The 72,089-nt window shown below is 32.7% G+C and overlaps 3 protein-coding genes across 3 annotated transcripts; 2 read left to right on the top strand and 1 right to left on the bottom strand.

Moving 5' to 3' along the window:
- Window positions 1-11,373: 11,373 nt before the first annotated feature.
- On the top strand, window positions 11,374-14,075 carry LOC122507555 (proline-rich protein 36-like). Its single transcript, XM_043620340.1, has 5 exons — window positions 11,374-11,493; window positions 11,574-12,086; window positions 12,937-13,217; window positions 13,784-13,800; window positions 13,882-14,075. Exons 1-5 carry the CDS (start codon window positions 11,374-11,376, stop codon window positions 14,073-14,075), a joined length of 1,125 nt encoding a protein of 374 aa, XP_043476275.1.
- A 34,172-nt stretch (window positions 14,076-48,247) lies between these two features.
- Window positions 48,248-49,567, top strand: LOC122507556. The gene has a single exon (XM_043620341.1). The coding sequence runs from the start codon at window positions 48,248-48,250 to the stop codon at window positions 49,565-49,567; it is 1,320 nt and encodes a 439-aa protein (XP_043476276.1).
- Window positions 49,568-52,073: 2,506 nt separating this feature from the next.
- LOC122507557 lies at window positions 52,074-52,949 on the bottom strand. Its single transcript, XM_043620343.1, has one exon. The coding sequence runs from the start codon at window positions 52,947-52,949 to the stop codon at window positions 52,074-52,076; it is 876 nt and encodes a 291-aa protein (XP_043476278.1).
- Between the last annotated feature and the right edge of the window lie 19,140 nt (window positions 52,950-72,089).

The raw sequence follows: 72,089 nt of genomic DNA on the forward strand, positions 1-72,089 counted from the left end.
AAGAAAAAGATACAATAGAATTTATATACAGTGTTCTTCTCTTGCAAAGCTTGAATTACATTTTTAGCGACCTAATACTGATAGCTACAAACCGAATTTTGACCCAATAAGTATTCTTACCTTAATATATAAGTAACCTTTTCTGGAATGGTATTTAATAGTTAATGAACTTTACGGAATTATTTAATTTGCTTTAGCAATTTTCTAAAAACAAAATCTGTTAAAGTAAATTGAAATATTGTGCTATTAAATTAAAGAAATTATAATATTTATAAAATATTTGCAGAAAGATGCAGTATTGTTTTGAAAAGCTAAGAATTGGAAGAATAAATCGGTATTAATGATGCAGTTATACTCTATTCGTCACTAGATCTTTAGTTTATAAAAAAATACAAATTATTCTCTAAATCGAAGTTAATTTATATCATTTGAAAGCTTATGATTTATGGGCGAATCTCTGAAACTTTTAACCTTTATGTCCCTCACATTATTTTCACTTAAACAGCCTAAATATAAAAACTAACAATTTTTAAATATTTACATGTTTTTAAAAAGAAAATAAGGATTAAGATTTAACCATTGATATAAATTATTTTGTTTATTTTTTCTATGTTTTTCTTTATTAAAGTTCACAATACCATGAGTTCGCAAGTGTCACTTTCACTTTTTCTAAAAGTATTTTAACTGTTTAAATAAGATTTTTTTGGAAAACACGTTTTTTACTGTTATAAACTATTTAAAAATATCTTAAGAATTCCATAAACAAACTTAAAAAAAATAAAAAGTAAAAATTATGAATGATATAATCTTCTAAAAAGTGTCCCTCAGTTTTTGTGTCGCTGTTCAAATCAAAATGGTTTTATAAAATAAACATTTAAAAACTAAATGAAAAAATTTGAAATAAGAGGCACAATTGAATAGTAATTCAAATTTTATGTGCGTGATTTTTATTTTTATTTTGAACTATATTTTAAGCAAAATAATTGTTGGATACTTGTGATACTGGTGTAGTACGGAAAATATGTCGCTGGTCAAATCATTAATTTCTCCAAAGTTTCTTATTTAATTTGCTCCAAAATTGGGGCACATATTACTTTAGATGTATTTAAAACTGTGCATATGTTTTTATTTATTCTAATTCTTGTTTAATTATTTTTTTTACGTGGATATTCAAATTGTCGCTCGTCAAATATGTCGCTTGGTCAAATCAATAGTTTAATCAATCTGAAGATTCGCATTTATTTGTTTCGTGTTATTTATCACGAAGTAACCAAAAATGTAATAAAAAGTGACAAAATGAAAGAAAATCAAAGAAAAGAAAGTAAAAAGCGAGAAAAAGTAAACGCGGAATGAAAAATTTATCAACGGAAGAGACTTAAGTAATATTTATTTATTTTTTATTAAACGTTCATGAAACTGTTAGTGTTTTTTCAAGGTTATATTAAGATCCTCGATATTTCTTCAAAACAATTCAGCCAATCAAATAATTAGCAAATTTCATGTTACTAATTCAAATAATTATACGTAAAAAATTTTCATTAAATTTTTTTATTGGGATTTTGTCCTTATTAGTTGTATTAGACGTTTATTATATTTATTTTCATGTTTAATTATGTTTTTGTGATACTGAGAAATAACTTACTTAAGTGTAGGAGATAAAATGTTTACGTATATCTTGTTACAGATTTAGATAACCTAACATTATTTTCTTTCCAAAAATTTATATTTTAAAATAGAAGGCAACAAAATAATGGTTGTACAGTAATTAAAATGAAATTTATTTTGGTCAAAGATGTAAGACCAAAAATATCAAAATTGTGCACACAAAAAATTTTTTTAAAAAATTTAAATTCGAATGTTAAAGTTTTTAGAGATTTGCCCTTATACTAAGAAAATAAAAAAGATTTTTTGATTTATGTTTTTTAGTTTTACTTAGAGAAACTTTTTAATACACATGTACCAAATTTGGAAATCACAATTTTCCAGGGTAAACCCGCTCACTTTATCTTTTCAAGACGGAACAGTTTTATTTTTTAAATATTAAAGTTCGTCTTATTTTCGTCTTAAGTATGATTTATTATTGATAAACTATGAGTTCTATAAACAATTCTATAAACAACAAATTGGTTTAATAAATAATTAATATAGGTATCATAAATTACAACTATAGATTTAAATAATGTTATATTTTATTAAGCGAAAGTAAAATGTAGTTACAATTTTGGTTTTAACAAGTCATAAATTCGTCGGTTGGGTGCAGAAAGGTGCCAATTCAGACTAGTCGTGAAAAACGTGCCGTTTCAAAAGACAAGTGTAAGTATGCAAAATGCAAGATTTTTTTCAAAACAAATATAAATATATCTTATCAATAAGGCAAACATTTTACAATTTTAATTTTGGGATAAACTTTACGTATTCTCGAAATATCAAGGGGTGTTCAACTCAAAGCAAACTCCCCTACTTCGAAGAAGGACATCCAAAGAGCAACAAAAAAATTGCTAAATAAATTAAGACTCAAAAATAATTATCGAAAAACTCAAAAATCCGAAAAACATTTTTTTCTCACACCTCTAAAAACATTTGATTGCCTCTGATTCTATGTTGAATTCATGAAACTAAACGAAAGTTTGTTAATATAAGTTGAATATTAAGTACTATTCACAGTACCAATATCTCCATCTTAAGTTGAGTTCATAGCGTCAAATCGGTAGTGAGCGGTTTTACCCCTGTCTCCCCTACTTTACGGAATTATTTAAATTAGCTTTAACAATTTTCTAAAAATAAAATCTGTTAAAGTAAATAGAAATATTATGCTATTAAATTAAAGAAACGATACTATTTATAAAATATTTGCAGAAGGATGCAATATTGTTTTTAAAGGCTAAGAATTGGAACAATAAATCGGCATTAATAATATGCAGTAATACTTTATTCGTCACTAAATCTTTAGTTCATAATAAAATACAAACCAAAAAGCATTTATGCCTTTTACACGCATAATTATTCTTATCAATTAACATTAAAAGATTGTATATGAAACTTAACACAATACACAGAAAAAACGATATTTTAAAGAGAAACACTACTTGAATTTAGAATAACTTTTTTTCTATATTAGCGTTTGCACGTCAAGTGATCAAGGGGTCTTACGGTGCAATGTTTATCTTGATAATTTTTTACTCTTAAACAATTAAACATAAAAATTTGGCCAAGTACAGTTTTGAAAGGTTTTTTCATGCTCTTTCGATTGGAAATAAGGACTTTAAAAAGAAATTTTTTTTGACCAAAAAAAGACAAAATTAATTTTAATTTTTTGGGGGGAAGGATACGATTTTTTTTAAACGAAAGCTGAGGTTTTTTACTAAAAGAACATACATATGCGAAATTGGCCTAGAATGTTTAAACATTGAAAAAAGAGATTTCTACTGACCGGAGTGCTCAAATAATAAAAAATTATGTTTAATGGTGTTTCGAAATATAAAAATTATGTGAAATGCCATTTTGATAATAAGAATTTCGATGTTTTAAAAATTTTAAAATTGAATTTTGGGGGATAATCATGCGTCTCACCAGAAAACATGTTACGGAGATAATTTTAAGTTGGTCCAGTAACTGCTTTTCATTAACCACTTTTTTTGGTTGTATTAACCTGGGTCCATTTCTCTCAGTGTAATATGTGTGACTCGCGGGTTATTGAGGCACTGAGAGAAATGAATGGTTAGAGCAACTACTTTTTTATTAGTAAAGGCAAAATTTATTCTCCCGTCTATTTAGTTAGTAAAATCTAGTAATTTTACCAGTAAGTTTTAATATTTTGCATATCAAACGTAACTATTTAGAATTAGTAAATGTGAAATAGTAAATGCATCCACAAAAATAGTTGGCTTTACCATTTTCGTTAGTAAACGAGAAAAAAAATGTCGGCTTGACATATGACGCATAACATAGTGTTGTCCTCTTAGTGCATTTGTTAAAGTTTTATGTGGTTATTTGTTTCTAACTTTTTGTTATTTTTGTGATAAGAAGAATATCGAGTGTGTGGAAACTGATGAAACTGTCAGAAGAGATATCGAGAGTCGAAGAATGTAAAGGACGTGTAATAAGTGCAACTTGTGAATATTTTGTATACTCGAGGAAAAATTGCAGTGTTATTTTTGTAAGGATAATGATAATTACTTTTCTAATATTATTCGCACATTAAAAAATATGTTTATCATGTCTTTATAGTGTGCGAATAATATTAGATAAATAATTGTTGTTATATATTTATTTATTGTAAAATGAACTAAGCAAATGTACCTATTAGAACTTTTATTAGTGGTCCCTACCAACTAAAATAGTTGCCTTTACTAATAGAAAATGGTAAATCTTTTACTATTTAAAAATGCTATCTTCAACTATCCAATTAGCAGCTGTATAGTTTACTAACCAAAATGGTTTTCGTAAGCATTTTATTGGTTGCGATAACTACTCTGTTCTCTCAGTGGGTCGTTGATTACAAATCTCCCCAGTAGCACGTAATATTACAGCAATATTGAGAACACTGCCTGAACATTACATTTATATTCAATATGTTGCTGGAATGTTCCCAACATTATGTGCTACTGAGGCTGTTAGCTGAGTTTTTTCGTACAAATAATAAATATTGTGAAGTAACACTATTTTTGTTTGTCTTTTTACAAAATGCAAATAAGAGAACATTTGATATGGCGAAAAATAAGTTAGTATGTATACCCCAATAGCACGTAATATTACAGCAATATTGAGAACACTGCCTTAACATTACCCTCAATGTTGTTGCTGTTACTGGAATGTTCCCAACATAACGTGCTACTGGGGTAACTTTGGTTTTACTTCGAATTTTGCAATAAAATTTTGGGAGAGTATTCTTGACACTATATGGAATCCGAAAATAAAAATAATAAAAAATCGATTTTTTTGACATTTTAAACTGGAATATCTCGGTCAAAGAACAAGAAAAAAGAATTATATCGTGATTTACTTTCGCCACGCTGAATTTACTTTCGCCACGCCAAATTTTACTTTCGCCACGCTCTTCAGAGCAGTTGAGAAAAGTTCTACTTTCGCCACACTTTTCTACCAAGAAAAGTACTCCTTTCAGAGCAAGTGTTGGAGAAAATATATTAACCCTTTAAAGCCCGAATTATTTCCACCGATTCGATTTCAACCACACTTGGTATATAATGGTTTTTGGGGTCGCTGATTACGAATCTGAAGTCAAAATTGCAAAATTCAAAATGGCGGATCCAATATGGCGGACGAAAAAATAAAAAATAATGGGATTTATATGAAACTTGTCACTCGGGGGTTTTTGGGGTCGCTGATTACGAATATGAAGTCGAAATTGCAAAATTAAAAATGGCGGATCCAATATGGCGGACAAAAAAATAAAAAATAATGGGATTTATATGAAACTTGTCACTCGGGGGTTTTTTGGGTCGCTGATTGCGAATATGAAGTCAAAATTGCAAAATTCAAAATGGCGGATCCAAAATGGCGGACAAGAATTAAAAATTAAGTAGGATTTACTTGAATATTGTTACCAGCTGACTATCATTTATTCTTTTTTATTCAAGTCATGCGCTCCAGGGTTGTCAATTGTTTTTATTGATTGGCTAGTTGATTATCATTTGTTCTTTTTCGTTCGAGTCAAGCGTTCCAGGTTTCCTTTTACAAATGGATTAAATTTCTTACTTTTATTAAACATAATTCGCCCTATTAAATCCACCATTATGATTCTTAACATTTTAACCTCAGAAACCCCAAAAACCCAAAGCATCAAATTTAATGTAAATCCCATTAATTTGTTATTTTTTTGTTTTCATATTGTATCCGCCATTTTGAATTTTGCAATTTTGACTTCATATTCGTAATCAGCGACCCCGAAAACCCCCGAGTGACAAGTTTCATATAAATCCCATTAATTTTTATTTTTTCGTCCGCCATATTGGATCCGCCATTTTGAATTTTGCAATTTTAACTTCATATTCGTAATCAGCGACCCCAAAAACCCCCAAGTGACAAGTTTCATATAAATCCCATTAATTTTTATTTTTTCGTCCGCCATATTGGATCCGCCATTTTGAATTTTGCAATTTTAACTTCATATTCGTAATCAGCGACCCCAAAAACCCCCGAGTAACAAGTTTTAAACGAATCCGATTAATTTTTTTAAATTTTTTTGTCCGTCATAGGAGAAAATGTATCTTGACACTTTTTTTATTTATTATTATTTTAATTATTTATTATTATTTTTTCACTTTTGTTTTTTTTAATTATCTGCTGGAAGAGTTTTACTAGAGCTAAGAATTTAAAATTTTTAGTAATATGTATTAGTTTCAAAGTTATGATGACTTTAATGCATTTGTGGTACAGCGTATGTACCACTGGGCGTTAAAGGGTTAAACATATTTTTTTTTATAAAATGGCCTGCTCCAGGATCCGTTTTAAATAATGACGTTTTTTGGAGGCCTAAAATGGGCGGAATGGCTGTACCGACAAATTTGCAACATATCAAAAAATCTCTACGTGGTGTATTAGTTTATGGCACATATTAAAAGAAGATTTTTTATTTTGTATTTCAGGTTTAAATTTGTCGGTACAGCTATTCCGCCCATTTTGGGCCTCCAAAAAACGTCATTATTTAAAACGGATCCTGGAGCAGGCCATTTTATAATAAAAAAAAAGTTTAATATATTTTTTGGTACATTTTGAGATACTTAATAAAGTACTGAATACGATAATATAATAGCTTTTAATATACTCTTTGAAAAAATTCCCAAATTTGACCATTCTTTTTTACACGTGCTTGGTGGCCTGATCCCTTAATATCTTAAATTTTTGAAAAGTTAATTAATCATATCTGCAATTTCTATTTTACACCCTAATTTAAAATTAAGTATGTTTACTAAAATTTATAAACATTTTTAACCGTTTCATAATTATATTTAATGTTTATTTTTAACATATTTAATACATCTGCAAAAATGTACCTACAATAGACTTATGGAAATACCCAAATGGGTATTTCGTGTACTACATTTCGCCTCCTGAGCTTTATTAACTTAATTTTAGCGACCCAGTATTGATAGTTACACGTCTGATTTTGACCTAATAAGTATTCCTGCTATGATGTATAAGTGATCTTTTCTAAGAAATTTTTTTGAATTGATGAACATTACTCAAAAACTTCTTTTTGTGATAGTTTTTAAAAACATAATCCGCTGAAGAGAATAAAAATGTCTTATTTAATAAATTATTTAAGCTTTCCATATACATTTACTTACAGTTAAGTCTAGAATACTATTACAAATATTTACCCATTATAATATTAGGTATTAATATTTTATTACCGACAGATTAGCTCAGTCGGATAAATGCCTCGCTCGGCGGACGCTGTAGGACCAATGGTACTTGGTTCGCGCCTATTAGCCTGGGATTTTTCCTGCACATGAGATAAACTGAGCAGGAGATTTGAAAGTCGAGGACTTGGTTGTGTAATATTCGAGACTTCGAATTTATACATCCAAGACTCGGCATCGATAAATTGGTGGCACTGAGTTAAGTTTATCCGTAGTTTCCCTTAACTATGGCCAGAGAGGGCCAGATGAATAACACGCAGAAAAATGGAAAAATGATTTATACAATCAGTGTAGTACTCCTTTATAGAATATTATGTGACAAGTACACACTATAGTATTAGAAGTTTCATATCTGAACACTTTGAGACTCAACACAAGTTATCCCATTCATCAGCTTAAACAAAACTGTTTAATAGTTTAAAAGGGAATAAGAGTATAAAAAAGTAGAATGAGAAATTATTTTCTCATGTAATTGTTAAGGGGTTACGTACAATTAGAGCTTCAAAAAAAGCTGTTCTTTAGGAATTTTTTGTGGCCACACATTAAAATAACACAGCCCCACAAAAAAAAGTGTCGTGCGCGGCAGACCAGACTAGTCATTTCCTATGTATTTTGACGCGCTGAACACGAATCCGAAGTCCGTTTTGCTCCATCACGTCAGGATTTTTTTCTAACCTCAAAAAATCAGTCGGATTTTGAGAGGTAGGCTATTTTTTCTTAAATTAATGGATTTACTTCAAACTTGGTAACTAGGGGTTTTTTGGGTCGCTGATGACGAATTTGAAGTTAGATTTTCAAAATTCAAAATGGCGGATCCAATATGGCGGACGAATTTTTTAAAAATTGATAGATTTGCTTCAAACTTGGTATCTAGGGGTTTTTTGGGTCGCTGATTACGAATTTGAAGTTAGATTTTCAAAATTTAAAATGTTGGCTCCAATATGGGGGACGAATTTTTTAACTATTGATGGATTTGCTTCGAAGTTGGTATCTAGGGGTTTTTTGGGTCACTGATTACGAATCTATAGTCAGACTTTCACATTTTGAACCCCCTGCACGGAAAAAATGTCCGTGCACCGCTTGTCTCACTTCCAGTGCAGTTGATGCAGAGGTTGTCCGATGGAAGTGCGTTTGCTGTCTCTAAAAAGGGCCGTATATGATCCCTTTTTAAAGTGTAAGATTTGTACTGTAATTAAGGACCATGGGTGCACATATAGAGATAAACAGTGCACAGAAATTTTTTCCGTGAGGCTGCTCCGAAAGATTTTTTGGTAGAGTGTTGTGTAGCGGGAACTGTAATTTTTTGTTTTGTAATGAACTACTCTCAAGAACTGACAGTTGGGTCTCATTGCATCATAGAGATCAATTCGGCAAATGCACAAAACTTTTTTCATTGAGGTAATAATGTGACAATAAGATGTAAAACTTAAATAATAAATTTTTAAGCAACGAGATAAAAAAGGAACTTTAATATCCTCTATCCTTCACTATCTTATTCCTTAAAAATACATTGTTTACCTTGTACGCTTTGCACTTTTATTGTGTTTCAGCACAATACTAATCCTGCTGCTTCGATAAATGTAGTAGGCGATGACAACTGCCCCGAAAGGGGATGTGTAGAATGATTCGCTTCCTGTTTATCGAAGTAACGAAGCCAGCGTAGGCGCGCTGCCCTGCAGGGGGACGTTAGGGTGTGAGGATGATGCCGTAGTGTGTCCGAAGACGAGTTGACTTTGTCCTCGTCAAAGTCGGAGAGCTCTCATACTTAGGCCCGGGGAGGTATGAGGGTTATCACCCCTAGGACGGCGGACTCACCTGCGATCGGGCCAGGATCCCTAACGTGCAGGTTTTCACATAAATCATGGCTTCTCAAAATCAAAACAATAATAAAACTCCAAAGGCTTCAAAACTTAATTTTGCAGTAACAACGTCGGAACACTTATGCGACAGCAATGCAGATGCATTTTGTTACATATGTGGACAATTCGATGTCCCCAAAAATCGTAAATCAATAAATGAAAATATCAAACAGATCGACAAAGATTATTTTGATCTTGAGATAACCAATCAGGATAAAAATTTTGTTCCACACAAAATTTGCAGTTCCTGTTACACAATGTTAACTCGTTGGAATCATAAAAAAGAGGATAAACTAAAGTTTATAAAGCCAACATTGTGGGAAAAACCATTAAATCAAAAAGATTGTTATTTTTGCAACACCAATGTGCAAGGATATAATAACAAAAATAAAAAGAACATATTGTATGCTAATGTCCCCACTGTAAAAAAACCAGAAATTTCATGCAATCCACCTTCTTCTCCCAAAACCTTGGAAATTGACAGTTCAACTGAAGATGTTCTAGATTTTGAAAATAAAGACATGAGAACCGATGATGATGACGACTATTACCTTCCGTATAATGAACAGGAGATAAAGATTCGACAAACGTTTAACCAAGAAGAACTTAGCAATCTCATTAGAGATTTAAAATTGCCGAAGGATTGTGCAGAACACCTAGCATCAGTGTTGAAGAAGAAAAACTTGTTATCAAAAGGCACAACAGCTAGCTTTTATCGAGACAGAGAAAAATAATTCCGACAATATTTTACAAAAGATGAAAATCCGTCGTTGGTATATTGCTCAGATGTTGTCGGACTCATGAATAAATTAAAAACAAATATATACAAAGATGAAAATTGGAGACTATTTATTGACTCTTCGAAAACAAGTTTAAAAGTAGTACTACTACATAATACTAATATTTATGCTCCAATTCCAATAGCGCATTCAACGGAAATGAAAGAAAACTATGAATATATGAAACTAGTTTTGGATAAAATTAGATACCGAGAACACAACTGGCAAATTTGTGGAGATTTTAAGATTTTAAGCATACTACTTGGACAACAATCAGGTTTTACAAAAACACCATGTTTCCTGTGTTTGTGGGACAGTAGAGATCAAGCAAATCACTACATTAAAAAACAATGGCCAAAAAGAAATTCTTTCGAACCAGGTTCAAAAAATATAATAAAAAATCCCCTAATCGACCCTTCAAAGGTGATAATTCCATCCTTACACACGAAACTAGGAGGAATGAAACAATTTGTCAAAGCCTTAGATAAAGAAGGAAACTGTTTTAAATACCTGGAACAAAAGTTTCCAGAAAAATCTGATGCGAAACTAAAAGAAGGGGTTTTCAACGGACCACAAATTCGCAAATTGTTAAAAGATGATCAATTTATCACCAAGATAAATAAAAAGAAGAAAGCCGCATGGCTTAGTTTCAAAGCAGTTGTCGAAAATTTTCTGGGTAATCACAAGAGTGAAAATTGGGAGCAAATAGTTAGTGATATGATTAAAAATTTTGGTAAGTTAGGATGCTTAATGAGCATAAAGATGCATTACTTAGACTCGCATCGGGATCGATTCCCTGAAAATTTGGGAGATTACAGTGAAGAACAAGGAGAACGATTCCATCAAGATCTTAAAGAATTTGAGCCGTCTGCAGCGAGAAAACGTGAGTAAAGTTCAACTAAAAGGGATGTTTAATTTATATATCTAACTTTAAATTAATAAAAATGTTTTTAAAAACATTTTCATTAATCTTGTACGTTTTTTCTTTGAGACTTGTGAGTGGAACCTAACCTCTCCTGTCAAATTCATGAGTGAAAATTGTTTTCTATGTAAAGTTTAACTTAAAGTGATTTTTTTAAATTATAAATCTAAACCTAATAATGAATATTTTTTAAATATTTGTTTATTATAAAATATTAAAGTTAATCTTAACGTCACCAGTCAAGGTTTTATGAAATATCAGGCCTTATTTTATCCTAAAACTTATAGTTATTTTTAGTTTATCCAATGTTATAACTTAACGAAATTTTTTTTCAACTTTACAATCAGTATATAGATTTAAACAATCATTTTTTTATGTTTATATATTATTGTTATAATTTTCAGAATCAAATAAATGCTGTTTTGGGGAGAATGAGAAATGAAGCGTACGATCCAGAACGACCAGATCTGTTTATAAGAGCGCCAAGGAGGTGGGATCAACCCCCTGCAGTCGAAAATTTAGGAGAAATTCCGAATGATTTGATAAACGAGGTTCTGGGAATGGATGCTTATTTGATTGAGGATATCATCCTAGATGATATCCCAAGGATGATATCCTAATTCCAATGCAGGAATTAGTGCAGGAGGCTTTAATAGTGCCAATTCAGCCCGTTCCACTCGTCAACGATTCGAATGAAGCTGTAGGCAATTACATCCGCACCCACACTCGGTCACAGTTGATTATGAGAACACCACCGGTTGGTCTAATAGATAAACCATTACCTGTGCTGGAAGAAGTACCGTTACCAGCGCCCCGACGCCGCATTGCACACATTCCGCGGCAATTGCCACCAGTGTCAGCAGCAGTGCCAGCACCAGTACGAGCACCGCGGCAATTGCCACCAGTGTCAGCAGCAGTGCCAGCACCGAGAGCTACTCCAGCACCAGTACGAGCACCGCGGCAATTGCCACCAGTGCCAGCACCGCGACAATTGCCACCAGTGTCAGCAGCAGTGCCAGCACCGAGAGCTACTCCAGCACTAGTACGAGCACCGCGGCAATTGCCACCAGTGCCAGCACCGCGGCGTGCGATTCAAATTAATGCTCGTCCCCTTCGAGGAAATAGAGGTCGTCGTTTGTCAAAGGCAAATTTGGCCTTTGCAACTGCATCCTCGAAAAAGAGGCGTTAATTTTTTTTTCATTATTTTTATTTTTTTCTGTTTCATTTTTTACATTTTTTTCATTATTTTTCAGAACACGTTATGTTTTTACTTTTGGATTTAAAAAAATTCCTTTTTTTATTTTCGACTTTGCTTAAAGTAAGTTACTCACCTGAGAGAAAATTTTGTAAATAACTAATAACGTTAATGTACTTTTTGATTTTTGTAGTTTTTAATTCATTTTTGTTACCTTTTTCTTTTTTTTTGCTTGACACTTTCATTATTTCCAATATTTATATATTTTAGTTAATATTTTTATATTTATTACTGTGTGGTAATGTACATTAACGTTATTAGTTATTTACCATAATCTTTTATTTTTTGTTTCATTTTTTTCATTATTTTTTAGAAAACCTTATGGTTTTTTTAAAAAAAATTTTTATTTAATATAATCTACTTGACTTAATTAAGGTAAGTTAAAAAATTTCTAATAATTTTTTAGTATTTATATGTTATATATTATACTGTTTATAGTTTATTTAATATTAATTACTACATATTATTCATAACTATTTTATGATATTATGTGAATAATTTAGTGAATCCAAATTAGTTATGAATTAATTTATTATAAATATAAAAAAAATATTTCAATTTAAAATTCGCGCGTTACCGGCGGTGAGCTTGTTATCAGCGGTAAGCACGTTGCCGGCGGTGAGCTCACAGTAGTTCAAGTCAACCGCCACACGTAGCAGAGTGGTAAGCGCGCGTAGTTGGGTAACCGCTTGGTGGAGGGAGAGACCTACGAGTATATAATATATAATATATTTTTCAGTTGCAGCATGAAGGTAACGAGGTGCCATTCCCCGCAACTCCTCCAGGGCCGACCCAGTCACCGTGGCACCAGGTGGTGAATCCGCTACCACCTTCGGCGGAAGTCGGGACGCCACCGCAGTCACCTCTGCATGAGATGGCACTCCAGTGGCGTCCATTTTCACCGCCGTGGATGCTGGTGGAGAGGCCGCCGACACCACTGCCCAGGTCACCGACACCTCAACCTAGGATGGAATCGGAGTCTCCCCCACCTTTTATTCAGTTGGGGCCTCCGAGCCCAGGGTAGAGGAAAGAGAGCCGGCGGGACCTCCACCAGAGGCGCAGCCACCGCCTGCTCACGGTCGGCGTCGCTGCCATCGACGGCGGCGCGTAATTTTAAATTTAAATTTTATTTTTAAAAATCAATAAATTTTTATTTTTTTTTGTAAATTAGTATATTTATTTTGCGGATCCTGTATAGACATGATTACGTCTGCGTTAGAGTAAGAGTATTGCGCATGCGTGAATAGGTGGGGAAAAATTTAAGAGTGGGGATGCGTGATAGGTTGGAGTGGGGGTAAATGGTCTAGTGCGCATGCGTGAAAGGTAGGAGTGAGGATTTCGGGGTATATATTCAGGGATTTTGGTGAGTTTAGTCAATAGCTGTTTTGTTCACAGGTTCAGCGGTTCCAACAGCAGCAGCAGCAGCAGATTCCCATTGCCACGACTTACTTTTTTTTTGTTACATTTATTGTTATATTTACCGTCTTTTTTTGTTATTTATATTTACTGTGTTCTGTGTTTATTGCATTTACTTTGTATTGATTTTTAGTTTAAGTGCTTTTAGTTTGTAAGTTCGTTTTGTTTAGTATAAGAATTTTAGTTTGTAAGTGTGTTCTTTTGTTAGCTTGTAAGTGTGTTCTTTTTTAGTTTGTAAGTGTGTTAGCTTGTAAGTGTTTAATTTTAGGTGCAGAGATGAAGCGTAAGGCGAAGACCACCGATGGACCACGTAAGCATCCAAATTACGGTACAATCCTAGATGAGAGTGACGTAACTGTTACTCTCATCAAGGAGGCTCTAGAGTTGATTCCTCTTTTAGACGACGTCAATTTAAGACGTTCATTCGTTGAGATGGGTTGTAGAATGCTCACCACAACATGAGAACGTGTTATCGATCATTCTTAAATCGATGTACTTCACACATCAAAAGCAAAGATGTGTGAGCATTCTACAATCCATCATTAGATTTCGCGCGTTGTTCGAGTCTCATATTGTAGACGGTGCTGGAATTAGTGATCCAGACATAAATAAACGTGTCAAATGGGAAGAGTGTGAGAGTGCCTTTGCATGTAGATTGTACACTAATATGATCCTGAATCTTGTACATATTGATATTAGCGCATTCTTGGACGATGCGTCCACGCTTTTCCAAGATCACATTAGAAGTGCCTTAAATAAGAATGGGCCTATTCATGTGTATGGTGTTCTCATCGCACACTTCAAAAGAGTTGAAAATGATGTAGAAGTTGTTAAACCTATTCCTTTCGGGTGTAAGGCTAAGAGTATTTTCCTCACCACGCTGTTAGATGATTGGTTTGATCAGAATATCAAACATCCAATTTTGCATAGTGTTGAAGAGTTTTACTCGAAAGGTTCGAATTGGAACCTTCAATCGATTATAAGGCTGGAAATCAATGTAAATAAGTATAATCTAATGCGTGCAAACTCTTACATCGGTTTACCTCCACAAATAAAAAAACAAGCATGCATGCATTAATGTTGAAAACCAAGATAACCAATGTTTCAAGTGGGCAGTATTGTCAGCCCTACATCCAAATGTATCACATTCTGAGCGCGTTTCTAGTTATAAAGAATTCAAAGATCAATTGAACTTTGAGGGAATCGAATTCCCAGTCACGCTTAAAAATATCCCGAAATTTGAAAAGCTTAATGATGTTCCGATTAATGTCTACGGTCTATCAAAGAGCTATGGTAACTTTACGGTACACCTTCTCCATCTCACTGCGGAAAAAAGAGATAAGCATGTAAATCTCTTGTATGTTGCCGACATGTATGCGGCTGAAAATAATGATGATAATACTGTATTGTATGACAACGATGATTTTATGAACTTCCATTATGTATGGATTAAAGATTTGTCACGCGTAGTGTCTAAACAATTATCGAAGAAGTCACATCGAAAACATATCTGTGACCGCTGCTTACACTACTTTTCAGGTGTTGAAAGATTGAACGCACACATTGAAAATTGTAAAAAAATGAATGAGTGTAAAATTAAATTACCGACGCCTGACAAGAGTCTGATCACATTTAAAAATTTTAAGAACAAAGAAAAGGTGCCATATGTAATTTACGCCAACTGTGAAAGTCTACTTCTTCCAGCGGATGAAGATGTAGACAATTTAATAAGAGGTGTATTCCACGTCAGTTCAACACAAAAAATTTTATTAGGTTTTGGGATTCGGTTGAAATTGGGTAGATTATATCCTCTGGTTGTAGTAAATAAAATCCCCAAGCGATTTTGAAAAATTTCAAAAATTGGCGGACATATTGGATTTTTAATTTTTTTGTACTTTTTTTTTGAAAAATATATATCTCTGCTTCTTCTTAACGGATTTTAGTTTATGACCTCTTAAATTGTTCGTATTGAAATATACTTTTATTTAAAAAATTAAAATTAAAAAAATTATTTAAATTTTTTGTTTAAAAAATTAATTTAATTTTTTGAAAAGCCATAGAAAAAATATGCTACCTTCAATTTTGATCATTTTTTTACCATTTGCAGCCATAAATGTGTTGAATTTGTCCTAAAATTTTCATCGTGGGACAGCCAGTAGTTTTTGAGAAAAAAAATAAAACGTAAATCCTCGCATAGCGCTGTAGCGCTCAGTTTTAATGCCGCACGATTGAAAATGGAACTTTAATGAAAGTACGAGTTTTTATTAACCCTAGAACTAAAATATGATTTTTTTATGGACTAAGGAAAAACTGGGGTGGTTTGGTACCCCAGATTTGAAACAATTGTAAAAGGTTACCTTTTTTGTAATTTTTTTAATTTGTCAACAATGTGGCTAATTTGAAAAAATTAAACGGATTTTAAAAGGTAAATAAAGAAAAACTGTAAGACCTCGGAAACTTCCCCGTAAAAAATAGAAACCTCCTTTGTAATAAATAATTTTTATTCTATTTTAAAATCATTTAACATTTGTATATATTGTAAATAATATGTAAATTTTCAAGTTGCCTTAATCAAAATAAAATTGTCTCTATTTACCTTTTAAAATCCGTTTAATTTTTTCAAATTAGCCACATTGTTGACAAATTAAAAAAATTACAAAAAAGGTAACCTTTTACAATTGTTTCAAATCTGGGGTACCAAACCACCTCAGTTTTTCGTTAGTCTATAAAAAAATCATATTTTAGTTCTAGGGTTAATAAAAACTCGTACTTTCATTAAAATTCCATTTACAATCGTGCGGCATTAAAACTGAGCGCTACAGCGCTATGCGAGGATTTACGTCTTATTTTTTTTCTCAAAAACTACTGGCTGTCCCACGATGAAAATTTCAGGACAAGTTCAACACATTTATGGCTACAAATGGTAAAAAAATGATCAAAATTGAAGGTAGCATATTTTTTCTATGGCTTTTCAAAAAATTAAATTAATTTTTTAAACAAAAAATTTAAATAATTTTTTTAATTTTAATTTTTTTAATAAAAGTATATTTCAATACGAACAATTTAAGAGGTCATAAACTAAAATCCGTTAAGAAGAAGCAGAGATATATATTTTTCAAAAAAAAAGTACAAAAAAATTAAAAATCCAATATGTCCGCCAATTTTTAAAATTTTTTTAAATCGCTTAGGGATTTTATTTACTACCACCAGAGGATATAATCTACCTAATTTCAACCGAATCCCAAAACCTAATAAAATTTTTTGTGTTGAACTGACGTGGAATACATCAAGACTGAAGTCTTCCAGCGTCACAAATTGTTAAGCATCGGCTAGTATATAAAATGTAGCTACGACAAATCATTATGTAAATATGTGCCGTGTCCGAAAAATGAATCTGACCCTGATAAATGGTTTGCTGAGGAGTTAAAGCAGATTGCAAAGAAAATGAATAAAGTTTTTAAAAATCCGTTACCGATGAATGCATTAACTCCTCAAGAAATCAATGATTTTAAGCGAGCGACATTCTGTAACATTTGTCATCAGAAAATACCGGCAAGCGAAAAGAAAGTCCGCGATCACTGTCACCTTACTGGCAAATATAGGGGTGCTGCTCATGAATCATGCAATTTAAACTATCAAGATTGTCAAAGATCCCCGTAGTCTTCCACAATTTAAGCGGTTACGACGCCCATTTTATAATTCACACGATCTCGACGAGCTTTAAAGGGAAAATTGACCTCCTCCCCATTAACAAAGAGAAGTATATCTCTTTTACTAAACATGTTAATGGGAGTGAGGTCAAATTCAGATTCATTGACTCATTGCGATTCATGGCAGCATCCCTGGAAAAACTCGCATCGTACTTAGACGAGTATAAAATTGTAAACTCCGTTTTTGCCAGTACGGTGACAGATCCGGATAAAATCAAACTATTGACGCGCAAGGGTGTTTTCCCCTATGAGTACTTTGACTCAAAAAGCAAGCTCGATGAAACTGAATTACCCCCCATAGAGAAATTTTATAGTACGCTTTATGATGCCGGTATTTCTGATAATGAGTATACACATGCGCAGAATGTATGGACCGAGTTTAACTGTCAGAATCTCTACGACTATGTACATTTATACATGAAAACAGATGTATTGTTACTTGCAGATGTCTTTGAAAATTTTGGAGAAGAATGTGTTAAAGCGTACGGGTTAGATCCTGCTCACTATTATACGACCCCCGGTTTAACTTGGGATGCTATACTCAAGTACACGAGCATAGGATTGCAACTAATAACCGATATCGATATGATTATGTTTGTTGAGTCTGGTATTAGAGGTGGCATAAGTCAATGCTGCAACCGATATACTATAGCGAATAATCCATATATGGAAAATATCGATGATAGCAAAGATACAAGCTACATCATGTACTTTGACGTTAACAATTTATATGGCTGGGCAATGGCTCAAGCGCTCCCTTATGGCGGCTTCAAATGGGTTGAAAATGTCGACAACTCTTTCAATTTTAATGTATCCGACGATTCACCTGTTAGATACATACTCGAAGTTGACTTGGAGTAGCCTGAAAGTATTCACGATACCCACAAAGACATGCCATTTTGCGCAGAAAATGCAAAACCTCCCCTATCGAAACAGGAGAAATTATTAAAAACTCTCCTACCCAAAGAAAAATATGTGATCCACTATCGAACTCTCAAACAAGTTGTTGCTAATGGCATTAAACTTGTAAAAATTCACCGAGTCTTACAGTTTAAGCAATCAACTTGGCTTAAACCGTACATCGACTATAATACGATGATGCGAACCAACGCCAAAAATGAGTTCGAGGAAAATTTGTTCAAGCTCATGAACAACGCTGTGTACGGCAAAACAATTAAAAATGTCTGTAAACATGTCGACATTAAGCTTGTCACCTAATGGTTTGGCCGCTATGGAGCTGAAGCCCTAATCTCTCGCCCGATTTTCCATAGTCGAGCGATATTCGACGAAAATCTGGTTGCCATTAAACTGCGTAAAACCGAGGTACTACTCAACAAACCGATCTATGTGGGGTTAAGTGTGCTCGATGTTTCCAAAACGCTTATTTACTATTTTCACTACGGGTATATGTTAAAAAAATACGGCGACAATTGTAAACTGATGTATACCGATACAGACAGTCTAATCTACGAAATTAAATGTAAAGATGTCTACAATGACATGAAAAATGACATTCAAAAGTTTGATACGTCAGACTATCCCGCAAACAACGTGTACGGCATTCCGCAAGCCAACAAAAAGATTCTGGGTCTAATGAAAGATGAATGTAACGGAAAGATCATTACCGAATTTGTTGGCTTGCGGAGTAAGATGTACAGCGTACGTGTTGAAGGTCAAGACTTTATTAAAAAAGCCAAAGGCATTAAATCCAACGTTGTGAAAAAATCGATTCATTTTGATGATTATGTAAAATGTCTGCGAGATTTCGACATTCAAACTCGAACACAGTGTAATATAAGATCGCGACTACACAACCTTGAGACTGTAAAACAAATTAAAGTAGCTTTAAGTCCGCAAGACGACAAACGGTATTTGTTACCGGGTAGTACCGACACTCTACCGTGGGGACATTATGCGATCCCTAAAATCGACGAATGATTTTGTAAAACATGATTGTAACAAAAAATAAAAGATTTTTTAATAAATAATGCAATTATATTTAATTTCCATGTGTTTTTATTTAAAAAATCCTTCCATATGTATATGGGACGTTTCACGTTAAGTGTGCCACCCCGTTGGCCAAAATTGAGAGCTTCCTAAAAAATTGGTTATACCCAAAAGTTATTCATATATATAGGTACTTTCGAAAAATATGTGGCCTTTTGAAAAATCCAATATGGCGGCTCCAATATAACCTATAAATGTATCTAAATTAAAAAAAAGCGGCCGAAAAGTGCTAATAAAAAGGGATTAAATAAGGAAATCACCTATGAATTGGGGGTAAAATTAGCACAAGGATACATACTTTGTATTCTATAAGCAAAAACGTTAATTTGATATCGAATTTCAGAAAATAAATATGGCGGATCCAATATGGCGGACAGAAAAATTTTAAAATGCATCGGATTTGCTTGAAAGTTGTTACTCAGGGGTTTTTGGGGTCGCTGATGCCGAATCTGATGTTTATTTTCAGAAATTCAAAATGGCGGATCCAATATGGCGGACAAAAATTTTTTTAATTTATCAGATTTGATTGAAAGTTGTTTCTCGGGGGTTTTTGGGGTCGCTGATGCCGAATCTGATGTTAATTTTCAGAAATTTAAAATAGCGGATCCAATTTGGCGGACAAAAATTTTTTTAATTTATCAGATTTGGTTCAAAATTGTTACTCGGGGGTTTATGGGGTCGCTGATACTGAATCTGATGTCGATTTTCAGAAAGTTTTATATGGTGCGTTAAAAAAATGCTTTTTCCTAAGTTTTTCTTGTGTTCGGCTTTACACATAATAAAAAATAAAGATACTTCCTCTATGAGGAAGGAAAAATTTAAAAACATCAAGTACTTCATCCTCCAATTGTTTTAATAATTATCTAATTAAGTTATTATTGATATTTATTAATTTTTTTACGGTGCGCCTCGAAAAATTTATTTATTTAATGAATAAAGAATTTTCGTGAAATGGTTATCTCAATAATTATTCAAATAAATATTTTTTTAACTGTAATTTGTCATTCATATTACTTATTTATTATTATTTGTTTAGTAAATTGTAGATTTAAAAATACGCATTTTCTATGTGTAATTAGAAAAAATTTAACAATTAATTGTTTAATTATATGATTATTAAACAGTTGCTGAAATATCGATTTGACATTTATAACTTTTATCGGTCATTATAATTAGCTTTATAAATTGCAAAATTAGATAAATACTACATCCCTCAAGGTACAATGGAAAAAACTAAAAAGTTAATAAATAACAAATATTTGTTTAAACAATTTGGAAGAATATTTGTAACAAATTTAACTTAATGTGTTATTTAATTTATTGATTTAATACTAAGTAGTACCAATAAAAGCTGAAAAATTTATATTTTTGTCCGCCATATTGGATCCGCCATTTTGAATTTCTGAAAATAAACATCAGATTCGGCATCAGCGACCCCAAAAACCCCCGAGAAACAACTTTCAATCAAATCTGATGAATTAAAAAAATTTTGTCCGCCATATTGGATCCGCCATTTTGAATTTCTGAAAATAAACATCAGATTCGGCATCAGCGACCCCAAAAACCCCTGAGTAACAACTTTCAAGCAAATCCGATGCATTTTAAAATTTTTCTGTCCGCCATATTGGATCCGCCATATTTATTTTCTGAAATTCGATATCAAATTAACGTTTTTGCTTATAGAATACAAAGTATGTATCCTTGTGCTAATTTTACCCCCAATTCATAGGTGATTTCCTCATTCAATCCCTTTTTATTAGCACTTTTAGGCCGCTTTTTTTTAATTTAGATACATTTAAAGGTTATATTGAAGCCGTCATATTGGATTTTTCAAAAGGCCACATATTTTTCGAAAGTACCTATATATATGAATAACTTTTGGGTATAACCAATTTTTTAGGAAGCTCTCAATTTTGGCCAACGGGGTGGCACACTTAACGTGAAACGTCCCATATATATACATAATAACATATGATTAAAACTTATATTAATGTAATATAATTTAAATGTGCAAATCGCCCCCAGTAACTTAACGCAAATGCCAATCAGCCAGCAAAGCAATCAAAGATTAATGTTAGCGTAGAATCTCTTTATAAATCAAATCTACTTCCAACAACAGACCTTTACAATGCCAGTGCCAACTGATTTAATATTGATTCATTAATGATTCATTATTGATTCATTAATGATTCATTATTGATTCATTAATGATTCATTATTGATTCATTGTTGATTCATTATTGATTCATTGTTGATTCATTAATGATTCATTGTTGATTCATTATTGATTCATTGTTAATTCATTGTTGATTCATTATTGATTCATTATTGATTCATTATTGATTCATTGTTGATTCATTGTTGATTAATTATTAAATCATTATTGATTCATTGTTGATTCATTATTGATTCATTATTGATTTAATGTTAATTAAATTTGGCACTGGCAGTGTAAAGGTCTGTTGTTGGAAGCAGTTTTGATTTATAGAGAGGTTCTACGCTAACATTAATCTTTGATTGATTTGCTAGTTGTTTGACATTTGCGTTAAGTTACTGGGGACGATTTGCGAATAATAGATTATACATTTGCTTTATCTTCCCACGTATTGTGAGAATTATCAAAGCCAAGCCATTTGACAAGAACTTTGTTTCCACGTGTCTTGAGAATTTTTTCCACAAGATAAATATCTGAATATTTTACTTTAAGAAGTTCCTCTTCATAAAATGCTCCGCTGATGGGTTGATCTTGGTAATCCTTGAGCTTGTAAGTCACTGGTTGAGTTGATACAACTTGATCCACGGTGAATATTTCTGTTGTCCAATTGGGTGTGTATCCTTTCTCGAAAACGTTTTTATATTTGCTTACTCGAACTTTGTCACCAATTTTATACTTTGCTCGTCTTAAAGGAATTTTTCTCAGTTTAGAGATCCTTTCTTTTAAAATTTCAACGTCTTCTGAAGTAACATCTTTAGGCTTCATTCCAATTGTTCTATGTTTTGTATCATTATAGTTGGAAATAAGAGTAGGCAATATATCATACCACTTGTAATTTCCTCGTAAACTAAATTGCATCCACATTTTTCTTTTTAGTGTTGGATTAAACCGTTCAACAATATATATTGCACATATATGTGACATATATGTCACATATATTGCATTGCATGAGAAACATCTTTTCCATTTTTACTTTTTACTGGAACAGCCCAAGCATATTTCGAAAATATGTCTATAACTGTTAGTAAATACTTGAAACCTTTATTTATTCTTGAATAAGGTATCATTTCTACTAAATCTGCTTGCCATGTCTCATCAATATCACGCATTTCAACTCGCCGTCGAGGATAATTTTTTCTAGCCTGAGTATGAAGTTCATTCACTACTGTTAATTTTTTGTTGTTCATTCTCGAGAGCACTTAAGCGAGTATCTAATTCACTAATAATTTCAGCTGTTCGATAAGATAAGTCTTGATTTATATCTTTTTCAAAATTTTTTATTTTTTTGTAATAGAGTCTTCAAAAACTTTTAGAAATAAGTTGGTATTGTTCACCTCTGATCTAAGTGAGACACTAGCTTAATACAATAAACGCACTTCATGTCTTATCATATGTCGTACAAGTTTTAAATTGACAGCGTCGTTTTCTTCTTCAGCGTTACCAAGATTAGAGAGTTTTCTTCCTTTAACGTCAAAGTTACCTTGAGAATTAAGTTTAAAACCAACTCCAGGAGGCCCTCGTTTTGCTGTTCCTCTTTGATTGAGAGGATGTCCGAACACGTCAATGCTCATTGTTGAAATGAATGATATTTGCTAAAACACATCTTAATATAGAATTTTAGCTTCACGTAGTTCCTTAATGATAGACATGATTTCATTATTGTGACTAGGATTTCCAGCATCTTGAGAAGCCATTAATAGTCTAAGACGGTCAACCAACTCATTCGGATCATCCCAATAGATATATTCTTGTTGAAAATTTCTGTTTGTAATCATAAATTTAGGTAATGAACTACCGCTTACAGATGGCTGTTTGGTACACTACCGTCGGGAATTATCGGTACGGCTGCACGCGCACGGCCCAAAAACATACCAATCTTTAAATCACGATTTTTTTGTAAATATAAAAGTCAGAAAATTAACAAATATACCATTAGAAAGATTATTAAATTCTACGATTAATGGTACATAACTGAAAATTTTAATAATTTATACAAAGATTGCAGCAATTGACAAATTAATTTGACAAAAAAATTTTAAAAATACAATTTTTTTGGAAATTTTTTCAACCCCTGCACACTTTTTAAAGATTGCAGAAAAAATTTGAAACTTATAGAGGTGTGATCATTCAAGTCTCATCTTTAATTTAAGACCAAAAGAATTCAAAAATCTTAATCGGCGAGATATCATTATAAACGGACGAGCATTTTCAGCCAAAAACCGTTCAAAATCGACTAATTCACTGCATTTGTCAAAAAACATGCTCGGACGTTTATAATGATATCTCACGAACCGAATAAGATTTTTAAACTCTTTTGGTCTTAAATTAAAGATGAAGTTTGAATGATCACACTTATGTAAGTTTTAAATTTTTTCTACAATTTTTAAAAAATGTGCAGGGGTTGAAAAAATTTCCAAAAAAATTGTATTTTTAAAATTTTTTTGTCAAATTTGTCGATTGCTGCAATCTTTGTATAAATTATTAAAATTTTCAGTTATGTACCATTAATCGTAGAATTTAATAATCTTTTGAATGGTATATTTGTTAATTTTATGACATTTGTATTTACAAAAAAATCGTGATTTAAAGATTGGTATGTTTTTGGGCCGTGCGTGTGCAGCCGTACCGATAATTCCCGACGGTAGTGTAGGTTTTCGAGGGAAGAATTGAGATATAAAATTTAAATACTTGTAACTCTAATCCGTGCGTAAAGATTCAGAGGAACTATACTTCTTTTTGTGTGCATTAGTAGCAATCAGAATCTCTTTATAGTTTCTTTCATCAGCTTCACTTATAAACGATCTGGTAGGTTTACTTTTGAATAAAAGTTCAAGTAATCCAGGTGTTTGAAGATATCGTTTATCACCAATTTTTACAAACTGATCTTCAAGAGTTATTGGTAAATCACCAATCATAAGTGATCCATCACTTAGCTTACGTATGCCGTATGTTGAATCTAAACATTGCTTTCTATTATGATTTAATAAGTATAGAAATTTATTACTTATTTTGTCATCATCTGGAGATTTTTGAGTTTCACTTTCATAGTTTATGCTATCATCCTCCTTCTGCTCTTTCTTTTCAATCTTAACATTTTCAATCTTGACATTTTCATGTTCACTGTCTGTCAAGTTGATAATTTTTTGTAAGGGTTAAATTATCGGTTTGAAAGTTTCATTCAACACACTTTCAGCTTCTTCTTTTCCTAATTTTAACATACTATGTTTTCGCCTAATTGCCTCACTAGCTTTAGCAATTTGATGAAGATATTCTTTTTCTTTATGAAACATGTTATTATTACAAGGTTTCATGTTGAACTAAAAATATTTTAGGGATGATCTTATATTTATAGTGTTACAAAGCTATCAAATCCTTTTCTATATCTTCCATCATTTAAATCAGAATCCTTATCAATTACTACAAATCCATACTTGTCTGAATTCCAACATGTGGCACATAGTTCTCGAAATTGATTAAATGTCATGTCAGTATTAACATGATCATCATAAACATGCCTTATATTTTTCTCATCTTGACGAAAAAGAACTAGTAAATTAACATTATCACGTACCAAATGTTCGGGAATGCGGGCATATGTTTGACAAAGATAAAAAGAATCAACATCAACATGTCTACCCATGCAAAAGAATGCTCTTACATTATCTTGCTTCTCGCAAGCAATATCATCAAATATAAATATTGAATTCCGTTTTGCATCTTTAAGAGTAATGACTTCTTCATGCTCACTAAATGGTAAATACTCTACTCCTTCAACATTACTTACAACTTGTTCCAAGAATTTTATACTTGGGTTGATGTAGAGACTTTGAGTACAAGTAAATATTATCAAATCTAAGACCATTAGGATGTAAAATTAAAGAAAGTAGTACATTTGTCTTTCCACAATTTGATGGTCCACAAAAAATAGCTCGAATACTACCTGATAACAAGCTACCATGACGCTTTACTTTCTTGTCTTGTTGTTCAACAATCGAGTCTAGATTGACGACTGGCAGCTTGTGAAGTTGCAAGAAAATCAATAATTCCTGGTAATGATGCTCGATCAACAATAAAGTCAGCTATTGAAACATCTCGAAAAGCTGTAAGGAATGCAGGTGGTAGAGAAAAAGTTTTAACACCTCGTATTCTACCTGTGCCATCAAAAGTTGGTGGTCTGTTACCATTAATTCCAATTTTTGCTGGGCTAAGTGCACTTGGAGCACTTACTGGGGGAGCTGATGGTGTAGCAAAAGCTGTTAATGATGCAAGTGCAGCAAAAGAGCAGTTGAAGGAAGCTCAGCGTCACAATAGAGAGTTAGAAGCAGTTGCACTTGGTAAAGGTCTACATTTAAAACCATACCGACAAGGTTTGGGACTTCATTTGAAACCATACGTTAAAGGACAAGGTATTAAAAGACGATGTACGAAAAAAAAAGTTTAAAGCTACCTCAACGAGCACTTACTGATCTAGATTTACTTAAATATGCTAAAGAAATGAAAATTCCTTATTTTCGAGGTGTTTTCATGCGAAATGAATTACCTATAAGAGGTCTTGGAAAAAATAAATCAGCCATTATTAATTTAGATGATAAAGATGGTTCTGGAACTCATTGGGTTGCATATAAAAAAGTTAATAATAAAGCAGTATACTATGATAGTTTTGGTAATCTTCAACCACCCTATGAACTTGTCAATTACTTAGGTTACAATACTTTAATACAGTATAATCATCAAAAAAAAAAAACAGCTTAAAATAACTAAAAAATATATTCTATATAAGTGATTGTAAGTCATTCCAACTAATCAGTTTTTAAAAAGTCATCAACATGGAAGAATCTTTTACTCTGACTATCTCAGGCAATTCATCTGTCCTGGAGGCAGAATATTTTCCTCCGATAGAATTATTATCTAATAAAAATTATGTACTTGGCTTAGTTGAATTACTTACCTTCAATTCAATTCCTAATATTGATCAAGGTAAAAATAAATTTTATATTGGTGATAAGTGATTACTATTCCCCCTGGAAGTTATGAAATTGAAGGTATTGCAAAATATATTCAAAACTCTATTGAAAATGGATCTGAAATTGTAAGAATCAAACCTAACAATAATACTTTACGTAGTGAAATAACAAGCAGCCTTGAAGTGAGTTTTGAACAAAACGATTCAATTGGTAAATTATTAGGATTTACTCCACAAATATTGACAGCTAATAAGGCTCATACGTCAGATGTACCAGTAGTCATTCTTAAGGTAAATGCTATCAGAATTGAATGTAACATTACTACTGGTGCATACATAAATAATAAAAAGGTACACACAATTCACGAATTTTTTCCAATTGTTCCAGCTGGATATAAGATTGTGGAAGTTCCATCTCACGTCATTTACCTTCCAATCGCCGTGAAGACAATACATAATATTCAAGTAAGAATCGTTGATCAAGACGGAGATTTAATAAATTTTAGAGGTGAAACTATAACAATTCGATTACACGTTAAATCAACGTAATGGGAATTGTATTTCATAGAAAAACTGGTGGAAGCTATATAAAAGTGTTGCCATGTCAGAAGTCATTCATTCCTCAATCAGTTCGCAAGAGACTAACATCTCAGAACATACTATTTCTGAAGCAGCTCGGCCTAAGAGTTTATCAAGAAAACAATGGAAAAATTGATTTTTCACATACTTTTTATTTGTTGTTGTAACAAAAATGGAAGAAATTTTAAACATTCTAAGTCCAGTTAAATTTGATAATTCTGTCGCACACTATGAGATTCATGCACATCAACTATACGTGTCATCAGCATTTAATAACAGTGACGAGATTCGAATTGCAGTTCAACATCAAGACTTGTACATTCTTCCCTCTAAAAGTACTTTACACGTCACTGGCAGAATTGTTAAGCCAAACAATACGCTTGTAACTAATACAAAGTTAATTAGCAATGGTATTTCCTACCTGTTTAATGAGATTCGTTATGAATTAAATGGTGTTGAAATTGATCGCTCTAAAAATGTTGGTATTACAACCAGAATGAAAAATCTAATTTCTCAAACACCTAATAAAATGATTTACTCGGAAAATGCTGGTTATCTACCTTATGATGATGATAGTAGAGTAACAAATGATGCTGGATATTTTGATGTAAATATTCCACTAAGTATGATTATTGGTTTTGCTGAAGACTATCGAAAGATTGTTGTAAATGCAAAACATGAACTTATTTTAACAAGATCTCGTACTGATCTCAATGCTGTAGTAAACATTAGAGCAGCTGAGCGTGAAGAATTTAAAATTTTAATTAATAAAGTTGAATGGTTGATTCCATATTTAATGGTAAATGATCGCCAAAAAATTGAATTATTGAAATTCATTGAAAAAGACTCACTTATAACAATGAGTTTTAGATCATGGGATTTATATGAGTATCCTATGATTCCTGCCACTCAAAAGCATGTGTGGACTGTAAAAACTTCAACACAAGTTGAAAAACATCGATATGTTATTCTTGGTTTTCAAACAAATCGAAAAGAGGATCAAGGAAGGTATGCAAATTTATTTGATGCCTGTAATCTTTACAATGTTAAACTTTTCTTAAACTCACAGTACTATCCTTATGGAAATTTAAATTTAAATTTTACTCAAAACAAATTTTCCATACTATATGATATGTATTGTAATTTTCAACCATCCTACTATGGAAAAGAATATGAACCTTTATTAACTAGAAATAACTTTAAGGATTATGCACCATTGGCTGTTATTGATTGCTCAAAACAAAACGAATTTCTAAAACAAGCATCTGTAGATGTGCAATTGGAATTTGAAGCAAATGAAAATTTTCCAGCCAATACAGCTGCATATTGCCTTATAATTCACGACCGCATTATACAGTATACACCAATCAGCGGCGTTGTTAAAAAAGTAACGTGGTTGGTGGAAATAATGACCAATCATAGACGACATCGGTAGTAGGGGTATTTGGAGTGGTGGGGGAAAGGCTATAAAGAGAGCGTCTCTCTAAGGCTTGAGCCATTATTCTATTTCAGATACCATGGCGTACGTCGTAGATATTCAATGCTTCAAAAGACCTTACAACGAGTTTGTCATCAAAGAGTTGGCGATTCTACCACTTCAACAAGATGCTCATCCATTGGTCTACCTCTTCGAGCCGCCATATGCCTGGAGCCGATTACCTGCAAGATACAAATGTGAGAATGGATGGCTTACAAATAATTATCATGGTATCGATTGGGCTGCTGGTGACGTATCTTATAAAGAATTACAACCTATAATAAAAGAAGTACTAATAGGTACACCTACTGTTTATGTAAAAGGTTTAGAAAAACAAAAATGGTTAAAAAAATATACATTAAATGTGTTTAATTTAGATGATTTTAAATGTCCGTCGCTAAAAAGTTTAAGTGTAGATAGTTCATCTACATGTACAAATCACACACGTAGCTTTAGCAACTGTGCTGTGAAAAATGTATGTAATCTACGAAATTGGTTGATACAACCATCGAATGTACTACGAAATAATATAGAAAATAATGATGAAGTTGACAATGACTGTACATTGAAAGATTTTTATAATGATTGTGAAAATTTCCTATATAATGAATAAATGTATTAAATGTCTATTAATGTTTACTTAAATTTAACCCCTCCCTATCCTATTATCTTTATTACACATGTGTAAAACTATTAAACATGTTAAAACTAGTCTAGACTTGTCTTATGACGTCAGAAAGTGAGCGTGGCTCAATAATAAAAAGTGGGGGTATTTTACAAACATGAAAAGCTATTGCGCATGCGTAAAATAGCGGTAGGGTTACTGCGCATGCGTAAAAGTAATAGTGGGGATAATGCGTGATATTTGGGTATAAATAGAGGCATCTGAGCCGATTTAGTCATTCTGTTTTGTAACTTCACAAAGTATTATCTCTAAGAAAAGATGGATCTAACCAAGATCAACGCCATTGGTCGCATGGATGCTTTCCTACCTACGAAGCCGCTTTCCGAGCTGACTCCTGGACATAAGTATCCTATAACAAAGATACAGGTTGTCAACACGAGGTATGCAGTCAAGGTCGTCGTTGAGGTGGATAAAAAGTTCAATACATTCCTACCTTCAAGATTTGTACCAATGTTCACTGATGACTCGATATGCTTGGATCAGATGCAAGAAGCTTTTAGTTATGGACAATTACGGCTGAAGTATATTGGTGGTCTATACAACCATATTGAATTTAAAATAAAACAAGTGTAAATATTGTATATTGAATATAATAAATGTATGAAATGTTATTAATACTGTATTTAATTAAATACCTTCATTAGTATTACGTTAGATAATAAGGTATACATTTTAAGGTTATGTTTAATGAAATAGATTTTAAGGTTATGTTAAATACAATATATTTTAAGGTTATGTTTAATATAATAGATTTCAACAACTTTTACAAGCGCCATCTATTAAAATTTTAATAATCTTATTAGTGTAAACAATATGGCGTCATCTTTGCCCGCGAAATACAAAATTCAAATGATTAAGTGGTGGCGCCATCTATCGGGACAACACTCAAACCGCACTTGGTCTGAAAAATGGTCAAAATTTGCCCCCTAAGGGGATTGTAAAAGAAGTATATGTTTTTATAGATTTTAACCTGCTGAATCCGAAAATCAACCTAAGAAAGTTCTAAACCTTAGGGAAAGGGTTGAAAAACCACCCTTAACTCAGAGACACAATTTTCAATAAAAAATAGTAAAATATGATAAAATTATTAAATAAGAAATGTTTACACTATAATTTAATAAACTAAGGTAACAGTAATAATAACCGCATAATTTAAATCACGATTACGACCCTTGCAGTTTAAAAAACTACCCCCTCATACATCAACACTTATGCCAAACCCCCAAAAAGGTATAAAACACCAATATATTAATACATAACAAAGCAATAATTAATTCTTTAAAAATAAACAACGTTTACCACTACTGCAGAAATATCGGCCACCCTTAATATGATAAAAAACCACCCCTAAACAACCAAAACCGAAAAAAAACTTAAAATGATATGGACTAAGTTTCTAATGTTTTTGTTAAAGAGTTATCCCTACCAATAACAAATAAGCAACTATTGTTACATCTACCATTAACTCAACAACCCTTAATCATGATCAAAAACTACCCCTATATCATCCTTAAAAAAAAACCTCCAAAGTTACAAATTAAAAACCAAATTATTTTGCTATTTATGACACTTTAAATATATATTTGATATGGTGATAATCAATCTATTGCAATTAATAAAGAAAACACATAAAATATTCAAACCTTGAAGGTACAGTCTTTAGTGGTCCAATCAATAAAGATCAGGGCTATTGGATCCAACCACTGAAGGTAAAAAACATTGTTGACCACTCAATGAAGATCAATGTTATCAGGTTCAACCACTGGAGGTGAGAAACATTGTCCAATCAATGAAGATCAGGGTTATCAGATCAAACCACTAAAGGTAAGATACATTGTTTTCCAATCAATGAAGATCAGGGTCATGGGATCCAACCACTGAAGGTAAAAAACATTGTTGACCACTCAATGAAGATCAATGTTATCAGGTTCAACCACTGGAGGTGAGAAACATTGTCCAATCAATGAAGATCAGGGTTATCAGATCAAACCACTAAAGGTAAGATACATTGTTTTCCAATCAATGAAGATCAGGGTCATGGGATCCAACCACTGAGGGTAAAAAACATTGTTGACCAATCAATGAAGATCAGGGTTATCAGGTCCAACCACTGAAGGTAAGAAATATTGTTGACCACTCAATGATGATCATTGTTAACAGGACCAACCACTGAAGGTAACAAACATTGTTGACCAATCAATGAAGATTAGAGTTATCAGGTCCAACCACTGAAGGTAAGAAACATTGTTGACCACTCAATGAAGATCAGTGTTATCAGGTCCAACCACTGAAGGTAAGAAACATTGTTGTCCAATCAATGCAGATCAGGGTTATTAGGTTAAACCACTGAAGGTAAAAAACATTGTTGAACAATCAATGAAGATAAGGTTTATCAGGTCCAACCACTGAAGGTAAGAAACATTGTTGTCCAATCAATCAGTGGTTGGACCTGATAACCCTGATCTTCATTAATTAGTTAACAATGTTTCTTACCATCAGTTGTTGGATCCCAAAACCCTGATCTTCATTGATTGGACAACAATGTTTCTTATCTTCAGTGGTTGGACCTGATAATACTGATCTTCATTGAGTGGTAAACAATGTTTCTTACCTTCAGTGGTTGGACCTGATAACTCTAATCTTCATTGATTGGTCAACAATGTTTGTTACCTTGAGTGGTTGGTCCTGTTAACACTGATCATCATTGAGTGGTCAACAATGTTTCTTACCTTCAGTGGTTTTATCTGATAAACTCTGATCTTTATTAATTGGACCACCAAAAACTGTACCTTCAAGGTTTGAATATTTTATGTGTTTTCTTTATTAATTACAATAAATTGATTATCACCATATCAAATATTTATTTAAAGTGTCATAAATAGCAAAATAATTTGGTTTTTAATTTGTAACTTTGGAGGTTATTTTTTAAGGATCATATAGGGGTAGTTTCTGATCATGATTAAGGGTTATTTGTTATTGGTAGGGATAACTCTTTAACAAAAACATTAGAATCCTAGTCCATGACATTTTAAGTTTTTTTTCGTTTTTGGTTGTTTAGGGGTGGTTTTTTGACATATTTAGAGGTGGCCGATATTTCTACAGTAGTGGTAAACGTTGTTTATTTTTAAAGGATTAATTATTGCTTTGTTATGTATCAATATATTGACGTTTTATAACTTTTTGGGGTTTGGCATAAGTGTTGATGTATGATGGGGTAGTTTTTTAAACTGCAAGGGTCGTAATCGTGATTTAAATTATGCGGTTGTTATTACTGTTACCTTAATTTATTAAATTATAGTGTAAACGTTTCTTATTTACATAATTTTATCATATTTTACTGTTGTTTATTTAAAACGGTGTCTCTGAGTTAAGGGTGGTTTTTCAACCCGTTCCCAAAGGTTTAGAACTTTTTAAGGGTGATTTTCGGATTCAGCAGGTCAAAATCTATAAAAACATATACTTCTTTTATAATCCCTCTCGGGGGCAAATTTTGACCATTTTTCAGCATCGTTCTTTCCCGCCAAGCAAGTTTGAATTCGCTAGTAACGCCATCTATTGGCGGCAGCCAGAACTAAAAAAATCACGCGGTAAAACAGAGAACCCCCTTCTAAGCCACTCGAAAGTTTGAAATTAAATTTTAAAATTTCCCGCCAAGCAAGTGTCGGTAAGGTAAGGTAAGGTAAGGTAAGGTAAGGTAAGGTAAGGTAAGGTAAGGTAAGGTAAGGTAAGGTAAGGTAAGGTAAGGTAAGGTAAGGTAAGGTAAGGTAAGGTAAGGTAAGGTAAGGTAAGGTAAGGTAAGGTAAGGTAAGGTAAGGTAAGGTAAGGTAAGGTAAGGTAAGGTAAGGTAAGGTAAGGTAAGGTAAGGTAAGGTAAGGTAAGGTAAGGTAATGTAAGGTAAGGTAAGGTAAGGTAAGGTAAGGTAAGGTAAGGTAAGGTAAGGTAAGGTCGGTAAGTTAGAGCACCCCTACCAATCACTGATAAAGTAGAAATCTGCATTACCGATCGATGGTACTTAGCCGAGATCAGAACCTGGGGCAGAACCGGCCTAGCTATACTACTAACGATTTCCAAAAAATTAGTCGAAAAAGTCTATCTCCAGACTATTTTATGAATCTTCGAAATACAGCATTTGATACTCATCGAAATAGGTGTCGGGCGGAGGGATAAGTAAGAGAACTTCAAATTTTTCTTACTAAGTTTAAATACTTTCTTCACTATATGAATTTTAGCAAAAATACATATTGAGCTATATGATTTGTTTCGAGAAATTAAAAATGGAATAGGATTTCTTTTTTGAGCGTTTATTGAAGTATGGAAAACATTTTTTGGTAATTATGTGACAAAATGGCGGCGGTAAATTTTATATTCAAAATAGACTATTTTTTACGGCCGGAATAGTTTTTTGAATAGTTTAAATCCTGTAACAAAAAAAGAAAGAAATTTTATAATCTATATACTATAACCTTTGGAAGTACATAGGGGGAGGTCCCCTAGTACCGGACACCTAAGGTTTTCATAAAATAGAATTAAAACTACTTCGAAAAATATGACTTCATTTATGAATTAATTAACTCTACAATATATGTATAATAGTCTGGCCATTTATGTAAAATTATTTAATATCAATCAGTGCCGGGCTGAAAAAGTTTCCCTTTCATCTAACAAAACAAATACAAAAATAATAAAGTGAATGTGTGAATAATTAATGGACCCAAAAACTGATTGAATGTGAAAAATGAGATTTTATTGCATTTTTGCAGCAATTTTTAATGTTTCTTTAAAGAAAATAGTTCTTTTCTGTATAGCTATACCAAAAATATAATATATATGTATATATATAAGAGACTTCTTTCCCTAAAATTTTTTTTTAATTCAAAAATTGTTAAAGATACGCCTTTTTGAATTTTAATATTAATTTTATAAAATTTTGAATATCTCGGAATATTGTTTGTAGATTTTTATAAAATTTACACATTTTTCAGGTAAAAATTTGTAATTTGAAATAAAAATAAAGATAATAAAAAAATTAATTTTTAAATCAAAAATTTTAGGTATATCTCCGGCTGCTACTCTTGAAAAAATTGATTTTCAATAGATTTTCTTCAAATTTTGAGATAATGTTTCTTTGTAAATATTTAAATGTGGTAAATATTTCAAAACTCTTTGCCATGTCAAAAAACGAGATATTGTAGTTGACATTTTTTATTTTTAACATAATCGCATGTAAAAGTTAAAGTTTGAACTTCAATATCTCAAAATTTAGCATCGCAAAGGGTTTTCAAATTTTTACCACATTTAAAGGGCACCCGAAGAGATATTTTCTTAAAATTTAAAGAAATTCTATGGAAAAACAATTTTTTCAAGAGTAGCAGCCGGAGAATTCAAATTTTTTTTTAGCATCGACAAAGATTTTCTATGGTAAAAAGCACAGAAAATTACTGTAGAGCCTTAAAAATTTCCAAAATTGATGAAGAAATTGTCGTTTATCATCAATTTTTCTAAAATTTAGAAACTGTTTGTACCACACTACCACAGGCCGACAGTATTTACAAGAATCAAAGAATAATTTTTCAAAAGTTTCAACGTAATAATTCCGAATCCAGCGTCATAGTAGACCCTGCACGTCAGGTTTTCGAGGTATTTTAACTTAAAAGTGCGAAAGACCAGTTTTTTAACATCAAAAAATAATTGTTATGCCAAAAGTTCAATATTTCATCTGAAGACGCTACTTTTCTTCTTTAAAATACATTTTTGAAATTTAAATTATTTTCATTTTCCTCTGAGTAATTGTTCATTCTGTTTACTGAGTTTGGCAAATTCTTTGAAAACTAAGTAAAAACAAACAAACCTTTGATAATAATGAAGAAGAATATTACTACAAACCAGGATATAAATTTCAAATACTTCTGTGTATTTTCGGTACAACTGAATGCGAATATGATGTCAGATTTACCAAATCGTCTGCCATATACGATGATCCGCTATTTTGAATTTTGAAAATCTGACATAGAATTTGTATCCAGTTATACCGAAAATCTGCAGAACCATTTGAAATTTAGATGTTTGTAGTTAAATTTTTCTATATTATCGAAGTTTAGTCTATTTCTACTCAATTTTGGTAGAATTTGTCTAACTCACTAACAAATGAAGATTTTTTAAATATCCGAAATGAAAAAAATCGAAAATTTTTGTCATTAAATTATTGTATGGCTTTACTGAAACAATACCAAAAAAAAATTAGATGAGCAAGAACTTTTGGGTTTTTATTCGAAGCTCACCTTGTTGCTGCAGCTAGTCTTTTTCACAAAAACTCCAATATCTCCGGAACCAGATGAGTCTTCATCAATTTTGTTTTATTAAATTAAAGGTGAATTCATAAGGTTTCCAAATATGTTAATAACACTTCTCAGAGATAAGTAAATAATAAAAAAATTGTTTAACAATTTTTTAAAAAAATTTTTTATTTAAAAACTAATTTTTTTATTAACATTATTTTTATTTTAAAGTACACTTTTTACCTAAAAAATGTGTAAATTTCATAAAAATCCATAAACAATAGTCCGAGATATTCAAAACTTTATGAAATTAATATTAAAATTCAAAATGTCATTAAAATCTCCCTTCTATAATATTATTAAGTTTTTGGGTCTATTAATTATTTATAGATCAACTTAAGTATTTTCGTATTTGTTTCTCTAGGTAAAAAGAAAACTTTTTGTGCCCGGCGCTCAATGATATCACCAGATTAAAAATTATCTTAACAAATCGCGGCCAGGCTAATGTACAACACTAAAATCAATTAACAAAAATACAATATTTTCATAAACTTTTTTTTTAAGTTCAATTTAGTTTTGGTGACAAAATACTACAATTTTCGTATTGTCCCCTATTACCGGGCAGTCTAAAACTTTTAATTTTACGCCCCAGATATTATTTAAACAATATGCAGCGATCACAGACAGTATTTTTGCCGCATTAAATGAAGTATTTTTGCCAAGGATTTTGTGAAATAAAATCACCAACTTTAGGAAAAATTCTTTAAGACTTTTTACAGTGTATCCTACAAAATATTACAGTGTACCCTACAAAATACACATTTACATTAAGTGTATGATTGGTTCATCGAATATTCCTGTTTAATATATTCAAATGAAACAAAAGTGGCTTAACTATTCATGTATTGGCTGAGTTTACCTAGAAAAACCAATTTGTCAACTCGTCACTTGCGGGCAGCATCATGCCGATTCAGCTAAACGGTAAAAAAGATCCCGTTTCAAAAAGAAAAGTGAAAAAAAATTCACAAAATCTGTGTAAACTATGCCTTGCCGCGAAAGCGCTGAGAAACTTACCTTGTTCAAGCAAGCGGTGAAAACATATATTTTGAAAAGTTTACATTTTTCTCCTTATTTTAGGTTGGTAGGCTAATACATTTAACTTTAAATAATATAGTTATTTTAATTAATTATTATTTTATAATAAGTTTTTCCAAATAATTGTTTCTCAGAACTTTTCGCTAGAAATAACAATTTAGTGCTTTCACCGTGGTCATTCGCGTCATTGACAAACCGCGCCCTTTGATTCTTTATTATTACGTTCTTCCGCGACTTTTTCAACAAGTTTTTAATCGGATGATTTGTCATTTGTAGAAGAATTATAAGTATCCGGCGCTAGGTGCCGTCCGGCGTTAGGGGACTTCCTTCTATGGATTTTTCAATTGGATGTTAACATTATTTTTTATAAACAATTTACTGTTTATTTTTTTAAATCAATTATTTTACTCAAAATGTGCGCCACTTTTACAAAAATTAATTATAATAATAATTAATTAAATTATTATAATATAAAAAAATCCCATATGTACTTCCAAAGTTTATATTATATAGATCATAAAATTTCATTGGTTTTTGTTCCAGGACTTAAAATTTTCAAAAAAATTGTCTGGACGTTTTGGTCATACAAAAATAGTCGATTTTGACTATAAAATTTGTCGTCGCCATTTTGTTATAAGATTTTAAATACAAATTTTTTTTCTACACTACAAATTGCATTATATTTCTTAAACGTCTCCGAGTATAAAAACGTTAAAAAAAATAAGCCTCAATTAGAAAAAAAGTTATTTGCTGTTCAAAATTGTTTCGAGCCTACAAGTTTTATCGGATTTGGAAGTTCTTGATCTTAAATTAAAGGGAATAAAATTTCTAAGAGATTCCTTGAACCATTTTTTGGATTTTTAATTGTTTATATTTTTTTGTTGCTGAAAGTTAACAATATACAACTTGAACTTTATTTGAAACTTGATTATTGTTCATATAATTGTCATTGACAATGATAATTATTAAAAAAACCTTTTTTTTAATAAAGAAGGACCAGAGTTATCTATTAGTTAATTTACATTGTTAGCAACAATTTAACCCCCTTACAGTCCAGTGAAAATAAAGTTTTTGTGCCATAAATGTTAAAAAAAAAACATGACATTGTCCATATTGTATGTTTTTGGGGTCGCTGATTCAAAATCCGTTGTCGAAAATTCAAAATGGCGGCTTCAAAAAGGTGACCAAAAAAATTTTTAAGTTAACGAATTCGTTAACTTTAAAATTTGTTTTAGTTGCCACTTGGAAGCAGCCATTTTGAATTTTGGATATTCGACCACGGACTTGGATTCAACGACCCCAAAAACCCCCGAGTAGGCATTCTCAGACAGATTCGTTACATTTAAAATTTTTTTGGTCGACATTTTGAAGCCGCCATTTTGAATTTTGAATTTTGAATTTTCGACAACAGATTTAGATTCAGCAACCCCGAAAACCCCCATGTAAGCATTTTTAGCCAGATTCGTTAACTTTTCAATGTTTTTTTTGAAGTCCCTATAGAGGTCATGGTCATACATGGCACAACATTTGTATGCCTCTATAGAGTTTAGTGACAGTGAAGGGGTTAAATAAATTGTATCATGCATTATTATTTATCTGGTGGTCATGCTAGACTAATTTAAATTGATTTTTAAAAAATATTGTAAATTGGTAACTTTGATCAACAAAAAAATATAAACAATTAAAAATTCCAAAAATAGTTTTAAGGGATCTCTTAGAAATTTTATTCCCTTTAAGTTAAGACCAAGAACATCCAAATCCGATAAAATTTGTATAGGCTCTAAACAATTTTGAACAGTAAATTGTAAAAAAGTCCCTATGTACGCGGCATTTATTGAATAATCTCAAATATACGATATAAATTATTAACCAAGTAAAATATTTATTATATACTCATATTTTGTCATACTAAAGTATAATAAATAACAATAATGTATAATAACTAATAAGGAAAAGGCAGTCATATGTGATGATCTTGAATTGGTAAGCTCAACTATCAATATGGTTGCCCCATCTGTAACTTATGCAACAATATGTAATAATATGGCTTACTACCACAGAATATCTAACCTGCTTCCACACGAAAAGTTCCCTAACAGCATCCGGATATCCTAAGGATATTCGTAGAATATTTTAGGAACGTCTTTAGAAATCTTGAGGACATCCTTCTTTAATGATATGACTAAAATATCTGTAGTACATCCTGTAATATCCAGAGTCTGTTAGGGTTGCTCTTTTTCCATTTCGTAGGACATCACATCAATGTTATGCAAAACAATGTTTATATGGATTCAATAACCATTAAATTTCTTTCCGTGTAAAAATAACTTTTGCTAATATATTATAAAATAGTAAAATCAATTATATAAAAACATTAATTTCCAGAAAAATATATTATATTCTGATCAAATTTTTAAGATAATTTTGCAAAAAGTTTTGTAATGTAAAATAATTCTTGTTTGCGCGTACATTAGGGTAAACGTTAATTATGAGGTAGTCATCTCTATCGAGTATTCGCACGAGATGCATGGGGTGAATTAATGGGAGGCTAAAACGATGAGGTGGTAGGGGATGAGAAGATGGGGTAACAATGTATTATGTGTTCCCTGTTAACTCTATCCGCAAACCACAAACCCCTTCCATTCACCCCAACAATTTGTTAACTGCCGTCTGATTGACTCTCACTACTGGTTCTCTTTTGAAAGTAAACGCTCGTTAGTTGAATCTGTCCCGTAACAGTAACTCGTCAATTTTAATTAACTCCATCAATCTTTCAATTCCTAACTAAATTTTCCTATTTCAATGTTCAAGATTGTCAAGTCAAATGCATCATTACTGATCATTATCCATATTTAGTTTAGCTATTGTCAACTGAATATCCTGATTCAACCGACTGTTTTTAAATATTGGACCTTATACAGTTTAAATTTAACACTTAGTACTGAATTATAAAAAAAATGTACAGTATATATCTCCAACCAACACTGAGAAAACAATATATTTGAATCAAACATAATTATCTTTGTTATACAGTCAACCAACAATTATTTATGAATTAAACATAATAATTTTATTCAATGCATAATATGTTTGATTGAATAAAAATTACGTTTAATTCAATTTTAAAATATGTTTAATTCAAACATATTTTTTTCGTTGGCTACATATTTTTTGATTAAAAAATAGTATATTACATTATAAGGGCAGAAAGTTCGACATTCCTGCATCGCGTGAAATGATGCCCGAGGCGAAGCCGAGGGCATCATCGCGATGCAGGAATTTCGAACTTTTTGCCCGTGTAATGTATAGGGGAGAGGGCCCTAAGGTGGTCACCCTAAGAAAATTTTTGTATATTAGTTAGTATCTTCGAATGTTTTTTGTTATTGTTATTATTTGAGAAGACAAAGATTTTAGTAAAGTTTTGAGGTAAATAGTCGTATGAGTCTCGTTGTAACGTGAACGTCGTAAAATTTCTGTTTTTAAATGACCGAGAAATTTTTTTTTCAGGGTGTTAAAATCATCGAAATTAACCATTTTAAAATAGTAAAAATCGTTATAATTATTTTTATATATCGTACAATAATATTCCAAATGAATATAATTAATATTGTGCTTTAAAAAATTTTTTCATTAACGTTTAAAAAATTGTGTCTTGGCCCTAAGGTGGACACTTTTTTGGCCACAAGGTGGTCACTTCTGATTTTTTATGAAAATGTGTTTATACGCTATATTTATCAACATTTATCACTGTGAATGTGAATTTTATCAATTTTTAAGTTTTATGATGAATAATAATGAAATAGAATTATTTTCAAAATTTTGCCTGCATACATATACAAAAAGTATCATTTTTGACGAAAGGACAAAGTGCAAAAAAATATGTAATATGTTATGTGATTCTGAAAAACAATTAATATTAAAGAAACAACTTAATAATACGTTTTTTATATTTTTTTAAAACTTTTTTAGTGAATTTTTGTATGGTGACCACCTTGGGGACACTTTTTTAAAAGTCGAATTTTTAACTTTTTCTAAAAAGTACCATAACTTTTTTTTTATTAATGAAATGAAAAAAACTTTATGATAGGAAGTTAGATAATGAGATAAAGTTTCAAACGCCGTATTATTGACCTTGATATATAATTCCATTTGAAATCTACAGTCGTTCAAAAGATGGGTGACCACCTTAGGGCCCTCTCCCCTACTATTTTTCTTTATATCCGGCCGAAAGTACGCTTAATAATTTATCAATTACAAATCTTACAATCGCGTTCGATTTGACAGCCGGCCATCTTTTACTTTTGCCCCCCGCTTCAGCGCCGCCATCGGCAACTCCTGAAGCTCTGGCTTTTTCTCAAGAAGACTATATACAGGAGGAACAACTCGAGTATTTCCGATGGTCCCGATTTTAACGGACGATTGGGCGTACTACCCCGAGGCGCACTAGTCTTCTGCACATCTCAACACATGCATAACTGTGTATATTTTATATATATTCCATCTGACAGCTGTAACAGCTTAATATTTTTAATACAGAAATTTCTAAAAAAAGTGAGAAGTGTATTTAACACTAGTGTTTTTAATTATGATTCGTATTGATGAAGAGTGTTAATTTAAATAATAAAAGTTGTAATGGGATTTTCATAACCATTTTTTATCTTACAATAAAAAAAGGGTATGTTATATTATAAATTATTATCTATCCTATTGTAATATATAATTTATTATATATTTATTATTGCTGCAATTATATTTATTTCTGTTATAGCATTGTATTTGAGGTTAACCATAACCTCCAAAGAGGAATTTTTCCAACTGAACTAAGTTTTCGGATTTAACGCTCTACGATATTTCAAAGATTTTAAAAGAGATTTATAAATTATAAAAACTAATGAAGATGAAATCAAGCAAAAATATTTCAGAAGATACAAACTCTTTTGGGGCATTTCATTTAGTGTTTTCAAAATCAACTGTCACAGAACTTGCACATAACCAAGAAAATTGTAAACAAAACAAACACACATTATTTAAAGATACACAGATAGAGTTTATACAGTTATGCATGTATTGCGATGTGCAGAAGACTAATGCGCCTCGGGGTAGTACGCCTAGTCGTCCGTTAAAAACGGAACCACTGCTCTCTATGAACAAGCAGGCGAGTTGGTTCTCCTGTATATAGTCTTCTTGCTTTTTCTCTATCTCTCTCTAAAGGAGAGTCCAGAATAGAGTCGAAGTCGGTATGAACGCGCTGATACAACGCGCTCGTCCTATGTATTCCATATGGACGAGCGCGTTAATATCAGCGCGTTCATACCGACTTCGACTCTATTCTGGACTCTCCTTCAAAGAAAGACGCCGTTATTGACTTTCGATGCCGGCCCGACATTTGCTGCACAAGCAAATGTCGAAAAACCATGTAAAAAGACAAATATATAGCTAAAATTTTTTTTAAAGAAATAGTCAATTTTTAAAACCTTTTCTTTATTTCTTATACTATAAATAACAAATGTAATTAAGTTTTTTATTTATTAATTGTATTGACTATTTTTCAAATCTGATGGAGTACAAAAACTATTTATAATTTTTTTATGAAATATACAATTTATGTATTTGATACATAAATTTTTGTTTACATCAAAATTGAGATCATATTGAATGTTCTCTACAATATTCAAAGATTCTAAAGTTTTACATTTTGATTTATTTTTTTTTAAAGTAAAGCACCAGAAAAAAAACAATAAGCTTTTAGGTTAACTGTCAATCCCTATACGTCTGGATCACTCGCGCTTTAAATTCTCTGCCGGTAATGCAGAACAGCTTACAGCTTTTGCTCCCGCTGTAACAGAGGGCGAGCTTGTGCATCGACCAATGCACAAATCTTCGACTTTATGCTGTGAAATCGAAGCAGGAAATACGTACTTTCGACCGAGGTATGAAGAAAAAATTTTTCTCAGTGAAGTAACGGACACTTTTATTTTATTATTAACGCAGTCGACGATCATAAAGCCGTCGACATGCCCTCACAGCAAAAAAGATATAAGATATCAGATTTGAACACAGGATATCTTGAAAATATTTTGAAATTTTTAACAAATAGTCTGAAATACTGGATTCGACATTTTGAATTTTGAAATCTGATAACATATTTATAATCAGCGACCCCGAAAACCCTGAGTAACAAATTTTAAGCGAATCCAATCATTTTTCAAAATAGTTTTATTTACGGAGAGTGTCAGTCAATTTTTATGCTTGAAAAAATCATTTTTGACGGCTAATTTAGTTTGTTAGCAATATCGCTTTACCTTCTTAAAGTACAGGGTTCAGGCTTTAATTTGAATCCTATGACAAGTCTCTAGCATGTCGGATTTACCCGGTAGAAATTTTCAAAAACAGCGTAAAACATGATGTTTGGGAATTTACCCCCACTTTTCTCAAAATCCTGACGTGATGGAGGTTTTCGTTGCTAGATTTGGATTCAGCGTACTAAATACTGCAGGAAATGACTTCTCGATCTCAGACAATGAAAATTTTTATTATGAATTTTATGGAAACTATTGCAATTAAAAAATAAAAATGATAATTAATAATTAATAATTAATAATTTAAAATAATTATAATAATAATAATAATAATAATAATAATAATTATTATAATTTTTTTTAATTAATAATTTTTTTATTTTGGAGAACTTATAAATGATTGTAGAAATTCAATTATTTTCAAAAACTTCCCCCAATTCAATGATTCTTAATACCTACCTATTTTAATAAAATTTTCCAAAAGAATTCAATTGTCCAAAATTTTGTAAAATTTAATTGTAAATATATAGATTTGAACATTCTCAAAAAAATATTAAAAATTTTTTAAATTATTTATTTAGAAAAGAATTGTAGTTATAAATTGTAGAAATTATTAATTCAGGTGAAATGCTGAAATGAATTTTGAAGAAGTTACTGTAACAATATTTTAAAAATATAAAATGAAGATTTTATCGCTCGGTCATCTTCAATTAGTATAAAACATAAAGAAATGCATCACTTAGAGTTGAAGACTGCACGGAGTAATCCATATCTTCATTATTATCATAATATTCTTATAAGTCTTTGAATTTCAAAGATGTTTAAATTAAAAATTTTTGAAAATCTTAATTTCTATGGAAAAATAATAACCTACTTAATTAAATAATTTAAAAAAAGAAGTTATTGATGTTATCGAATAATTTTACAATTAAAGAAATTGGTAAATAAATGTGACAGAACATTTTTTTGGGTAAAATTTTTTCCTTTATTTTCTAAAAGTTCAAAAATTTTAATATCATTTTCAAATAAAATTTGTAATTGACAAATAGAATTTATGAACATTTTTTTCCTTTATTTTTATAAAACTTTAAATTTTATTAAAACTATTGCAATTAAAAAATAAAAATGATACAAATTATTTCCTTATGAAAATTAAGAATTTTCTATAAAAATATTAAGAACGGTAATATTCCAAAAAAGAATGAGTTTGTGAACAATATTGTTATTGAGAAATAAAAATTATCCGTAAAATATTTCTTAATCATAATTACAAAAGCAATAAATAAACATGTCAAACTCAGAAACAAAACAAAATCATACATGTACGACTAACTTCAGATGTGGACTGAGATCCAGAAAAAAATCAGAGATATATTACACAAGTCAACATGAAATTTGTGCCTGACATTTAAGATATTTTTTATGATAGATTTATAGACAGATATGAGGGAAATAATTAGGGTAATGTCACCTTGATCTTAGAAATGACTACCAAAACATCTTAAATTAAGATACTTCTTTTTGCAGTGTATTGTAAGAGCGACTTTTTTTTGTTTCCGATCTTAAAAACGCGTTACACACAAAAAATATGGTAAATTTGACTATAGTAGTATAGCTATGAGGATACTGGGACAGATCGGTAATGCAGATTTCTACTTTATCCGTGGTTGGTATGGTGTGCTCTACCTTACCGACCTAGTTAGTTCCGGCTGCCACCGCTAGATGGCGCCACTTGCGAATTCCAAACCTGCTTGGCGGGAAATTTAAAATTTTATTTTCAAACTTTCAAGTGGCTTAGAAAGGGTTATCTGTTTTACCAACCGATTTTTTTAGTTCTGGCTGCCGCCGCTAGATGGCGTCACCAGCAAATTCAAATCCGTTTGTCGGGTAATTTAAAATTTTATTTTCATAGTTTTAAGTGGGTTAAAAGGGACGCTCTGTTTTACCGACAGGGTTCAACGATCAACAATAGATGGCGCCACTAGCGAATTCCAAACGTGCTTGGCAGGAAATTTAAAATTTTATTTTCAAACTTTCAAGTGGCTTAGAAAGGGTTCTCTGTTTTACCGACCGATTTTTTTTAGTTCCAGCTGCCGCCGATAGATGGCGCCACTAAATTTTTAATATTAGTGAAAAAATTATTGTTTAAAAAATATTAATTGTAAACATTTGTTTATTATATATATAAAAAATATTAAAAAATATTAATTGTAAATATTTGTTTATTATATAAAAAATTATTGCTTAAAAAATATTAATTGTAAATATTTGTTTATTATTAATACTTATTTAAAAACTATTTATTTAATTAAGGTAAGTGTAGTTAATTTTTTTTGTTTATTAATTATTACTATTATCATTATTTTATTAATTATAAACAATTTATAATTAAGGTAAGTGAAATTATTACTTAAAACTACAATAAGCGTTTTGAATTCAAATTGATTTTCGCGCGTTACCGGCGGTGAGCCACCGCAGTCACCTCTGCATCAGATGGCACTCGAGTGGCGTCCATTTTCACCGCCGTGGATGCTGGTGGAGAGGCCGCCGACACCACTGCCCAGGTCACCGACACCTCAACCCAAGATGGAACCGGAGTCTCCCCCACCCTCCATTCAGTTGGGGACTCCACCCAGGTCGCCTACACCGGTGGAATGGCTGCCTACAACCCCGCCCGGAAGTCCACCACGGTACAGGTCACCGATACCCAGGGCGCAGTCTCCCGAGCCCAGGGTAGAGGAAAGAGAGCCGGCGGGACCTCCACCAGACGCGCAGCCGCCGCCTGCTCACGGTCGGCGTCGCTGCCATCGACGGCGGCGCGTAATTTTAAATTTGACTTTGAATTTTATTTTTAAAAATCAATAAATTTTTATTTTTTTTGTAAATTAGTATATTTATTTTGCGGATCCTATATAGAAATTGTTACGTCTGCGTTAGAGTAAGAGTATTGCGCATGCGTGAATAGGTGGGGGAAAATTTAAGAGTGGGGATGCGTTATAGGTTGGAGTGGGGGTAAATGGTCTAGTGCGCATGCGTGAAAGGTAGGAGTGGGGATTTCAGGGTATATATTCAGGGATTTTGGCGAGTTTAGTGAGTAGCTGTTCTGTTCACAGGTACAGCGGTTCCAACAGCAGCAGATTCCCATTGCTATTACTAACTGTCTTTTTTGTTACATTTATTGTTATATATACTGTGTTTATTGCATTTACTTTGTATTGATTTTTAGGTTAAGTTCTTTAGTTTGTAAGTTCGTTTTGCTTAGTATAAGTATTTTAGTTTGTAAGTGTGTTCTTTTGTTAGCTTGTAAGTGTGTTTCTTTTGATTTCAGGTGCAGAGATGAAGCGGAAGGCGATGACCACCGATGGACCACCACGTAAGTATCTGAATTACGGTACTATTCTCGACGAGAGTGACATCACTGTTACTCTCATTAAAGAAGCCCTTGAGTTGATACCTTATTTGAGTAACGTAAATGAGAGACGCTCTTTCATTGAACGATGGGTTGTAGAATGCTCACACATGAAAATTTGTTATCGAGCATTCTCAAGTCGATGTACTTTACACATCAAAAAAAAAGATGTGTGAGCATTCTACAATCCATCATTAGACTTCGCGCATTATTTGAGTCCCATATTGTAGATGGCGCTGGAATCGGTGACCCAGATATCAATAAACGTGTGCGCTGGGAAGAATGTGAGAGTGCGTTTGCGTGTAGATTGTACACTAATGTGATTCTAAATCTTGTACACATTGATATAAGCGCGTTTTTAGACGATGGGTCCACACTGTTTCAAGACCACATTAGAGGTGCTTTAAATAAGAATGGACCCATTGTCGTGTACGGCGTACTCATCGCAAACTTCAATAGGGTGGAGAATGACGAAGAAGTTGTAAAGCTGATTCCTTTTGGAACCAAGGCCAACAACATCTTCCCTACAACCCTTTTAGATGATTGGTTTGAGCAGTACATTAAGCAACCGATTCTACATAGTGTTGAAGAGTTTTACGCCAAAGGTTCAAATTGGAATCTTCAATCAACTATAAGGCTTGAAGTAAATGTAAATAAGTATAATCCAATGCGCGCGAGCTCATACATTGATCTACCCTCACAAATTAAGAATAAACACGCATGTATCAACGTGCAAAATGAAGATAATGAGTGTTTCAAATGGGCTGTACTCTCAGCCTTACACCCAAATGTAGTGAGAAGTGATCGAGTTTCCAACTATAAAGAATTTAAAGACGAGTTAAATTTTGAGGGTATTGAATTCCCAGTAACACTTAAAAATGTTCCAAAATTAGAAAAAAATTAATGACGTTTCGATTAATGTCTACGGCCTTACAAAAAGGTATGGTGACTTTTCTGTACACCCTCTTCACCTTACTTCTGAAAAAGAGATAAGCATGTAAATCTCTTGTATGTTGCCGACATGTATGCGGATGAAAGTGATGATGATACTGTATTGTATGACGACGATAATTTTATAAACTTCCATTATGTGTGGATAAAAGATTTATCTCGACTAGTGTTTAAGCAGTTGTCTAAACATAGAAATAAAAAATACATCTGTGACCGATGCTTACACTACTTTTCATCTGTAGATAGATTGAACGCACACATCAAAAATTGTAAAAAAGTGAATGAGTGTAAAATAAAATTACCGTCGATTGATAAAAGTTTAATCACATTTAAACATTATAAGAATAAAGAGAGAGTACCGTATGTAATTTACGCGGACTGTGAAAGTCTACTTCTTCCCGCCGATGAAAATGTAGACAATTTAAGTAAGACTGAAGTATTCCAGCGCCATAAGTTATTGAGTATTGGCTATTACATAAAATGTAGCAACGATGAATCGTTATGTAAATTTGTACCGTGCCCGAAAAATGAATCTGATCCTGCTAAATGGTTTACTGAGGAATTAAGGCAATTATCTAAAAAAATTGATAATGTATTTAAAAATCCGATACCAATGAATGCCTTAACTCCTCAAGAAATCAGTGACTTCAAGCGAGCGACAATATGTCACATTTGTCATGAGAAAATACCGGCAAGCGAAAAGAAAGTCCGCGATCACTGTCACCTTACTGGCAAATAAAGGGGTGCTGCCCATGAATCATGCAATTTAAACTATCAAGATTGTCAAAGATCCCCGTAGTCTTCCACAATTTAAGCGGTTACGACGCCCATTTTATAATTCACACGATCTCGACGAGCTTTAAAGGGAAAATTGACCTCCTCCCCATTAACAAAAAGAAGTATATCTCTTTTACTAAACATGTTAATAGGAGTGAGGTCAAATTCAGATTCATTGACTCATTGCGATTCATGGCAGCATCCCTGGAAAAACTCGCATCGTACTTAGACGAGTATAAAATTGTAAACTCCGTTTTTGCCAGTACGGTGACAGATCCGGATAAAATCAAACTATTGACGCGCAAGGGTGTTTTCCCCTATGAGTACTTTGACTCAAAAAGCAAGCTCGATGAAACTGAATTACCCCCCATAGAGAAATTTTATAGTACGCTTTATGATGCCGGTATTTCTGATAATGAGTATACACATGCGCAGAATGTATGGACCGAGTTTAACTGTCAGAATCTCTACGACTATGCACATTTGTATATGAAAACAGATGTATTGTTACTTGCGGATGTCTTTGAAAATTTTCGAAAAGAATGTGTTAAAGCGTACGCGTTAGATCCTGCTCACTATTATACGACCCCCGGTTTAACTTGGGATGCTATGGTCAAGTACACGAGCATACGATTGCAACTAATAACCGATATCGATATGATTATGTTTGTTGAGTCTGGTATTAGAGGTGGCATAAGTCAATGCTGCAACCGATATACTATAGCGAATAATAGATATATGGAAAATTTCGATGATAGCAAAGATACTAGCTACATCATGTACTTTGACGCCAACAATTTATATGGCTGGGCAATGGCTCAAGCGCTCCCTTATGGCGGCTTCAAATGGGTTGAAAATGTCGACAACTTTTTTAATTTTAATGTATCCGACGATTCACCTGTTGGATACATACTCGAAGTTGATTTGGAGTATCCTGAAAATCTCCACGATACTCACAAAGACATGCCATTTTGCGCAGAAAATGCGAAACCACCCCTCTCGAAACAGGAGAAATTATTAACAACTCTCCAACCAAAAGAAAAATATGTGATCCACTACCGCACTTTAAAACAAGTTGTCGCCAACGGCATTAAGCTTGTAAAATTTCACCGAGTCTTACAGTTTAAGCAATCAACATGGCTTAAACCATACATCGACTATAATACGATGATGCGAACCAACGCCAAAAATGAGTTCGAGAAAAATTTGTTCAAGATCATGAACAACGCTGTGTACGGTAAAACAATGGAAAATGTCCGTAAACATGTCGACATTAAGCTTGTCACCCAATGGTTTGGCCGCTATGGAGCTGAAGCCCTTATTTCTCGCCCGAATTTCCATAGTCGAGCGATATTCGACGAAAATCTGGTTGCCATTGAACTGCGTAAAACCGAGGTACTACTCAACAAACCAATCTATGTGGGGTTAAGTGTGCTCGATGTTTCCAAAACGCTAATCTACGATTTTCACTACGGGTATATGTTAAAAAATACGGCGACAATTGTAAACTGATGTATACCGATACAGACAGTCTAATCTACGAAATTAAATGTAAAGATGTCTACAATGACATGAAAAATGACATCAAAAAGTTTGATACGTCAGACTATCCAGCAAACAACGTGTACGGCATTCCGCAAGCCAACAAAAAGATTCTGGGTCTAATGAAAGATGAATGTAACGGCAAGATCGTTACCGAATTTGTTGGCTTGCGGAGTAAGATGTACAGCGTACGTGTTGAAGGTCAAGACTTTATTAAAAAAGCCAAAGGCATTAAATCCGGCGTTGTGAAAAAATCGATTCACTTTGATGATTATGTAAAATGTCTGCGAGATTTCGACATTCAAACTCGAACACAGTATAATATAAGATCGCGACTACACAACCTTGAGACTGTAAAACAAATTAAAGTAGCTTTAAGTCCGCAAGACGACAAACGGTATTTGTTACCAGGGAGTACCGACACTCTACCGTGGGGACATTATGCAATCCCCACAATCGACAAATGATTTTGTAAAACATGATTGTAAAAAATAAAATGTTTGTTAATAAATAATGCAATTATATTCAATTTCCATGTGTTTTTATTTAAAAAATCCTTCCATATATACATAATAACATGATTAAAACTTATATTAATGTAATATAATTTAAATGTGCAAATCGCCCCCCAGTAACTTAACGCAAATGCCAATCAGCCAGCAAAGCAATCAAAGATTAATGTTAGCGTAGAATCTCTTTATAAATCAAAACTACTTCCAACAACAGACCTACACAATGCCAGTGCCAACTGATTTAATAGTGATTCATTATTGATTTAATATTGATTTAATATTGATTCATTATTGATTCATTATTCATTCATTATTGATTCATTATTCATTCATTGTTGATTCATTATTGATTCATTGTTGATTCATTACTGATTCATTATTGATTCATTGTTGATTCATTAATGATTCATTATTGATTAATTGTTGATTCATTATTGATTCATTGTTGATTCATTGTTGATTCATTATTGATTCATTGTTGATTCATTATTGATTCATTGTTGATTCATTATGGATTCATTATTGATTCATTGTTGATTCATTATTGATTCATTATTGATTCATTGTTGATTCATTATTGATTCATTGTTGATTCATTGTTGATTCATTATTGATTCATTATTGATTCATAGTTGATTCATAGTTGATTTATTATTGATTCATTATTGATTCATTATTGATTCATTGTTGATTTATTATTGATTCATTGTTGATTCATTATTGATTCATTGTTGATTCATTATTGATTCATTATTAATTCATTATTGATTCATTGTTGATTCATTATTAATTCATTATTGATTCATTATTAATTCATTATTGATTTAATGGTAATTAAATTTGGCACTGGCAGTATAAAGGTCTGTTGTTGGAAGTAGTTTTGATTTATAGAGAAGTTCTACGCTAACATTAATCTTTGATTGATTTGCTGGTTGATTGACATTTGCGTTAAGTTACTGGGGACGATTTGCGAATAATAGATTATACATTTGCTTTATCTTCCCACGTATTGTGAGAATTATTAAAGCCAAGCCATTTGACAAGAACTTTGTTTCCACGTGTCTTGAGAATTTTTTCCACAAGATAAATATCTGAATATTTTACTTTAAGAAGTTCCTCTTCATAAAATGCTCCGCTGATGGGTTGATCCTGGTAATCCTTGAGCTTGTAAGTCACTGGTTGAGTTGATATAACTTGATCCACGGTGAATATTTCTGTTGTCCAATTGGGTGTATATCCTTACTCGAAAAGGTTTTTATATTTGCTTACTCGAACTTTGTCACCAATTTTATACTTTGGTCGTCTTAAAGGAATTTTTCTCAGTTTAGAGATCCTTTCTTTTAAAATTTCAACGTCTTCTGAAGTAACATCTTTAGGCTTCATTCCAATTGTTCTATGTTTTGTATCATTATAGTTGGAAATAAGAGTAGGCAATATATCATACCATTTGTAATTTCCTCGTAAACTAAATTGCATCCACATTTTTCTTTTTAGTGTTCGATTAAACTACTGTTCGATTCACTACTGTTAATTTTTTGTTGTTCATTCTCGAGAGCACTTAAGCGAGTATCCAATTTACTAATAATTTCTGCTGTTCGATAAGATAAATCTTGATTTATATCTTTTTTAAAATTTTTTATTTTTTCTGTAATAGAGTCTTCAAGAACTTTTAGAAATAAGTTGTTATTGTCCACCTCTGATCTAAGTGAGGCACTAGCTTAATACAATAAACGCACTTCGTGTTTTATCATATGTCGTACAAGTTTTAAATTGACAGCGTCGTTTTCTTCTTCAGCGTTAGCAAGATTACAGAGTTTTCTTCCTTCAACGTCAAAGTTACCTTGAGAATTGAGTTTAAAACCAACTCCAGGAGGCCATCGTTTAGCTGTTTCTCTTTGATTGAGAGGATGTCCGAACACGTCAATGCTCATTGTTGAAATGAATGATATTTGCTAAAACACATCTTAATATAGAATTTTAGCTTCACGTAGTTCCTTAATGATAGACATGATTTCATTATTGTGACTAGGATTTCCAGCATCTTGAGAAGCCATTAATAGTCTAAGATGGTTAACTAACTCATTCGGATCATCCCAATAGATATATTCTCGTTGAAAATTTCTGTTTGTAATTATAAATTTAGGTAATGAACTACCGCTTACAGATGGCTGTTTAGTAGGTGTTCGAGGGAAGAATTGAGATATAAAATCTAAATACTTGTAACTCTTATCCGTGCGTAAAGATTCAGAGGAACTATACTTCTTTTTGTGTGCATTAGTAGCAATCAGAATCTCTTCATAGTTTCTTTCATCAGCTTCACTTATAAACGATCTAGTAGGTTTACTTTTGAATAAAAGTTCAAGAAATCCAGGTGTTTGAAGATATCGTTTATCACCAATTTTTACAAACTGATCTTTAAGAGTTATTGGCGAATCAGCAATCATAAGTGATCCATCACTTAGCTTACGTATGCCGTATGTTGAATCTAAACATTGCTTTCTATTATGATTTAATAAGTATAGAAATTTATTACTTATTTTGTCATCATCTGGAGATTTTTCAGTTTCACTTTCAAAGTTTATGCTATCATCCTCCTTCTGCTCTTTCTTTTCAATCTTAACATTTTCAATCTTGACATTTTCATGTTCACTGTCTGTCAAGTTGATAATTTTTTGTAAGGGTTGAATTATCGGTTTGAAAGTTTCATTCAACACACTTTCAGCTTCTTCTTTTCCTAATTTTAACATACGATGTTTTCGCCTAATTGCCTCACTAGCTTTAGCAATTTGATGAAGATATTCTTTTTCTTTATGAAACATGTTATTATTACAAGGTTTCATATTGAACTAACAATATTTTAGGGATGATCTTATATTTATAGTGTTACAAAGCTATCAAATCCTTTTCTATATCTTCCATCATTTAAATCAGAATCCTTATCAATTACTACAAATCCATACTTGTCTGAATTCCAACATGTGGCACATAGTTCTCGAAATTGATTAAATGTCATGTCAGTATTAACATGATCATCATAAACATGCCTTAAATTTTTCTCATCTTGACGAAAAAGAACTAGTAAATTAACATTATCACGTACCAAATGTTTGGGAATGCGGGCATATGTTTGACAAAGATAAAAAGAATCAACATCAACATGTCTACCCATGCAAAAGAATGCTCTTACATTATCTTGCTTCTCGCAAGCAATATCATCAAATATAAATATTGAATTCCGTTTTGCATCTTTAAGAGTAATGACTTCTTCATGCTCACTAAATGGTAAATACTCTACTCCTTCAACATTACTTACAACTTGTTCCAAGAATTTTATACTTGGGTTGATGTAGAGACTTTGAGTACAAGTAAATATTATCAAATCTAAGACCATTAGGATGTAAAATTAAAGAAAGTAGTACATTTGTCTTTCCACAATTTGATGGTCCACAAAAAATAGCTCGAATACTACCTGATAACAAGCTACCATGACGCTTTACTTTCTTGTCTTGTTGTTCAACAATCGAGTCTAGATTGACGACTGGCAGCTTGTGAAGTTGCAAGAAAATCAATAATTCCTGGTAATGATGCTCGATCAACAATAAAGTCAGCTATTGAAACATCTCGAAAAGCTGTAAGGAATGCAGGTGGTAGAGAAAAAGTTTTAACACCTCGTATTCTACCTGTGCCATCAAAAGTTGGTGGTCTGTTACCATTAATTCCAATTTTTGCTGGGCTAAGTGCACTTGGAGCACTTACTGGGGAGCTGATGGTGTAGCAAAAGCTGTTAATGATGCAAGTGCAGCAAAAGAGCAGTTGAAGGAAGCTCAGCGTCACAATAGAGAGTTAGAAGCAGTTGCACTTGGTAAAGGTCTACATTTAAAACCATACCGACAAGGTTTGGGACTTCATTTGAAACCATACGTTAAAGGACAAGGTATTAAAAGACGATGTACGAAAAAAAAAGTTTAAAGCTACCTCAACGAGCACTTACTGATCTAGATTTACTTAAATATGCTAAAGAAATGAAAATTCCTTATTTTCGAGGTGTTTTCATGCGAAATGAATTACCTATAAGAGGTCTTGGAAAAAATAAATCAGCCATTATTAATTTAGATGATAAAGATGGTTCTGGAACTCATTGGGTTGCATATAAAAAAGTTAATAATAAAGCAGTATACTATGATAGTTTTGGTAATCTTCAACCACCCTATGAACTTGTCAATTACTTAGGTTACAATACTTTAATACAGTATAAGCATCAAAATTATCAAGATTATAATAGCTTTAATTGTGGTCATTTATGTCTAAAATTCTTATGTGGACAGCTTGAAATAACTAAAAAATATATTCTATATAAGTGATTGTAAGTCATTCCAACTAATCAGTTTTTAAAAAGTCATCAACATGGAAGAATCTTTTACTCTGACTATCTCAGGCAATTCATCTGTCCTGGAGGCAGAATATTTTCCTCCGATAGAATTATTATCTAATAAAAATTATGTACTTGGCTTAGTTGAATTACTAACCTTCAATTCAATTCCTAATATTGATCAAGGTAAAAATAAATTTTATATTGGTGATAAGTGATTACTATTCCCCCTGGAAGTTATGAAATTGAAGGTATTGCAAAATATATTCAAAACTTTATTGAAAATGGATCTGAAATTGTAAGAATCAAACCTAACAATAATACTTTACGTAGTGAAATAACAAGCAGCCTTGAAGTGAGTTTTGAACAAAACGATTCAATTGGTAAATTATTAGGATTTACTCCACAAATATTGACAGCTAATAAGGCTCATACGTCAGATGTACCAGTAGTCATTCTTAAGGTAAATGCTATCAGAATTGAATGTAACATTACTACTGGTGCATACATAAATAATAAAAAGGTACACACAATTCACGAATTTTTTCCAATTGTTCCAGCTGGATATAAGATTGTGGAAGTTCCATCTCACGTCATTTACCTTCCAATCGCCGTGAAGACAATACATAATATTCAAGTAAGAATCGTTGATCAAGACGGAGATTTAATAAATTTTAAAGGTGAAACTATAACAATTCGATTACACGTTAAATCAACGTAATGGGAATTGTATTTTATAGAAAAACTGGTGGAAGCTATATAAAAGTGTTGCCATGTCAGAAGTCATTCATTCCTCAATCAGTTCGCAAGAGACTAACATCTCAGAACATACTATTTCTGAAGCAGCTCGGCCTAAGAGTTTATCAAGAAAACAATGGAAAAATTGATTTTTCACATACTTTTTATTTGTTGTTGTAACAAAAATGGAAGAAATTTTAAACATTCTAAGTCCAGTTAAATTTGATAATTCTGTCGCACACTATGAGATTCATGCACATCAACTATACGTGTCATCAGCATTTAATAACAGTGACGAGATTCGAATTGCAGTTCAACATCAAGACTTGTACATTCTTCCCTCTAAAAGTACTTTACACGTCACTGGCAGAATTGTTAAGCCAAACAATACGCTTGTAACTAATACAAAGTTAATTAGCAATGGTATTTCCTACCTGTTTAATGAGATTCGTTATGAATTAAATGGTGTTGAAATTGATCGCTCTAAAATTGTTGGTATTACAACCAGAATGAAAAATCTAATTTCTCAAACACCTAATAAAATGATTTACTCGGAAAATGCTGGTTATCTACCTTATGATGATGATAGTAGAGTAACAAATGATGCTGGATATTTTGATGTAAATATTCCACTAAGTATGATTATTGGTTTTGCTGAAGACTATCGAAAGATTGTTGTAAATGCAAAACATGAACTTATTTTAACAAGATCTCGTACTGATCTCAATGCTGTAGTAAACATTAGAGCAGCTGAGCGTGAAGAATTTAAAATTTTAATTAATAAAGTTGAATGGTTGATTCCATATTTAATGGTAAATGATCGCCAAAAAATTGAATTATTGAAATTCATTGAAAAAGACTCACTTATAACAATGAGTTTTAGATCATGGGATTTATATGAGTATCCTATGATTCCTGCCACTCAAAAGCATGTGTGGACTGTAAAAACTTCAACACAAGTTGAAAAACCTCGATATGTTATTCTTGGTTTTCAAACAAATCGAAAAGAGGATCAAGGAAGGTATGCAAATTTATTTGATGCCTGTAATCTTTACAATGTTAAACTTTTCTTAAACTCACAGTACTATCCTTATGGAAATTTAAATTTAAATTTTACTCATAACAAATTTTCCATACTATATGATATGTATTGTAATTTTCAACCATCCTACTATGGAAAAGAATCTGAACCTTTATTAACTAGAAATAACTTTAAAGATTATGCACCATTGGCTGTTATTGATTGCTCAAAACAAAACGAATTTCTAAAACAAGCATCTGTAGATGTGCAATTGGAATTTGAAACAAATGAAAATTTTCTAGTTAATACAGCTGCATATTGCCTTATAATTCACGACCGCATTATACAGTATACACCAATCAGCGGCGTTGTTAAGAAAGTAACGTGATTGGTGGAAATAATGAGCAATCATAGACGACATCGGTAGTAGGGGTATTTGGAGTGGTGGGGGAAAGGCTATAAAGAGAGCGTCTCTCTAAGGCTTGAGCCATTATTCTATTTCAGATACCATGGCGTACGTCGTAGATATTCAATGCTTCAAAAGACCTTACAACGAGTTTGTCATCAAAGAGTTGGCGATTCTACCACTTCAACAAGATGCTCATCCATTGGTCTACCTCTTCGAGCCGCCATATGCCTGGAGCCGATTACCTGCAAGATACAAATGTGCGAATCGATGGCTTACAAATAATTATCATGGTATCGATTGGGCTGCTGGTGACGTATCTTATAAAGAATTACAACCTATAATAAAAGAAGTACTAATAGGTACACCTACTGTTTATGTAAAAGGTTTAGAAAAACAAAAATGGTTAGAAAAATATACATTAAATGTGTTTAATTTAGATGATTTTAAATGTCCGTCGCTAAAAAGTTTAAGTGTAGAAAGTTCATCTACATGTACAAATCGCACACGTAGCTTTAGCAACTGTGCTGTGAAAAATGTATGTAATCTACGAAATTGGCTAATACAACCATCGAATGTAGTACGAAATAATATAGAAAATAATGATGAAGTTGACAATGATTGTACATTGAAAGATTTTTATAATGATTGAAAATTTCCTATATAATGAATAAATGTATTAAATGTCTATGAATGTTTACTTTAATTAACCCTTCCCTATCCTATTATCTTTATTACACATGTGTAAAACTATTAAACATGTTAAAACTAGTCTAGACTTGTCTTATGACGTCACAAAGTAGGCGTGGCTGAATAATAAGAGAAGAGGATAATGCTATGCGTAGAAGTAATGGTGGGGTAATGCGCATGCGTAGAAGCAGTGGTGGGGGTATTGCGTGATTTTTGAGTATAAATAGAGGCATCTAAGACGATTTAATCATTCTGTTTTGTGACATTACAAAGTATTATCTCTCTAAGAAAAGATGGATCTAACCAAAATCAACGCCATTGGTCGCATGGATGCTTTCCTACCTACGAAGCCGCTATCCGAGCTGACTCCTGGACATAAGTATCCTATAACAAAGATCCAGGTCGTTAACACCAGGTATGGAGTCAAGGTCGTCGTACAGGTGGATAAAAAGTTCAATACGTTCCTACCTTGAAGATTTGTACCAATGTTCACTGATTACTCGATATGCTTGGACCAAATGCAAGAAGCTATTAGTTCAATATTGTATATTGAATATAATAAATGTATGAAATGTTATTAATACTGTCTTTAATTAAATACCTTCATTAGTATTACGTTAGATAATAAGGTTTACATTTTAAGGTTATGTCAAAATGTTTTGTCAGATCCCTACCTTGACGACTGCTGATAAAGTAAAAATCTGCATTACCGATCTGGTGTAATTCAATTTGAATTCAAATACCTTATTATTTATTCAATAAATTTTAATTGCAATAGTAAACATTACATCAGTTTTAATTGTAGAACTCTAAACTTATTTTATTTATAAGCAAGGTCCGGGAAATTTAAAAATCAAGATAGTAGTTTGCAACGCTTGTAAAATTAAATTTTAGTGGACCCATCTATAAGGTTGACCTTAAACTATGTAGAAAAATATAGTAGGGAGCAATGCCCGCGAAATTCAAAAAGTCTTATAAATTATATATCAATTATAAATCTTTTCACTAATTTTTGTGGCGCCATCTATTAGGTTGACCTTGAACCCTGTCAGTAAAACAAAATAGTGGAAAGCAACATCCGCGAAATTTAAAAATTAAAGTGGCGCCATCTATTGGTTTATCCTTGAACTCTGTCGGTAAAACAAAATGGTGGATAGCAACGCCCGCGAAATTTAAAAATTAAAGTGGCGCCATCTATTAGGTTGAACTTGAACTTAGTCGGTAAATTAGAGCACCCCTTCTAACCCACTTGAAAGTTTAAAAATAAAATTTGAAATTTCCCGCCAAGGGGTTTGGTTGTGGAGATTTTAACTTAATAATTTTTATATTTGGATTCTCCAACCAAAATAATGGGATAAACCAAATGACTAATAAGTCCAATCATTTATATAACAATAAACAATTATTTATTAGAACTTAATTTCAAATTATATATTTTACATATACAGTGAGTCAACCGCTCAAGAACACCAGCTCTCACACACTGAATTCCCCACTCTTTTTGCTTCAATTTCCTAGCGACGGTTGCTAGGGTTTACGTCAGCCTATACTTGCTAAGATTTGAGGGGAGCGGGAAGATATCCCTACATACTCCCTCCCTAATGATAATGATATAAAAAAAAAATAAAAAATAAATTGACAAATAAAAACGAAAAATAAATTTATGTACATTATATAAAAGATAATAAATTGCATAAAAACAATATTTATAAAGTGTAAATGTCAACTAAAATTATTGTTAAGAATAAAAATATATATTTATCATATTTCAATTAGGCTGACTAGATATAATCTGATTTATATTTGAAAACGAAGATGAAATAAATTTAATTATTTAAAAAATAATTTTTAAAACGTAGAAACATGAGATGAGGTATATAATACTGTGAGTTGAAATCTAATACTGTTAAGAAAACGCGTACACACGCATACAATTAAACTTTAAAACTAACTTTCTTTTTTCTAGAATAAGTTCTTAACGTAGCTGGTTTATTAAAAGAAAAATTCGACGGATCATTTGTTAAAGGCACGATTGGTGTTGCGTCAAAATGCAAGTTTGAAGCATTCGCCTCTGTCGAAGTACTCGAAGCCTTGTTTACAGGTAAAGTTGCTGAAGTTTTGTTTACATTTACGTTCTCTGCATCCTTCAAAAAATATGCAGGCTTGAGGAGTTCGACAGAAACACTTCGTAACGTGCCGTTCACGTCGATTTCAAAAATGCGGTCAGTGATTCGTTTAATGACTCGATGTGGACCAGAAAAAGGTGGCTCTAAGGACTTTTTGATATGTCCGGCGCGCAAAAAGACGTGAGAACAAGAATATAAATCCTTAAAAACAAATGCTCTCCTTTTGTGATGGTGCTCAACGGGTACAGGCTTGACCTCCTTCATGAGTTCGCGAAATTCCTCAAGAAAAATTTGGGGGTTTGGCGAAAAGTCGTCGTTAGTAACAAATTCCCCGGGAATGCGAATGGTTGTGCCATAAAGGAATTCCGCTGGAGAAGAACCACAATCCAATACATTGGATCTCAATCCTAACAAAACAGTAGGAAGGATACGTGTCCACTCGCGGGTCGCATGACACATAAGTGCAGCCTTTAATGACCTGTGCCATCTCTCGATGATGCCGTTTGAAGCTGGGTGATAGGCAGTCGTACGGACGCGTTTGCAGCCAATAAATTTAAGAAGCGCTTGAAATAATGCGGATTCAAATTGACTGCCTTGGTCAGATGTGATGGTTTCAGGTGATCCAAAACGTGAGACCCAGTTGTTCATGAACGCGCGCACGACAGTAGTTGCTTCGATGTTTTGAAGAGGGATTGCCTCAGGCCATCGCGAGAATCGGTCAATCATGGTGAGCAAATACTTAAAACCTGAATCGACCGGGAGAGGACCAACAATGTCAATGTGGACATGGCGAAATCGGGACTCGGGAGCGACGAAGTGGGATGGTTTGAGAGTAACGTGTCTAGATGTCTTGGAACGCTGACATTCCAGACAGTTCCTACACCAATTGGAGATGTCCCTGTGCATGTTAGGCCATACGTAGCGTTTGCGAATCACACGATCAGATATTTTAGCACCTGGATGTGCTGGGGTGTGAAGAAGATTGAAAACGCGCTGCCGTAGGGAAACAGGGACAAAAGGGCGCAAAACCTCGCCGGACAAGTCGCAAAAGATGAAGTTGTTTTCCTGACCAAACATGATCTTCTTTAAGCTGAGAGATGTACTCGAGTTTTCGAGGAGAGCCTTTAGCTTGGGACATTGATTCTGGGCTTCCGCGAATTCAGAGAGAGTAATTTCTGAAGGGAATAAAATAGCATCGACGCGAGAAAGAGCATCGGCGACGACGTTCTCCGAACCAGAAATGTGTTTGATGTTGGTCGTGTACTGAGACAAAAAAGATAATTGACGTTGTTGCCTAGGTGAAGCTTTATCTGGACGCTGCTTAAAAGCGTGAATCAGAGGCTTGTGGTCCGTTACTACACTAAAATCTCTGAATTCTAAGAAGTGTCGAAAATATTTAACGGCTTCAAAAACGGCAGTCAATTCGCGATCATATGCGCTATAGTTACGTTGGGAAGGACTAAGCTTTCGAGAAAAAAAGGCAAGGGGTCTCCATTCGTTCCCGAATTTCTGCTCAAGAGCCGCGCCAATACCGGTGTCTGAAGCATCGGTTATTACACGCGTCTCGGCTGAGGAAGAAGGATGAGAGAGCAATGCAGCATTAGCTATCTCATGCTTGATCCTTTCAAAGGCCGCTTCGGAAGTGGGATCCCAAGGAACAAGGCGCTTGTCATTTTTACGAGAATCGCGAAGAAAATGATTGAGTGGAGCCTAAAGTTGAGCCGCATGTTTAATATTACGACGATAAAAGTTGACAAGGCCCACGAATCGACGCAGCTCAACAATAGTCTTAGGAAGTGGAAATTCGACTATTGCTTTAATTTTTTCTGCAGTTGGAAGAACACCTTGAGAGCTAACTAAATGACCTAAGAATTCAAGCTCGCCTTTGCCGAAAACACACTTATCAAGATTCAAACGTAAACGAAATCTCCTAAGACGTTTAAAAACTTCGCGAAGATGAGACTCATGCTCGACCATGGAAGAAGATGCAATGAGTATATCGTCCACATATGCGAAGACACAATCCAAATCACCTAAAGCTTTAAAGATGTAGCGCTGGAATGTTTGGCCAGCGTTGCGCAAACCGAAGGTCATTACCGGGAACTCGAAAAGTCCGAAGGGAGTTATAACCGCGGTCTTTTGAATGTCTTCGGGTGCGACAGGGATCTGGTTATAGGCCTGGAAGAGGTCTAATTTTGAAAAAATCGTCTTACCAAGGAGATTTGCAGAAAAATCATGCAGATAAGGAACGGGATAACGATCCGGTTCGGTAACGTTATTTACGCCACGATAGTCCCCACATACTCTGATACCACCCCCCTTACGATCAACAACATGGATGGGAGATGCCCAAGATGCGCTAGAGTATCTGCATTTTTTTTGGGCGATCATTGTTTGAAAATATTCCTTTACGGGTTTATACTTTTCAGGGGCCAGGCGTCGAGCTCGCGCAGCAACAGGAGGACCGTGAGTAATAATATGATGTAGAACATCGGTTGGAGAGTCGGCTAGATCTTGAAGAGGTCTGGTGATCTCAGGAAATTCGGAAAGGATGTTGGCGAAAGGTGAAGACGCGTCAATTAGACTTATGTTAAAAACAGGAACCTTTTTTACAGAGCAAGAAGCTGAAATATGAGTTAAGGAATCCAAAAGTCTACGATGACGGAGATCGACAAGCAAACCGAATTGAGAGAGCAGATCGGCTCCGATGATTGGATACGGGACTGCTGCAATACAAAAATTCCACGAGATTTCGCGTCTAAGGCCGAGATTAAGAGTCAGGTGCTTGGTCCCGAAAGTAGGGATTCTCGTATTGTTGGCCGCATAGAGGGTAAGGTCGGATAGTTTTCGATTTCGAGAAGATGATGATGGAAGAAGGGAAATATCAGATCCTGTATCGATCAAAAAATTTAACCCCAAATCGCGATCTCTAATATGGAGACGCTTTGATTTTTCGCCAGATCCGATGGTCTCGACTCGAATAGGCTTGTTTAGTTTTCCGACTTCTTTTCACGATTTATCCAAGAACAAGGCGAGGTACACTTTGTTGCTGACTTAGCAAATTTTTTATGGTACCAACATAAACTCGACTTGCTTTGGTTTTTCGAATTACTACGCGAATGACTACGAGAATGACGAGATCTGGATTGCGAACGTGAACGCCAAGAGGCATGACTATTGTCGTTTCGAGAGTGTTCGACTTTTGCTTTTAATGACGCGATTTCTGCAGTAATGAGATCGAGTTTTGCTTCAAATTTATTGGTAATGTCATCAGTTGGAGAAACTGCAGCAATGCAATTACTTGAAGGAATGGTTGCATCAAAGATTTTATCAGCTGTAGCAGCAAAATCGTCTAACGTACTGAATGTTAAAGAAGCTAATATTACCTGATGTTGAGAGGGTAATTGGTCTAAAAATATAGTTTTTAAGACGTCATCAGAACATTTGCCGTTGCTTAGATTGCGAATACGCGCCAAAATATGTGATGGTTTACCGGAATTTAAAACTTCCCCTTTGAGCAATTGTCGAAGTTGTGCTTCAGATGAAGCCGAATACGTAGCAATAAGTCTATCCTTGATACGCTAATAAATGTCATTAGGGACTTCGTCCAATGACAGTAGATCCGCGATGCATAAGGCGACGTCGGAATCCAATTCCGAAATGACGATGTCAGCGCGAGATTTTTCGGATCGAATATTATTATTGCGAAAAACAGCTTCGATAACGTTAAACCAAATATTAGGGTTATTCTGATAAAAACGAGGGATCCTTATACGACGCCTACAATCATCGACACGAATATCCCCCCCTCCTTGAATGTTGGCAGCTTCTATAGCCTGCATTGCAGCCGTAGCATCTGCATTTGCGGCGGCAGCATTTTCGAGCTGCTGGGTGAGGAGCCGAACTTTTTCTTCGAGTTGCTCCATGTTTTCCTAATTAAAAAGAATGACACAAAAAGGATAATCAAAGACCACGATGAGCACAATCAAAAAAAAAAATTTTAAGAAAACTTTTTTAAAAAAAAAATTAAGAAAAAAAAATAAATAAATAAATAAAATTGTTAAATTTTTAATAATCGATTTTTCGGGTCCACATTCCAAGTAAGTCGAAAATAAAATTCGCAAAATTAATAAAATTAGAAAAATTTAATGTAAATACGTTTTTGACGCAACAGTAACGTAAAAAATTGTAAATTGCGAATTAAAAGAAAATGTCATGTCGTTAAAAATATCAAAACGATACAATTTAACATAAATATAAAAACAACATAAAATACTCCTGTCAAAATTTACAGTCAAATACAGTTCGCAAAAATAATCGTCGAAAAAGACAAAGGAAAAGTTTAATTAAATTTTGTGAGGTTGAAAGAATAAAATTCTAATTATCCACACTCATAAATCCACACAAATAACAAAACGCGCGGAAAGAATAAACATTTTGAAAGACGTTGGAATATTAAACGAAACGTTTAATTTCGAAAATCATGAAAAATGCTACAAGAAATTCTCTGAAGAGACAAAATACAATGTAGAAATGGAATAATAAAAATTCGATTGATAATATAAACAAAATAAGTTTGACATGACGTAAAAACATCTTGAAATCAAATAGGTAAACTTGTTTTTAAATACGAAAATTAATTCATTAAATTTTTGAAAAAATTAAAAAAGAATAAAAATTTTCTTTAATAATAAAAAAATGGTAATATTAAACAAGAATTTAAGAAACAATAATCAATATAAAATTTTATTTTATTTTCTTTTTTTAAATATTTTGACTAAGAACTGATTTAAAGATGAACTGCAAAATTTTATAAGTTGAGTATACGCTTGCGATTACACAGCTGACAACGACATCACGAACACAGATAACTTACAGAGACCTGTACAACCTGTACACTGTGTGAATGTAGATTGACGATGCGGCTTGTAGAGAAGACGGCAAGCGGTGACAGGAGGGAAACTCTCCGCACATGTGTCCAAGCGAAGAGATCCAACGGAAAGGCGTGAGCATATGATGGAAAAAAAATGGCGTCGAGATGCAAAGGTTTTGGCATAAAACTGGCGTCAAAATTTTTGTCCAAATTCCAAAACTGCTCCAAAATTAAAAATGAAATATTGGAGTGATCACAAAAATCCAATGATGTTGATGGGAAAAAGTTGAAAATGTTGGAATGAATATATATTATGAAAATTCATCCAATGCAAAAAAAAAGAATCCTAAGCAGAGAAACGACTGACGTCACGTCCGCTAACGGAAAAATATAGTTTTTGGCAAATATTTTTGCAAATTTTAAATCCCAACTTCAAAATGAACATCAATAATGGTGTAAAAAAGTGTATAAAATGTTTTTTATAAAAAAAACTTTTGATATTTGTGAGTAATTAGCCATTTTTTGAGAAAAGCCGGTTTTAAATGAGACGGTTAAAAGCACGTGTTGCAAAAATTGTAGGGCACTTTTAAGTAGCGATTTTCCACTGATAGAAGTTCAAATTGCACAAAATATCGGTGAAATCCATTGATGAATTGGTTCACAATTATGCAAAAAGGCAAAAAGTGCACAGATGCGATGCTGGTGATGAAAATTTCCACCGATCCAAAAAGAACGTGCTCCTGGTAGTCGGGGTCACCAATGTGGAGATTTTAACTTAATAATTTTTATATTTGGATTCTCCAACCAAAATAATGGGATAAACCAAATGACTAATAAGTCCAATCATTTATATAACAATAAACAATTATTTATTAGAACTTAATTTCAAATTATATATTTTACATATACAGTGAGTCAACCGCTCAAGAACACCAGCTCTCACACACTGAATTCCCCACTCTTTTTGCTTCAATTCCCTAGCGACGGTTGCTAGGGTTTACGTCAGCCTATACTTGCTAAGATTTGAGGGGAGCGGGAAGATATCCCTACATGGTATTCGCTAGTGGCGCCATCTAGCGGTGGCAGCCGGAACTAACTAGGTCGGTAAGGTAGAGCACACCCTACTAACCACTGATAAAGTAGAAATCTGCATTACCGACCTGTCCCAGTATCATCATAGCTATACTATACCGATAACCTAACCACCTAACCACGCTCGCACGCTACGATGACTGGCATTGTACTTGAGGACATTCTTCTTAGATTCAGTCATAATAACTACTCCGTTTAGTTGCAGTAACTAATTTTTTAAGCTCAAGGACTTAGTTGAAATGTAGCCAGCATATGATTTTAAATGACTCAACGATAGTGCAGTATAGTTAAAAGTACTGTTGAAAATAGTTATTTTTAGAATTTCTGTAGTAAAATTATCCACTTTTTACTAGTTATAAAAAAATTAAACTTACTATTTTCATATAGTAAAAATAACATAAAAATTGTTACTTTTATGCACTGAGAGAAGTCCGGGAACTAATACGTCCCGTGCGAGCCTTGAGTTGTACTTTTGAATGTTTTTATGTGAACCCTCGAATCGGGATGTCTCAAGCCCCGATGCGAAACGTGGAACGTCCTGAAGCGAGATTACACAGAACTTTCAGTGTTTGCCACCAGTTGTTTTCTCACATGCGAGAACAATGTTTGACTGGATCGGGGAGTCTCAGCACCCGATTCGGAACAACTCAAACACGACAAGCAGAGTAGCTCATAGCGACGTCTAGCGGGAACTATTACGTCTCGGTCTTCTCTCAGTGTGCCTTTGGAGTTATAAAAATAAATGTTTCTTACCACCATAGAGATAAATTATTTAAAGCTAGTAAGAATTGGTTCTTTTAACTATACATTAAACACAAAAATAACAAATTCCAGTGGTTGTTTTTACTCTTTGGAACAGTAAATTTTAATTTATTTTGCAAATAGCAAGAAATGGATATTTCTACTATACAGAAATTCCGAAAATAACTATTTTTAACAGTACTTTTAACTACTGCACTATTGTTGAGTTATTCACAATCATAACGTGTAGTAGTAATTTTAACTACATAAAACCTACTATTCAATTTTAGTTCCACTAACTATGGAAGTTTAGTTAAAATGCTGCTGAATATGGTAGTTTTAACTACTTTTTTTCTAACTACACAAATGTGGTTGTTTTTACCATTCGCATTTTTTTCTGTGTACATCAAACGGTAACGTATATGTTTATCGCGGAACTTAATTTCTTAGGATTTCTCAGTGCGGTGCTGCTATTCGCACTATTTATTTCACGTTTCCGCTGTCAGATATCTTAAAAGCTCAGGCGGTCCACTCAAAGTGACATTAGAGTAGAGGGGGGTAATGTAGTGCACTGGCTTTACTGACTAAACAAATGAATTGAATTACTTGCCGTTGGTATGGTAGGGTTAAGGTATCAAATTATAGTAATGTATATCATTTTGGCTTTATTGTGCTTCTTCTAAAAGAAGTTGTGGCGTCACTTCAAAAACACTAGATTTCGAAACCATATTTCCGTTTTTTTAGTGACTTGAAGAAAATGTAAGGCTCGTTAAAAAAGTATCAGGTAAGTGCTTTTTCCATGTAAAATTTACTTCTGAACACAAATTTAGTATTGTTTTGACGTTTAATTTTGTTTTTATTGAGATATTGAAGTCAACGTGAAAAAATTGCTTGGGGGCATTGTAGTACACGGGGTTGGGGGCAATGTAGTGCAATTACATATACAGAGTACCGTAAATATGTATTATTTAACCATGTTTGCTTTTTGCAAATTTTTGCAGCTTTCTTTCAGTTTTATATAACACAGGACCAAAGAAATGTCTAGTTTATAGTGCTGTCCACGAGATGAGATGATACCATGCAAAGTCTAGATCTCGTCTCGGTTTTTACATGCAAAGTCTCGTCTCGTGGGCATGACTACTAGTTTATAGTTTTTTAAGTTTCTTATGTTCCTAATATTATATCTAATAAAATAAAAACGTTTATAATATATTCTCTGCTTTTTATTTCACTAATAAAGTGGTGCACTACATTGCCCCACAAATTTCAGAATGTCGAAAAAAAGTGCCTTCAGTTTTTTGGATATAGAAAAGCTCCATCTACATATACAAAAAATAATGTACACCATAAATGTAGCTAGAAGCATTGTCTTTCCAACGAGTCCTTATTGATCAAAATTGGTTGAAAATTGCGACCACAGGAGTCTTCGAAAGAAAAGTGCACTACATTACCCCCTTCTACTCTACCCTATATTTTATCAAAAAGTTTGTGTTTGTAGATAGGAGAACGTTTTTACCATATTTTTGAAAATTTATAATTTTAAGCAATTTCTTCTGGAAAAATTAAAAAATTTCTTTTTGTATATGACTTATATTCGCAACAATTATAATAATATCTTACAAAAAGTGCAAAAAAGTTTAAAAGGGAACTCTGTTACTCTTGCGTTTGTCTTTTTGAGTACTATCGCGCATTAATCTCTAAATATAATCACCCATCATGTTTTCGTTGTTCTGTCCTTGATAACGACGTTCAAAATTCATAACACCTGGTGAAAACGTTCTCCTTGCTCTTGTGAATATGCTCCCAGGTTATATTTAAATGTATCTAAATGAGCATGTAGCATATGTACTTTCAAAGACATCCTGCAGCCTATTGAGCCCATAGCTTTAAAGTGTTTTAACATGTCTGCAACTACTACAAAAGCTAACTTTAAAAAGAATATGTAGGGTAGTGGCACCAGTAAAAGAACATTTGAGGAAATGTATACTTTCGATATTTTTTACTTTTAATAATTGACATTCTTGAATTTCCTTTTAATCATATGCAATGAATAGCAAAATTTCTAAAGAATTTGAAGCCTATGATACAAATTTTGTAAATATAACATAAAATGTAAAATTTTAATCAAATATTGAAAAATGTCCATTTTACCAGTGAAAGAATGTTGACCAGTAAAAGAACAGTTTTATTTTCCAGTGAAGGAACAAATCAAATTTATATTAATACAGTGTCTAAAAATAACAAAAATTATATGAAAAACGCTACAAATATTCTGAAACAATTTAACAACTTACTATTATTAATATTTTCCTAATTACGCAACCAGAAATATTATTTAATTGGACCTGAAACTTGTAACATTTTTTCTGTTTATACTTCATTCATTTGTCATGTTCATAAGTCATAACCCACCAAAATATTAAAAAATTATTTTCGGAAATAACTTGCATATTGAATCTATTTTTTTTATCGTAAACTATATTCTAAAGAAATAAGGAACTAAAAAATATTTTTTTTATCGTGCTAAAAGTTATAATTTGTGAAATATCGTAATAAATAATCAATTTGTTCTTTTACTGGTGTCAATTCTTTCACTGGTGCATCTACCCTATATTTTTCCTTTATTTTAGTGAATAATAAATAGAAACGTCCATAAGACGTCTCAGATATATCCACAGGATGTCCCAAAGTGATCTTTTTGAATATCTTATTATCTATATCTAATCAACGTCTTATGGATATCCTTTAATGTCCAAACTTCCGGTCTTTCGGATATCATAAAATGATCCCTCTGATATCTGTGGGCCATTTATGGGATATTCACAGTACTGAAAAAAATACTTTCGTTAGTTTAATAAGTCCTCAAAGATATTTTTGAACTTACATATATTAATTATTATTAGCTTTTCTTAGTTAAATAGGAACCAATGACGATTTTGCAGTAAAATTAACTGTTGACTTGTTGTTGAAGTTACTAAGATTAACTCAGTAGTAAAGCAACTACTTAAAATAGTAAAATAAAATTATTTATTATAAATATTATTGAGTTGCATTTTTTACTTTTGTTCATCTACACCTTATATATTTAATTTCTATACATATACCTAAAAGAGAAAAATCCCTAACATTTGTAAACCGATAACCTAACCACCTAACCACGCGCTCGCCCGCTACGATGCGCTGTTGGACCGAGGGTAAGTACCCGCGAACCGAGGGTTCGCGCCTATTAGCCTGGGATATTTCCGGCACGTGAGATTTGAATGTCGAGGACTTGGTTGTGTAATATTCAAGACTTGTAATTTATACATCCAAGATTCGGCGTCGATCAATCGGCTGTACTCAGTTAAGGTTTTCCGTAGTTTCCCTTAACTATGGCCAGAGAGGGCCAGGCGAATACCAGTACTTCTAATAAAAGTCGGCCATTTGTCTGGACAATCGAAGTGGAAACTTGATTAAAACATATGTTTTCGTATCTTATAGTTTCTAATGAATAAGAATTAACTAGCTGTATGAAATTGTTTAGGTATATCATGATTTTACTTAATCTTACAATCATATATCTGTGTAAACATATCTCTATGAAGAAGTAGTATAAAATAAAGTGCATATTCTAGTTATCGATAAAAAAAGAAAATACTTGGTTTAGAAACATTCGTTAAACTTAATTCAATATTTCCTATCGCGGAGCAATAAAGTCAAGGAAATCCTTCATATCGCAAGGTTATATCTCTCTGGGTGATACGTTTTCACCCTCGGCTGGGGCTGATCGTCGAATTGTTTAAAACTACCCTGTCATCTTGACTGTATACGTCATTGCAGTTAGAAAGAGGAGAGCTTTTCAGATATGAAAAGTATATCACAGGGATTTGTAGTCAACTACTTATATAGAATGTATATAGATAGGTTTATATTTTTAAAACGGGAAAGGAGAAGAGGATCAGAAGAAAAAAGACGAATCGTTGTGAAAAAGTGATGGGAGTGGTGGGAGGTAACTACCACATTTCGCGGAACATTGAATCTCCGGACTTAAAAATACTCCCGAAACCGTTTCTGACCCCATACAGCTTGACGGCGGGAAACGGCCTTTTGACGATATCCCTCGGCAGATATAATCGAGAGCTTCATTCTCTTTATCCACCCCTTTTTCGTATACACACACGTGCTACAATAACCGGAAGCAGTCGTGCGTTAATACGAACTGGTATGATAACAAGGTGAATGGTCAACTCTGATACTCTTGGACCTGGGGTGAATCCTATAAAAATGTTGACCTCTAACTTGTTCCTATATGTGTACCTATGTTTAAAGAATTCTACAAAATACTCTAATTTATTAATAGAAAATTTGTTGCTATAATATATGTTGCATAGGATAGGGTGACCTAGTAAGCATTTTCGGCTATAAAATTTTTAAATTTGGCCCTATCAAACTGGATAAGAAATCTAAGCTTATAATCTGCCACAACTTTGTATTTATTAAATATTTTGTTATTATTTACAAGTTTGGTGATACAGGTGATGTAAATGATTCGACTTTTTGCGATTTTCAAAAATAATAGGATTAAGGTGACCCCCTGGTTTTTTATGATTAAATGCTGATAAACAAATATAAAATATTAAATGCAGATATACAAATTATTTTAATTTTTTTCAATAGTAAGTGGAAGAACAAACTTTTTACATATAATGTAAAAGTTTTAATGACTATATACTCTATACAAACTACTTGTAGATTTTTTGTTTGCAACTTTATACAAAAAAAATTTGATGAACACTTCTGCAAAAACTGAAACTCAACGATGCAAAAACCAAGCTGTTTTCTTTTGTCAGACTCAACTGACTTTGTGAGACCCAGACGAGCCTACTGCTCATTTCTGTGAGCGGAGACAAGAGTTCTAATCCGGCCGCCATCAAATTTTCTCAAAATTTTTTTTTGTTTCAGATTTCCTAATAAAAATTTACTATATGTTTATAATATATAGGGAAAAGTTCCTCAATTTGATAAAATATTTTTTCTGTTACAAAGTTTCGAAATTTTGACTGGAAGCATTTTAACAAGACATGATGAAATATTTTGGATTATTGGAAAATTCAAAAATTCTGGTGATATGATTGCGATAATCTGATATACTGAAGTGAGTTTCGTATTTTTTCCAGAACAATTTGAAAATACTACTATATCACGGTATAGAGAGGTTGCTGACATACTTACAAAACAGTCTATTTAAATAAAAAGGAATCCTTTTACTATAAGCGGATTTTCCTTTTAATATTTGTCTAAGAGGAATTCCTTTTCTGTTAAAAGGAAATTCCTTTAAAATATATCCTTTAATTAATTAAGGAAGATTTCGACTATATCAGCAATTAGTGACATCTATTAGACGTCGATTGAACTCTTTGGTTTAGAGTCAGGTGTTATTCTTAAGATAATTATTCCGATATGGTTGTCGGTAAATAATTATATTTTTTGAATTTAATTTTTGATCTGAAAAAATAAGCTGCGTGAACGACTGCACTGTGTATCTGTCAGGACTCGAACCCCACTTAATAGCTGCCTTTCGCGGGTCTATAACGCCTACCAATGCACCATGCCAACACAGCCTGGACGTTCACGTTTCTTATAATCTCAGATCAAGCCCATACACTAGTCGAAGAGCTGTATAGTTAATGTAGGAAATTATTTGCTGATTAAGAATTTTAATTAAGGAAGATTTCGACTATATCAGCAATTAGTGACATTTATTAGACGTCAATTGAACTCTTTGGTTTAGAGTCAGGTGTTATTATTATTATTATTATTATTATTATTATTATTATTATTATTATTATTATTATTATATTATTATGTTATTATGTTAGTCCCGCGAAAGGCAGCTATTAACTGGGGTTCGAGTCCTCACAGATGCACAGTGCAGTCGTTCACGC

The sequence above is a fragment of the Leptopilina heterotoma genome, unplaced genomic scaffold (assembly GCF_015476425.1).
Source record: "Leptopilina heterotoma isolate Lh14 unplaced genomic scaffold, ASM1547642v1 Lhet_472, whole genome shotgun sequence".
Classification (NCBI taxonomy): domain Eukaryota; kingdom Metazoa; phylum Arthropoda; class Insecta; order Hymenoptera; family Figitidae; genus Leptopilina; species Leptopilina heterotoma.

What these genes read in the sequence shown, in the direction of transcription:
- LOC122507555 (XM_043620340.1), top strand. Translation starts at nt 11,374, where the DNA reads ATGAGAAATGAAGCGTACGATCCAGAACGACCAGATCTGTTTATAAGA. An exon ending in CGAATGATTTGATAAACGAG is followed by an intron (nt 11,494 to 11,573) that starts GTTCTGGGAATG and finishes ATTCCAATGCAG; the next exon opens with GAATTAGTGCAGGAGGCTTT. An exon ending in GAGGTCGTCGTTTGTCAAAG is followed by an intron (nt 12,087 to 12,936) that starts GCAAATTTGGCC and finishes TATATTTTTCAG; the next exon opens with TTGCAGCATGAAGGTAACGA.
- LOC122507556 (XM_043620341.1), top strand. Translation starts at nt 48,248, where the DNA reads ATGGCAGCATCCCTGGAAAAACTCGCATCGTACTTAGACGAGTATAAA.
- LOC122507557 (XM_043620343.1), bottom strand. Translation starts at nt 52,949, where the DNA reads ATGAAACCTTGTAATAATAACATGTTTCATAAAGAAAAAGAATATCTT.